General features: G+C 43.8%; 1 protein-coding gene across 2 annotated transcripts; it reads left to right on the top strand.

Annotated features, from left to right (window-relative positions):
* Positions 1-28873: 28873 nt before the first annotated feature.
* YWHAZ (tyrosine 3-monooxygenase/tryptophan 5-monooxygenase activation protein zeta) lies at positions 28874-53969 on the top strand. 2 transcript variants are annotated; one of them, XM_059490139.1, is made up of 6 exons: positions 28874-29055; positions 31290-31593; positions 45561-45684; positions 49070-49233; positions 49323-49418; positions 52910-53969. In XM_059490139.1, the coding sequence occupies exons 2-6, from the start codon at positions 31300-31302 to the stop codon at positions 52967-52969; spliced, it is 738 nt and encodes a 245-aa protein (XP_059346122.1). In that variant the 5' UTR covers positions 28874-29055; positions 31290-31299; the 3' UTR covers positions 52970-53969. The 2 variants fall into 2 exon arrangements, with proteins under 2 accessions (XP_059346122.1, XP_059346130.1); XM_059490147.1 differs by having other exon boundaries at positions 29017-29256.
* The last annotated feature ends 17728 nt before the right edge of the window (positions 53970-71697 follow it).

Consider the following 71697-nt stretch of genomic DNA (forward strand, 5'->3'; position numbering starts at 1 on the left):
GTCCATGACAAATAGCTGAGTCTCTCCCTTTCCCACAGATGTGTCTTGCAGCTTGCCCCACCTTCAGAAAGGGTCTCTGGTGGGGCACGGTGTGTTTGCTGTGGCTGACTGTGCTTCCTGCCCACACGTGTTTCCTGAGGAAGCTGCCATCAGTCAGGGATGCAGGGAGACATGAGGGGCAGGGGGAGCAGGACTGGGTGCTGGGACGGCAGCTCCAAAACACAACTCTGGACTCCTCTGATAGTCAGGGGAGAGAAATCAACATATCCAGAACCTGATTCTTCTTGTCCTTGTGCACATGCAAAAAGAAGACCAGGTAAAAAAAGGCAAAAAAAACCTCTTTTGAGTGCCTGTGTCTCTCTTAATTACAAAGGGAGCCCAGTTGCCTGAGAGAAGAGATTTGAACAGCCTCAAAATCAGGTGGTACCAATCCCACCACAGCTTTAGAAATCAAGGCAATTTCAGACAAGGACTTGATTCATGGCACTTTTTTGTGGACCCAATTATATGTGGAGATACTTGCATATGTAACATTATACCAGGGTGCAGGAGGAATTGTTATCTTCAAGATGATGTAAACATACCCTTAATAACATACCCTTAGCTTTACCATCATATGGCCACTTAGTACTTAAACTGTGTAAAATATCAGAATGTCTTTAAAGAGTCATCAGGATAATGCCTAGAAGTGATTTGGGATCACAGTGACCCCAGAGCTGCCAAACCCCAAATTAGAAGAGTGTGGGACATGAGGCCTCATCTAGAAGTCATGCATGTGCCACTTTTTTTTTTCTTTTTTAGTTCAAACTGCCTTTGATTAGTCATTGACCTGGTTTAGAAGTTGCACTGCTACCACTACAGCTGTGAGTGGAGTACATATTTAAATATAATAGACTTTGCAATCATTTCAAAACTGGCCTAGATCTAGGTCCACAGGGAGCTATAACTAATTTGATAGAAGCTGTAGCTTCTAAATAGAACCACCTAAGACCTCTCCAGAGTTCAGCTATAGGGTTCACTGTTCCAGTACAACCTCTCAGCTCAGCTCCCCTGGCTTCTTCACAGCCTTCTTAACAAACTGAGGCGGATTTGGGGAGCATCAGAAATCAGTTTCCTCATGGGTATCCTTCCCAGTGGGAATTATGAACCAGAAGGAGGAGGGGAATTATGATTTGAACTCCCCAAACCATTGAAGGGCTGCATTTTTGCACAGTTTTGAGTCAAAGCCATATGCAGCTCCACAGTTTTGGCTGTGGTTTGCCTTAGGTTTTTATGAGCTAACTGCAGTAGTGACTGATCCAAAAGGTAGGAGGAAGTAAAGTCACCGTATGTTGAAAATCTTTTATACTGGAATGGTTTTTGCAGTGTGCAAGTCCCATTTTTAATGTCAGAAGCACTTCCCACCTTAGATTTTCGCTTCTTCAGCACTGACTAAGCACCTCTGAAAACTCAGGACTAAATATCTGCCTTTTATCTGCAAGCACAACACTGTCAAGCAATTAGGTTTGTGTATCTGTAGTGATTTTGGTTAAATTATTTGCAATAGCTGGTACTCCTGTACCTTCCAGACCAGAACATCACAGGGGCTGGCTCTACAGAGTGAACAAAACTTTGGCTGATGGTGGGTGGCACTTCAATGCTACTGAAGCAAAAGCATCAGCCTTCAGACAGCACCATAGCTGAGATTGCCTTGCCCATCTCTGATGTCTACTGAAGTGGAAATCAGCCATTGCCCCAGGCTCTTTATTCAAATTTAATTTCTTTCAAATTTCATCTGTTCCCTCTCCAAAAAAAAAGATTTAATGGAAGCTTTGTGTGAGAGTGCTGCTGTGTTTGCCTCTTTCCCACTCCTGTACCATAATCTAAATACCACAAAACCCTGAAAAAAGAGACAGTAAAGCAAGTGTTAGTGATACTGAGTTCTAGGATAATTTTTATCCACAGAATCATAGAATGGTTGGAATGGATCTCTGGAGATCATTTAGTCCAGCATCCCTGCTAAAGCAGGTTCATCTAGAACAGGTTGCATGGGATCATGTCCAGGCAGGTTTGAATATTTCCAGAGAAGGAGACTCCACAATCTCTCTGGGCAGCCTGTTCCCTAGGTTTTCTGTCAGCCTCTCAGTAAAGAAGTTCTTCCTCATATTCAGATGGAACTTCCTGTGTTTCAGGTTGTGCCTGTTGCCCTTATCCTGTCACTGGGCAGCACTAGGAAGAATCATGCCCCATTCTCTTGACACCTGCCCTTAAGATACTTGTATGCAATGATAAGGTCCCCTCCCAGCCATCTCTTCTCCAGGCTGAACAGGCCCAGCTCCCTCACCTCCTCCAGCCCTCATCATCTTCACAGCCCTCCACTGGACCTGCTCCAGGAGTTCCTTGTATTTCTTGAACTGGAGAGTTCAGAACTGGACCCAGCACTCCAGATGTGGCCTCATCAGGGCTGAGTAGAGGGGCAGGGTCACCTCCCCTGACCTGCTGGCCACACTCCTGCTCCACCCCAGGCTGGCCACAAGGCACACACACCTCTGGCTCACGGACACTTTGTTGTCCTCAGGACCCACTGGTCCTTCTCCACAGAGCTGTCTGCAGCAGCCCAGCCCCAGTCTGTGCTGGTGCATGGGGTTATTCCTTCCTGTTTGTCCCTCCCCAGGGCAGGACTCTGCTCTTGCCTTTACTGAACTTCTCTCCAGCCTGTCCAGGTGCCACTGAAGAGCAGCACAAGGCTCTGGGGTATCAGCCACTCCTCCCACCATGGAACCACCAGCAAACCCGCTGAGGGGACACTCAGTGCCTTCATCCAGGTCATGGTGAGTGAGGTGAACAGGCTGGGCCCAGCACTGACCCCAGGAGCACCCCGAGCTGCAGCCTCCAGCCAGGCTCTGTGTCTGGGCTCAGCCTCTGAGCTCTGCTCTCTAGGCAGTGCCCAAGCACCTCCTCTGCCCACCCAGCACAGGCTCCTGAGCTTGCCTGGGGGGTTATGGCAGGCAGTGCCAAAGGCCTGATGGAGGTGAGGAAGACAACACCCACTGCTCTCCCCTGGTCTGCTCAGCCAGTCATGACCGCTCAGCAATCAGTTGGTCAAGCATGATTTGCCCTTGGTGAGTCCATGCTGGCTGTTCCTGATCACCTTCTTTTCCTCCACGTGCTTAGAGATGACATCCAGAATGAGCTGTTCCATCCCCTTTCCAGGCACTGAGGTGAGGCTGGCTGCCCTGCAGTTCCCTGGGCTCTCCTTCTAGCCCATTGTGAATACTAAAGTGACATTGGCTTTCCTCCAGTCCTCAGGCACCTCTTGTGTTCTCCACAACCTTTCAAAGATGTTGGAGAGCAATAACATTTGCCAGCTCCCTCAGCACTCGTGGGCACATCCCATTGGGCGCCATAGATGTGTAGGGAGAAGTTTGCCTAAATGAACTCTAACCCAAGCCTCCTCAAAGAGTGGGAAGTTCTCATTTCTCCAGGCTTTCTCTCTTGCTGCCAGGGTCTGGGATTCCTGACAGCTGCCTCTTGCAGTAAGGCCTGAGGCAAAGAAGGCTTTGAGCAGCTCCACCTTCTCTCATCAGGATGCCCACCTCATGCAGAAGCAAGCCCACATTTCCCTCTTTTCTTTTTGCTACTTATTCATTGCAGATGATGCTCCAACACACATTCTGAATCCAGTGCTACACAGATGCCCAAATATTCCAGTATAGGTAAGGTTCACCCATAAAAACATAAATATCAAGGGCAACTTATTTGTTAGCTTTTTGCATCAAATGCAAGCAGACATTCCTAACATGTTGATTATCTTATGCCCTCTCCACACCAGCACAATTGGTGTTGCAAAGTCTGCAATATTCACAAGGAACTCCACACCCCTTAGACCCTCTTGAGGGAAAAAACTGTTCCTTTCCTTAAAGGAACTGGCTTAGAACTTTAAATTACAGTGGCTGAAACATTAGGGAAAAATAGAAAGCTCACAACAAACACCCAACAGCTGCTTCTGCTGTATATTTAATATGTACAGCTCTATTAGATTGGTTTATTAATCCATCTGCAGGTGTCCTGCAACAGGGGCCAGATGGCTCAGGAGATGAATAACAGCATAAAAAGATTTGCAAGTAGCATTCTACTGCAGGTCGTCACCAGAACTGTATCATGCCCTTTCTTGCCTGGGGCACAGGAATTATGCAAAAGGGAGACTTTCCCCTGGATTTGAATGAAGGATGGATGTGGCTCACTTTACATGCAGACAGGGTTAATTTTTTCTTCTTCCTGTATTCTTTCGAACAGCCATCCCGGAGAAGTGTCATATTACCTTACCTCTCGCTCCTAGGCTTCTAAGTCGGACCTGGATTTGAATTTCCCTGGCATTAGAGAGGAGTCTCAGTGTTCTGGTTTGGGTCCATCGCACAATGGTGGGTGGGAACTTCACATGAAGGGAGTTTAATTTGCTTATTCCCCTTCCAGCCTCTCGTTTTACACAGATCCTCTGTCTAGTCTCCCCCCCCTTTGTGCAGCTGTGGCAGATACGGGGACGAATCACTTCTTTAAAGAGGAAATGAAGCATTGCCTTCCCACGGGAGAATTCCTGAAGACAGAAAGACAGGGTGGTTAGCACTGCAGCCTTGTCCTGGCTTGCCTACACATGAAAGTTATTTCAGAATAAGCCAGGGGTTGAATGTAAAGCAGCATAGGCTTTCCACAACTGCTGTGTGCCTTGCTGAAATCTCAGCAGAAGCAATGAGCTGAAGTAGCTGCATGCTGATTCTTTGGGACTCCCCTGTGTCTTTGTTAGCTGTGTCCAACAGAAACAAACGGGCAAAGCTTTTTGGAACTTTGTGTGTGGTGCAATATATATAAAGGCAGAAGTAAACTGCTGCAGAACAGTCAGGATTAAATAAAGAATTCTTATTTGCCTAACTTTATAATACTGAAGCAATGAGACATCTCTAGGACTTCTTTTCAGAGTAGAATGAGAAATCAAGATGAAGACACATGGAAAGGTGCCTTCAAACCATTTTGTTTCTTCTGGGTCCCATACCAAAGCTATTTCAGTCCTGCATGTGTCCTCTTCAGCTGCACCATACCTGGCTCTGGCACAGCGACTGGGAAGCTCACAGGTCTCTTCACCAACTGAAAGGCACATTGTGGTGCATGATTGCTCAAGGGAGGCAGATCCCAGTCCAGAAACATCTGCTCCATTCCCCACACTGGCACAGATGCAATCCAAAGACAAACACTGCCTGGCATCAGTTCAGCCAGATTTCACCCAAGTATTCAGCTAACCTGAAGCACCAGGTTTACAGAGATGGCTTTTAACAGAAACTTCATGTCCACCATGTCCTGAACAGTCTGGCACTGCACCTTTGACTCCACCTCCATCCCTCCCAGCTGCAGGACAGAAGGAGGGCAGTCAAACCGATGTAAACCCCACCTTGAGAGGGGCGAGGCACTGGCACAGCTTGGCTGCCCCATTCCTGAAGCGTTCAAGCCAGGCTGGACGGGGCCCTGGGCAGCCTGGTCAAGTGGAAGATGTCCCTGCCCATGGCAGGGGGTTGGAACTGGATGATCTTTAAGGTCCCTTCCAACCCAAACCCTTCTGTGATTCTGTGGTAATATATTGGAGTAAAATGTTTTCAGAAGGGTGACTGCTGAAATGAGCACCATTCAGTGTGTTCAGCATAAAATTAACATGTGTTTTTAACATAATTTTCTCCCCTGAATATGGTAGACACCAAACTTCCCAGCTGGCCAAAACAAAAGCATTTTATGCCCCCCAAATTTAGGAAATATTTCATCTGCATTTATAAGTATGCACATTTTTGTCTTCCCTAGAATGTGATCAGAGACTAATGAACAAAATTTAATGTAACAATGGCTTAAAGACTGGTTTGGATTTTTCCCCCCAAGAAGTCCTAGGCTATGTCTTTCCCTGGAATTAAAAAAATGTATTTTAATGTACCTATAAAGTCCAAATTGAAATAGGTTTTCCTACTGTTCTGCCATAAACTGACTGCTAGAACTGGGGTTAGGTTAAATTTTTAGAGGGTCTATCAAAAAAATAAGAACACTTAGGCATTTTTCGAGCTTTCATGGAGAGATCTGGGGAAACTGCATTATATTACCTGTGCCTCATTGTGTGAAACACCTCCAACTGTGAGCAATAAAGTAAAAAATGTGTTTGAACAGACATAACATTTTTGGAGGGGGATGAAAGAAAAGCTCAATAAATCACATCAATTTGGTAAATCTGAACAACACTCTCCAACACCTTCCACTTGGCACGTTGGCAGTAGTCACAGATATTTTCTCCTCTATCTGGAACTGCTCTGCAGTGAGCAGCTCCTGCCCTCTCCCTTCCCTGCTCCCCAGCTTTTTCTCCCGCTCAGAGCAATGCAGTCACGGAACATGCTGATGTCTTGCTCCTGTTTTCTGCAGCAGAGATATAATTCTTCAGTCAAACACATCAATTCTATAGAGGTAAAGCTTCAAAAACAGACATACGCACAGTGCTCCAGAGAAGATGTACCATCTGCCTTCCCCGCTCCTCCTCCTCCTCAAAGGAAGGAAGAAAGAAATGTAGCAGAGGCTTAGCTCTTCATTACCTGCTTGCACTGACATTCATGAGATTCCCTGCAGGATTTTTCTTGCTAACCAGGCAGCATGAACACCCACAAAAATTGGCAAGGAGATGACTTTTAACTCATTTTCACAAACTGGCTCTATTTCAAGTAGACAGTGTCTCTCTGGTATCAAACCAGGAAAAAATTTGGTTTTGCTTTCCTCTGAAAAATAGAAAAGGCAAATAACCATCTTACTGTTGGCCTTGAATACTAACAGTGAAACATGATGTTTCAAGGATTAAAAGGAATTCAATTCCGTCTCTCAAAGCCTGAGGATGAAGTTCCATGTTGGCCTGATAATATATTTTAGCTGAGCATTGTAAAACCTGAAGTAGAGTTTGCTTTTGGCACTGGCTGCCCCTTTGCCACTACTCTAGAGGTGCAGGCACTATTACTGGCAGCAGGGAACACTTGGATGTCAAATTCAGAGCTTGGATATTGCATCTGGAGAGAGCTGTCACTGCTACACCAGTCATTAGAATGCAATATTATGCATCCACATGATATTTGTGTCCTGGGAAAATCAGACTCTTGGTACAGAAGCAAAAACTTTGTTGCAATAGGTTTTTTGGATTGAGAAAAGTTAAACCATCTCCTTCAGAGAAAAAAAAAAAAAGAAACTCAGAAAAGAAAACAAAATGAAACCAACCAAACTTCTTTTATCCAATGTACCCTGAGTAAGGAAATTTACTCTCTTGGCAGAACTATACAAGACTTGACAAGGCTTGAGATAGACTTGACAGATGACTCAGATCAGTAACACAAAGAAGCAGTGGGTAAGAAAGTACTGTTGTAGAAGTGTGGCTGCAGAGTTACTCAGTACAGGAAAGCATGTGCACTCTCAGATAATATTAATCTTAATTAGCTTTAATTTAAGTCAATTTGTTGTCTGGGTGCTACCAAGAAGTGTTTTGCCAAACAGGTTATCCAAGACACTTCCTTATCTCAGAATAGTTATTTCTGGACTTTGAGTTACAGCTTGGCTGATTTGAGTCTCTTGGGGCAGCGAGGTTTTTTGGCTGCACGTAGGAAGTGGCATGTTTGAGAGACAGCAACCAAGCTCTGCTTGGAAATGACCAAATTTGCTGTAGACTATCTCTTTTGTATGGCCCCTATTGCAAGATCAGCTAGCAAGGCCCTGGGAGGAAGCAGCACCCAACAGAATTACATGATTGAGGCTTTTATGAGTTACTGGAAGTCTTCCACAGCCTGAAGAAACAGTTGCAGTTTATTGCATCAATAAGAGTACAATTTACATTAGGAAGTAATACTAGGTTGGTTGTTCCAGGAAATTATTGCCATAGCTTGACAACACTTACTACCTTGAAGGTGATAAGCAATATCACTGCCTTGTAGTCATTAGCAATAATTCTGAACAGCTCATCAACCTTAATACTTCCTGTGGCAGACAGGGAAACTTTGACTGCAGCTGCTACCATTTACAAGTACAGGCAGCAAGTAAACTCCTGACTATTGGCAACAGTGGGATGGATGACACTTTTGTGCTGCTACAAATACATGCAGCACTGGAATCAGTTACCTTCCACCACTTTGTCTTGATCAAGCATGAGATTTTAACTTACCATAGGAATTTATATGGTTGCCTTTTACCTATACTTGTCAAAAATATTATGGGAAATCTTGATGTTTCCTGTTTAAATAGGCTCTATTTCCTGGCTTCTTTTATGTTTCTCCAATGCCACATTAGGTAGGGAGTCTTGCTCCAGGTAAACACCAGGTGAATCAGCTTGTCTTGAGTGTTCTTAGCTAGCCCCAGATGGTCCTGCCACTGCTCTTTGCTTCAGATTCAAGATGAATTCAAGATAAATACATTGTTCAGATTTACCACCACTACAGGCCGGGACATGGTCTAGAAACAAGAAGAGATTCCTTCTATTTCATGCATCTGTGATGAAGGTTTGAACCTAAGCTCCAAATCCACACACTCCAGTCACTGCAGATTTTTGCATTTTGATGCTACATTACAAAGGTTTTGCTAATAACCATACACACAGCTTCTCTCCAGGATGGAGAAACATTTTACATTAGCAATGGAGACCTGTTGCTGCTGACAGAATTAAACCATCTCCCCAAAAAATTCAAGCTATCGAGCTTTTTTCACCTTTATGTGTTGTGTCTGATTTGACTTTGAGTTCCAGGGGAGGTGCCAACAAATCTTTGTTAGTGAGAATATTGGTTTTTTTCTACTCCAGAGCCCGTGGGACTGTGCTGGGAAAACCTGGTGTCCAGGAGCTGCCTAGCATGGCTCCAGTCCACTTTCACCTCCCTCTGGGCAAGCTTTACAACAAATGATGTGCAATATCTCACTGCAGGCAACTCACCACGTCTCCCTCCCCAGATCACTGCAGCTGCTAGGAAAACCAGTATCCCTCAAATTAGACACCTACTTTAAAGAAGAACAGTGTGCTTCACAGCAACAGACATGATAAATGCTGTGAGTAATGACAGATCCATGTGTTAACAGCACTATCAGCCACCTACTGGCTCCTTTCTTCTTTTGATAAAGGCTTTTCTCCCCTGGTTTTGCATGAAGCACACACTTCTAGTGTCAAGCTGGATCTCTGCAGAAGCGGTGGGAGCAGAAGGCAGAAGTTCTGAAGTCCTGACTGCAGCAGTGAAACAGGCTCGGTGCTGATCAAACAACTGGGGCTCTGCCTCAGTCTGCCTCAGTTTCCCCACTTGTAATAGGAATAATATTTGCATTGTAATCCTACTGCAAGGTGCAGCTAATATTTGCACAGTGGAGCTCAGGAGATACCAAATATCAGATATTCCCAGGATACACCAGTAAATCAATTGTATCTGCACTGTGAAAAAAAGCAGGCACAGATGCTAGCACAATGTTATGTATTTTGGTACAAAGTGAAATAAAAACCTTGCCTTCTGTCCTCAGATTTCTCGTCAAACACCCATTGCTGAGGCAGTTAGTAATACAAAGCATACTTCTATCCTACTTTATTTTACACTAAAAAGTGAAGAACCATGATTGAATCTTAATACAAAAAAAGGGCTTAAGTTACATTCTCCTGGGATCATCTGTAGCAAAGCATAATAAGTTTCTCAATATCTGACCTAATTATATCTGCCCTTCTAAGTTTTGTTTCCCATAAGAGCTAAAAGTCTGGTTAAAAATAACGTTTGAAATTCCTCCAAGTTCCAACAGAACTTTTTCAGCCTCTCTCAAATTTAATACCTATTTTTGCTTTAATTTTCACCCAACTTCAAAAGTTATGGTTTGAAGGCCAGCATTCTGCTCTGTTATCCAGTTCCTAAATATGTTTGCATCAGATAAACTTGAGAAATGGGGGGGGAAATCATATTATATGTGTCTATTTCATGCTAGAAAAATATGGCAGCTATCAAAACAAGTGACAGATATACATGGGGAAGGAAGGATGTCTTTGTGGTTGGAAAGGAATTGGCTGTGTTAGAAATGTACCTTCTGATCCTCATCAAGGTCTCTTGACAGAAAACACCAGGCAATTCTGCAGTGTTGTTTGTGTCATCTGTCCTACCTAAGCACCCATGGTGAGTCACTGCCCCAGAGCAAAGGTGATGGAAGGTGATACAGGCCCCAGCCCCCGTGACCCATCAGTCCTGTTTAGATCTCCCCACATCCAGGCAAGAGCCGGCAAATTGTACTGTTGTTGGGATGGCAGAATTCTTCATAGTCACCTCCTCCTGCTGGCCCTGTTAGGAGAGGGCTGGCACAGACCCAAAGCTGGAATGCTTTGCATCTAAATCCACTTCACACAGCAGCCAGGGGTGCCAGTGGCCATTTAAGACCTTTGTGCCTCAGTTTCCCACCTGTAACCCATGGATAACAGCACTGACCTTCCTGAAGAGACATCACAAGGTTAACATTTGCCAAGAGCTAGGAAATCAGGTCTAAACAAATACAAAGGATTATTATAAACAGTCCCACTCCATTCCTAGGGAGGTTGATAATAAATAATCTTTATACAGCACCCTCCACTGTGAATAGGCCAAGAAACAAGAGAGTCTGCAAACAGAGATACAAAAAGGATTTTTCGATGGGAAATTCATATTAGCTCTTTTCTCTTGAGAAGCTTTTTAGGCCTTGTGGAAGGAAGAATATGGAGATCAGACTGACTATTTGAACATCAAGCTTTGTGCACCCGCAGGAGTTCTGCATCCATGACTGTGGATGAGCCATGGAGGCTGTGCTGGAGGTCTGTAAATGGTGCTGCCTCTCACAAGAGCAGAGCTGCTGTGAGCTCTGCTTTCACAGTTCTGCTCACGGGAGGGGGGCGCAAGCTGAACAACAAATGCAGGTTCTAATTGCCCAGTCGTTCTGCTTCAAGGGTCTGGGACACTTAAATGTCACAGAATATAAATGGGAATTGCTGGAAGAAATAGAGCAAAGTGATTTCAAAGGCATCCGAGTCCAGGGCTTTTGCTAGTTCATAGTACAGGTTCAAGGCTGGAGCAGATTGCCTAAATTCCCTCAGAAAGAGGCAGTGAAGAGCTGGAGGATGAGGCAACAGCTCCTCAGTGGGTCCTGTGGTGGAAAGGTCTGGTTTTGCTGATGGGCAGCAGCACAGTTTGGGGGTTACGATATTCCCTATGGATGTGTGTGTTTGGATCCCTGCAGGCTGACGGGCTGGGCTCTCCAGGTTCACTGGCCTTGCCTTAGCTGTAAAGTTATTCTGCTGGTGCAAAACCTGACTGCAAGCTCTGAGTCCTAATATAACTTAAGCCTTTGGCTTTTCCTTAAGAATTCCTGTGAGGGACACATTCATACCTTTCCTGTGGGCTGACTTAGGACCAGGGGCTGCTGTGAGTGCCCAGCTGTAACTGCAGCACTCTGCTGTGGGGAATTCAAGGCAGAATCAACCAAAGGCTCCTCAGAAGATCTGCTGGCACTGAGAATTGCTGTCCTCAGAACAAGGGGCCAGGGCTGAGTTGCTCCTGCCACAGGAAAGGGGAAGGAAGGGCAGCACTGTGATGGAAAACCGGGCTTGCTACTGCCACCCCTGTGGCAGAGATAGGAAGGGTGAAGACAGAAATGCTATTGCAGGATGGGGCCCTTCCTTCACCCCCAACAGCAAACACTGCCCTGGCTCCCTGTGCCAGCCACTGCAGCCATGAGCACCAGGCACCAAGCTGGCAGAGCTCAGGAAGTGTTTGAGCAATGCTCTCACACTCATGGTGTGACTCTTGGGGATGCTCCTGAGCAGGCCCAGGAGATGGACTCAAGGATCCTTGTGGGTCCCTTCCAACTGAGCTTATTCTGTGATTCTCTGAGCCTTGTTTGCCAGGGCTGATGCCTTGTGTTGCTGTGACAGCCTGAAGTCCTGTGCTTGTGCCGTGCCAGCACTCACCCCACATGTGTGGGAAGCATGTGGCAGTGTCCACTTCTCTGGGGACCGCATCTGCAGCATGTCTGCACTTGGTGACAAAACACTGTCTAGCCCTGCAGAAGGCTTTGCTGATATCTCATATCTGCTTGGACTAGATGATCTCTGTAGGTCCCTTCCAACAGAACTGTTCTAGTGTAGTCTAGTCTAGTTTAGTCTAGTCTATACTATGTCTCAGAGCCACCTGACTCTTCCTAGTGATAGAGTCCCATACAGCAGGCACTTTGCCAAATGTCTGGAATCAAGGCCTCCCCTCCTGAGACAGAAACCACCGTGAGGTGGCCGGGGCTGGCAGGGAGCAGAGCATCCCATGTTCATCCCCAGAACAACAAAACCAGCAGCCAAGGGAGAGAAGACAATACAGCAGAGCTGAGCTTTACTTACATGGCATTCCAGCTAGCTGAGAAATGGAATACAACAGTGGTACCCTGACTCACTCTTAATGCAAAGGGGATGTTACCTGTGAATTAAAGACAATGTGCTTCTGTTCTCCATTTTCTAGCTAGTCTCCCCTGTATAAGGTGTTGATGTGACTTTATTTCTTTTATCCATCTTCTTTTTCTTTTAAGAGTAAAGTATAGTAGAAATTAAGGATCCTAGACACTTCTGAAGGTTTAAGTAGCCCAAATTTTGGAAACTGAAGGGGGGAGGGGGTTTCACTAAGATGCTTTCTGATTAAAAATGGTTTGCAAGCACCAAGCCCATGATGTTCTTTGATGATCTGTCACAGCTCTACCACTACCACTGTGGGAAGCAGTACATGGGGAAACGGCTCCTATAGAAAAGCCAGTGAGATAAATCTTGAAATAATTTTACCAACATTAGGCATCCTATTTTAGGAAGAAACTGAAGAGAGAAATTTGGTTTTTTTTCACATAACATACTGATATTTCCAAAAGCAAGATATTCATAGGTGATGAGACTGATTTACAGCAATAGTGCACACAAACATTCACTTGCTCCTAGATTGTGAGCAGGAACATCAGACTCATTTCTAAATTAGGCAGTTGCACCTGTATGTGTAACATTCCAAACATAGTAGGTGCTTCTTACTGTTTCCCTACATCTGATTTTGAAAAATATGTTCCTTGCTAGATTGAACTCCTTGCTTCTCAAGTACCTTCTTTAAATACAAGTTCACATGTGACATTCATCCAGGAGTTCTCTGCAGATTCAGTTCTGATGTTGTACTTTCAGATGTTATTTGTTTTCATTCTTCCATAACATTTTTCAGTCCTCCCTGTCATTTCTATCTAGCTCTCAATAAACCTCTATAATCCTGCTATGCTGTTTTCATGGTTTCTCCAATAACCTCTTTGAAGCAGCTGGACAAGCTAGACCATCTCTGAAATGATACAAAACATTTTCCTAATGTGGATATTATGTGAGCCAAGAAATTCCTGAATCACTTTGAGTACTCCCATACTGCATTCATGAATGTCAGCAGCAGTCACAGGAGCTGTCTGTCCTTGCTGGAGACTCCTTCTTCCCAGGAAGGATATTTTGCACCTCTAGGTTCCACATCTGCCACTGCAGCTCTAAGAAAGTGTTTCCCATCCCTCAACAGGAAATATTCCATCACCCACCCAAAGCCCATCAGGACTAATTCTATTCAGTATCTAAGCAACAATTCAGATAGCAAATGTTGGGAGGGAAGGATGGGGGGGAGGAATTTATGGCCAAATACTGTCCCAATGTCTCTTTTTAAACAATGACCCTTTTTTCCTGCTTCTTGTCTACACCAAGTTCTGATCACCCAGGAAAGGCCAAAGCAAAGACACTTTAAGCAGAGACATAAAACCAAGATGGTGTCCCATGGTAATTCTGGATTCCCAGCAGAGCTGCTCTTCAGCTGTTGCAAGGGCCTTTACACAATCAGGTTCCTCTGCTCCTCTCCCTGCCCTGTAGGGAGGTTTCCTGCCCTGCCTCCCTCAGCACCCAGGCTGTCACAGCCCAGCTGGGGTTTGTGGCCGAGGTGCAGGGCTGTGCCTGGGAGCTGTGCTGTGCCGGGCTGGGAGCACAGCCCTGCCCAGAGCAGCTGCAGGACCTGGGCAGGGCAGGGCTCTGCTGCTCCGGCTGCTGCACGCCTACTAAAGGCAACCAGGGCTTGTTCTGCTGTCTCTATTTGTGAGAACGCTCAAATACCAAAGTTAAATCCAGGCTTATCCTCTCTTTTCTTTACATAAAAGCTTCCACTCAAAGCAGATGTTCTCAAATCTATTATCTTCTATATTGTTCATATTGGTTCTAATTTTTCCCACGTTGCTCAAAGCTCTATCCTCAGGTGACTGTTCTCTGAGCTTTCCCAGCTCAGCTTTAACTTTCAAATAAGATTTATCCATTAAAAAACAATTCTACTGCTTTTTGCAGCTATCATTTTGTCACATATGGATTTATTCAATAAATGCTTTTAATAGCAACATTTCTAGGCTTTGTTTGTCAAGAGCTGCCAGGCTTTTACAAGCTGGAGTTGGCACAGATGCTGAATTGCCTCTCTGTACCCAGGGGAGAGCTTCCTGCTGGGCATGACAGAGGTCCTGCACACACAAGTAAATGAAAGGAAATTAAAAATATGGGTAGCTACATAATTTACAGCCAGTAAATGGTGAAGAGTATCAGGCTTCCAGCAACTTCTGGACCTCAGTAAACGTTCTAATAAAAGCAGGGATATGTGATTTTAATTTGTAGTTCCAAGATCTACTGAAAAACCTAAAATGCCCAGTTTCAACACAAGCACTGAGACAGGGAAGTATATAAAGGCCATCAGCAAGAGCAAATTCAGCCAGCCCAAGGGCACTGGGAAGTAACAGCTGACAGGACAGAAGAGAGGTCAAGATCAGTATGCCAAGAATCTTTCATTCATGGGTCAGCCGGAAATTAAAGAGCATTACTGCTGCCTGCCTGCTGCATGCTGCGGGGCAGTGGGTGCCCAGTGTTTGTGTCTTGGTGCACCCTGCATCCACCCATGCAGGCCTTCATAGATGTCTCCTGAGCAATTGTGGAAGGTGGTGGTTAAAAAAAAGAGGGAGTCTTTCCCTCTGTTCTGTTTCCCCAGTCCTTTCTGAGGTCTTCAGATGTCTATTGCTGAAGTGTCCTCCTTGAAAGTGGAACAATACTAAGTTTGTCTAAAGCAAAATCAAAAGAAACAAGAAAAGACATTGTCTAATATTATTTTTAGGTTTTTCAAGAACTCTAAACTGGTTTTGGTGCATCTTTTGCTTTCTTTCAATGAAATATTTAATACAGTCAGACATTAATAGGATTTATTTTTGCTCATCTTCCTCCATTCTTTCCATACTTATCCATTCAGTCCCACAAGGACTTATTAATTAAATTCTCTCAGAACAGTGTTATCTCTCTTTGACTATCTCTATTTTCTGTACTGCAGCTTGTGTACATTGTAGAGAGGAACCAGAGAGAGCAAAGAACCAAATAAAAAGATCCCTCCAGGAATACAGTATTCGATTATACAAAGAAAACCAGTAGTTCCGATTGCTCATCTTTATTTCCCAGAGGAGGCCTCAAATGTCTTTGTTCTTTGGCTCTTTAACAAGAATCTCCTTTTCTGGTAAAATCATTTTACCTGTGAACTGCAGGCCAGGCTTTTGGTCACATTCCCCTGCTTTTCCATTAGCAGCTATCACATGTTCTTCTCCATGCTCAGTCTCCAACAAACAGCTTTGGGGTACTTTGCAGCTCCCCATGGCTTTGTGCCTGGGCTCCAGGACCTTCCACCAGACCTGGGTTTCCAGGGGGGAACATGGCCTCATGTGAGCCACACAGAGAGCTCTTCTTACAAACATCAGAGTCATAAATGTGTTACTGCTGACAACAGTCATCCTGGAAATGAGATCCTGGAAAAACCAAAAGAAGAATGAGCATGGGGCCCCAAGCCCCCTCTCATCTCCTGAAGGGATGTACCTGTTTTATGGACAAGGAACAATTTCTGCTCCCAGAGTTGCCAAAGTCAGGTCCCCCAGTGCTAAAGTCATCACAAATAACAGAATAACTCTTACAAACATAAATGGGAAGTACAGCAGTATATATAATTAACCGAGCATTTCAAGCTGTGAACTCCCTGTCTCCTTGAAGTCCACAAGTTGTGTGACTCACAGCCATCACACCTAGGGTATATGTGCACACATATACAAGTCTTGATACGTTCAGTATTTTGTTCTTGACTAAAAATAAGGTTGCAAAATTGAATGGGAAAATTCATGTGCTTCCTTCCACTGGGGACCTGATATTACCTCCAGTTTACCATTTCCCAGCTAGCTAGATATTGTATCATTTATGTTGGATCTCCCCCAAGATTAATGGCATCATCTGTACAGTGTTAACAGCCTAATCTTGCTAAATCTCTTTGTTTTGAATGTGATTGTGCCTGATCTTCATTATTTTAATTGTTTAATATATTATAATTAATTAGATCTAACAGATTCCAGTTCAGCCTGATACAGTCACATCTGTCTGTGAGCTGTGGGCAGCACAGGACAAACCAGGCTGATTCCAGGTTTTTCAGTCCAGAGACCAGGTACTATTTTTGCCACTGTCTTGTTTATCCGCAGGCAAGTCATCTATCTTTCTGTTTCTCCCAGGGATTCCAGCTTGCTGTGTTTATAGCCTGACTGGATCTCAGCATAGGTTGACATGTTTACCTGGATTGTTAGGGAAGCAGGAATAGCATCCCCCAGCCCATCCCATGCACAGCTGCCCTCTAAGCAGGACTGGCTCTGGTTAAACCAAGCACAGCCATACAGACCATGCACATGGACACTCGTGAATATGTGTGTTTTTTCAGCATAAAACATGGAAACCTCCCTTTCCTCCACACCCACCTCATGTCAAGTTCTGGCAAGATTTTGGGACTTCCCACAGGACAGACTTTCTGCCTACACCTTTTGCTTGCTGTGCGTGACAGAGCCCCATCAGAGTCACGTCAGTTTTTTCCTGGGAATGCTGCTGCTGTTGCTGCTGCATGCACAGGCATCCAGACCCTCTGCACCACCTCTCCAGTGGTGCATCTTCATTCTGTCCACATCCAGCTTGAAACAAAGAAAAGCTTTTTGCCAGAGATTAAGAGCTATTTCTTCCAAAGGTACAGCTGTGAGAAGAGCAAGCTTTCCTTTCCAACAGTGAATGAAGCTGCCTACTTTCTCTTCCCCATCACCTTATTCCCCATCACCTTAACACAGCACTTCAGTGGGAAGAGCACCCACCCAGGACATGGAGGACTCCACTTCTCCACCTCAGAGAAAGCAAATCCATTTCTTTAGGGCACACTCTTCCTATTAGTCTCCACAAGGGGATCTTTAGCTCCTGCTAAATATTTGTCTGAAAATTAATAACAGAGCATTGATCCTAAGAGCAAAGCAGCCTGCTGGTCTGCAGTCCAGAGCTCACAAAACAAACAAGGGTAAAAAGATTTGCTCCTGCTCTGTGCCCTATGGACTATTTTGCATCTTGTCTGGTGATCACTGTGTAAAATAAATTCAGGATACCTTTCCCAGGAGTATCAGGGTTCCCTAGCCCCCTCCTTGCAGCAGTAAGCAGTACAGTGAAAGACCAAACCCCTCCTTATATAACAAATCAGACCTAGACCGAATTCATCATGAAAAAGAAGATGGGAAGAAACAAACATACACAGAAACCTGCTGCTGTCATCTCCACAAGAAAACCACATGTTAATGCCCCCCAACCTGATAAAAGACATTCCCTTTGGCATTGTGGGTAGCCAGCTGCCTGGGTCCCTTGACAGCAATGAACAGATGCTCCAAGGAAGACATAACAGGTGTGATGTGAGAAGAGAAGCATGCACTTGGTCCAGCAAAGATCCCCCACAAAGTTACAGAACAAGTGTCCACCAGTACCACACCTCAGAAACACTGCCTCTGCAGTACCCATGGTTTTGTGGCAGCCAGCCTTCTCTAGAAATGTCTCATCAAGATTAATTAAGACATTCCCCCCAAAACCCCAGGAAAAACATTATCTTACTTGAGGACCTTGGTAAAAAGAAAAGGAATCCATAGAAAAGGATCTCTAGCAAACATGGAGATTGATTCAAAAACACTAGGGGAAAAAAAATGTACCTCCTTTATTTTTTAATCCTTTTAATAATTGTCAGATCTGTAAAATATTCAGTTAGAACAACTGTAATCAAAATAATATACTGTGTGTTTTTGTCATCTTGCTTAGGGATTCTTTTCCATTCCCAAAAAAACACAGGCTTGTTTTTAGGTAGAGACACTTTTCTTCTTGCAATTTATTTTTCCTCTGAAGAAAATGCACTTTCAAATTATATGCAGGATGGATTCATGAATTTGAAGCAGTTTCCAGGCTGTTAGGGGTGCAAAGGGAGAGTTTGTGGCATTGGGGCCAGGTATGCTCACATCTACCCCAGTAGCCATGACCACAGACTGGGAGGAACCTGGCAGGAGCTATTGTAGCCCAGGAAGAATTTGTCAGAGCAAGAAGCTTGCTGGGGAAGGGAGGAGCAAGACAAAATCACCAGCAAGGCTGGTTTGTGGGAGGAAGATCACAGCAGGAGGGAGAGCGGGAATTTTTGGTTGGTGGCAAAGCACCAAGGCACAGAAAAAGAGCACTTGAGTTCTACATATATCCAAATGAATGTATTGAGCAGTCCTCGACCACCCTCTGAGCTGCTATGCTATATTTACTTGAGGAAGTGATCTGCTGGGGATATAAATTGTTGTAGGACTGTCAGAGTGATGCCAGGGAATGTGTGAGCCAGGGGCAGGACATGCCAACAAACTCCAAAATCTGCCTGGGAAGTGCCAGGAGAGGATTCATTTACAGCTGAGGTGAAGGTACATCAGCCTAGCTTGTCACCCAAAAACCTGGAGGAAAAATCTTCCCTGAGTTGTGTCCAGATGCTGAGGAGTAGCTTTGGTGTCACAGACCAAGTGCTTATGAGAACTCAAAAGCTTCATCAGAATGAGAACTCCTGACTGTGCTTTCCTCATCACCAGGTACCAGTGGGAGATGGAGAAAACAAAAAGTTGAGAGTAAGAGAGTTTCTTCATCAGTGTTGAGCAGCTGTAGCACAGACTGCATTGACAGACAGATATAAACCTGGAATTCAGGACATTTTGAGAACTTCCTGCCTGGACATCAACCATAGCTCTATATAGACACCTCCAAATCTCCACTCTGTCCTGTAAACTGCTCTTAAAGAAACCTCTACCCCACATGCTTTCTGATAGTTGCAGGATACAGTACAAATCTTTCTACATCCCCTGAGATTATCTATGGATCTCATCTGTAGTAGTGTTTTTTACTACTTCTTTTTCTTCAGCCCAATTTTGAAACTAGATAAGCTTCATTCTTTTATTACCCTCCTTCTTTTCTGTTTTCACAGTAAGTGGAACATTTTCTTCAGCAGGTTTTTTCCCCCAAATCTTGTCCCTCCATCTATTCTCCTTAGAAAGGCACCTAATCTCTGCTTTTGAATTTCTGAGCTTTCTTTGTGCACACCATCTTCTCTGAATAACTGGCTTAATCCATAGCCTAGCAAGTCTTCCTGTGCACTGTTGTCTCCATACAACTTTTTGCATTTGCAGGCGTGAGCTATAACCAGCTCTGGTGACAGTTTTTCTGTAAAAGAAGAAAAATGACATTGTAAAATCTGGAGCTGATCAACAAATCTGTTGGTGAAGCTCAGAGCAACTTGCAGCATTCTGAAGTTAGTCTACTGCTATTATTGCTGCTCACATGCTGCTTGTTGTATCATAGAGATCATCTGGTTACAGCCTAGTTGTACTCCTAATTAGCCAACTCAGAAGTCTGCCAAGCTTGAAAAAAACAAAATAGTTTAACTGAGAAGTGAGACATTAACTATTTGAGAGATAATATCATCTATAAACTTGGTAGTCTTGTTCAGGAGTTTAACCTTTTTCTCATGGAAACATAATTTTCAAGTTAAGTGATACAAAAAAAGAGAACCCAAAAGTTGGGAGAAAAATAAAAGAGTGCCTGCCCTGTGAGACCTTAGGCCTGGATTTTTTTCTTCAAAAATCTTTCTTTGGGGTTTAGGTTTCAAAGTCTGTCCCAGATAAACGACAAGCAAGATTGGCTTGGTAACTCTGGCACTAGCTTGCTGATATGATCTGAGCCCCTTTTTCAGCCTCAGGTTTTTCCATATGGCCAGAGGGAAATCATATGGACACTTGCCTGAGAGCTCTCTCCCTACAGAGCCTTTCCCTGCAGGACTGAGTGTAGATGTCAATTTGCTGCTGACCTCGCAGGACTGAGTGTAGATGTCAATTTGCTGCTGACCTCTAAACAACTGTAAAAATGTAACTTGGCCACATTGCAAGTACTCCCACTAATTTTATACTTCCTGGGGCTTATCTATTATGCAAAACCAGTCAGGTTTCACAAGCTGGAAGTCGTGTAGAAGAGCAGTTTTTATCACAGCTCAGTACCATACATGTGTGTAGTTTTTGTTTTGACATCAGCTCAATTGTGTCCTGTTTAGATAACTGACCAGAGAAGAACTACAAACATTTCCAGGCTAGATAAGTTATCCATCTTGTGGGAGAATCTGACAGAAAAGACAAAGGAGGCAGGGCATTTTTCTTGGTTTCTCCAGCTAAGCTGATTTGTAAAATATACAACTCTCACATGCTTTTTAGAGCAGCACACACCTGTGGGACAGTTGCAAAACTCCATATAAGAATATTATAAAACCATTGCAATGTACTATTTGAAATGTGTGTATAGATTTAAAAAGTAATAATTTGCTTCATTGTAGTTAGCCTCTCTTAAACTAGATTCATTAGCTCCCACACACAACAGCTGGGTCTTCAAAATGTCAGGTAGCTGACAAGGGGGCATGATAAGAATCCACAAGTGTTTCAGGAGTATAAATATCAAAGCAGGAGATTCTCCAGTCAGGATGGAAAAGGGTAAGTACCAATTAGTTTTGTTACAACTATTGACAGGAGCACATCCTAACAGCCTGGCTGAACTTCTTGGATGAAGAAACAGCCAGCCATTAAGTGGCTCACACCAGGGTGTATATTTGAGACCTCATTTCTAAATCAGACAGGATTCTTACAGTGGTTAAGTTACACAAATTGATGCTGAGCCAGGAGAGCAAAGGGAATACAAAGATAGTAACAGACTCCAGGGATCCTGGGAGGAAAAAAGGTGTTCAGGGCCAAAAGGAGGAAGAAGAGGCAGGGCAAGAGAACCAAGCTGTTCTGTAAGAACTTTAAGAAACAAGGTGGGGTTTGATTGATTGTTTTCATAGACTTAAGTTCCTTGTCTCCTAAAACCTCTTCTGCCATTACAACCTCAGGTTCTCTTCCAAGGCCCACTGTCCATAGGGCATGTGCCGTGCTCAATCAAAAGTCTCTGAGCCCATGGGGCTGGGGGCTCTCAGCACTGTGCAAGGGCTGCACCCACCTGCCTCTGCCTCAGCACAGGCATTTCATTACATGCTTTGTCCTCTGTACAGCTGCACTTTGTCACAGACCTTATTTATCTTGAGATTTCAGCTCATCTTTCAAATTTGCTTGAAACCCAGTCCCAAAGTTTTTCAGGGGAACTGCTGAATGTACAGAGAGATAAACAACACAATCTCACAAAGCTAACTTCAAAGGCAATCAGGCTAAAAAACACCAGGTTTTAATTTCTGACCCTGTTCATGCTAAATGCTGTCTAACACTTTGGCAGCAATATGTGGCCCTGAGATCTTCCTTCAGTATCCTACCAAGAATATAAAATAAATTCTGATAAATGTAGTCAGTATAAAATAAAGTGAGTTGAAATTGGTTGCTGGGATGCAAAACTGAAGCTGACAGGCAGTTGTGAGGAAACTTGCAAGAAAATGCTTATTTTATGTATTTCTTTGGGGCTTAGCAGCTTGGAGCTGTCAAGATGGTTTTGCACGTGCTCGGCAACGAAAACAAGGGAACTGAGCGATTTTACCAGTAGAAAATGTAAATTCCTACTGCATTAAGCAAAGCTTCAAGATTAGAAGTGCTATTAATGCCTATAACTTGAATAAAGTCACTTTAGTATGTATTTAGGGGCCTAAGTTTTCCTTGTAAAACTACATTTGAATTTCTTTAGTAGCCTGTTGTGATAATTTTGCCAAGGGCTTGTGGAAATCTAAGTAAAATATATTAGTAAATTTACCTCCATCCACAGCTCTATCAAACTGTTCAGATACCAGTAAGTGATTAATGAGATTTTTTTACTCCAGAAATTAAAAAGGACCACCTTATAAAATGACCTTTGAAGTGTTGTCTCATTTTCTTTTTAACTTCAAATTATTATCTGATAAACAATTGACTGTATTAATAATTCCTTGGATTACCTTAGAGACATATAGGATCAATATGTTACCCACTGATCCTTTTAATGGTAAATGTTTAGAGTTTAGAAGTTGGTGTGTATCCTAGAGGAGCTATGCTGTTTCATTTTTAGGTCCTCCAGAAATCCTCAGAACACACCCTATGAGACTTGCACCTTAGCATTTTTTTTCTCATCCCTTCAACTCCAACAACTATGCTCTATTCCTAAAGAATGCTAAGAAAATAAATAATTTAGCTTTAAAAAATAAGAGACAAACTCAGGATAAATTCTGCATGCAAGATGAGAAGCTCTGAAATTAAGTGGCACAACTGATTTGAACCAAGACATTATGGAGCCTTTCTCCTGACAATCAACATTAAAATAACAGTAGCTAGTAAGAACAAATAAATAAAAAATAAGTCCAAAAACAAATCAAAGTAGGTATAATAGGATGATGTTAGTCTCAAGTTTGCTTCAAGACATCCTGTCTCTTCTGGCTACACTTTTTAAGTGTTATCCTGCTCACTCAAGAGCAGTTACACATAGTGGGAATGAATACAAGCTAAAGAATTCTGAGTTCCCAAACCCCAATGGCCATTTTCACAAAAAGTAAAGAACTTTATTAATCTATAAATGAACAGGGTTACTCTGGATTCAGTAATCCAGCCTGTGTGAAGGACTGGGATAAGACTGATGCACAGTTAATTAATCAATGCCATGCTAAGTTCACTCAAACTCATCCTTGCAGCCCCAGAGGACTCAGGTTCAGTCAGTGCTCCCCAAGGAGCAGGTGCCCAACCACCTTCCTGCATCCCAGGGCACAGAGTGCCCATCCTGGCACCATCCCTCTTTCTTCCTGCAGGGAGAAATGGTGAAGCAAAGAGATGTGATGGGCTCTGTATCTTTGGAAGACATGCAAATACCTCAGCATCAGGCAATCAGATAGGAAGGAGAATATAATAAAATCATAATATATAAACCATGTATATTCTACTTGCAGGCCTCTGTCTAGCCAAGTATTTGCAAACATTCATGTTAAATCTCCTTCTTGTTGCTGATTGTGGGGATATTTCATTTGGATTCTTCAAAATTCTCATGACTGCAGCAGCATCCCTAAAACATTCACTGCCTAGCTGCACCTCAAAATAGTCTGATTAATCAACCTTACTCATGAGTGATGAACTTTGTTATTACATGCAACTTTTGAGTTCATATCTAATTTTATTAATTGTAAGATCAGTGCAAGTACAGAAACAAACTGGATTTTCCCTGAGAAAACAGATACACCCAATGCAACAGCCTGATACCTTTTTCAAAATGAGCTCTCAACAGCTCAAGAATTTGCACACTTTCACAATGTCCCTACTGTACTTGAACACTACAATGACAGGAAATAAATGAGATTCAAGACCTATGCATAGACACAAACATGCATATATGTATGTGACAGCCTCACCACCCAGACCTCTCAAACTTCCTTTTAGCTAATGGATTATTGGGAAGTTATTGCAGCCCTGGAAGTGCAGCCAATTCCTGATGTTTTCCTCCATCTCATATACTGAGGGTCAGAAATAAAGTTCTTCAGAGTAAATTCAGCTCTTAGTTACCTCTCTGCAAACTCACTCTTTCATAAGTTTCAGGAGCTTTTTCTAAACAAGGAAGAGCAGCATCCAGCTTCCTTTCTCAGAAAGGTCAGTAGGAAGCAAAGAGCAGTGCTGATTTATCTTCATCACTTGGTGACAGGTTCTGTGAAGGCAGTTGCCATTTCACAATTTTTTTCAGAATCAGGGAATGTGGTAACCTACAATTCATCATGTCTATGCCATTTATTTGTTGGGTATCCTGTCCTCCTTGGATACTTGTCACTGTTGAAAGTATCTTCACATTGTACTGGCAGGTGAACTGGAGGAATGACCCTTAGGTACACTTCCAACCATGCACTAACTCTCCAATATATATACACCTAAATCCATCCATACACAAAATCATTTAAGGATTTGAACCCAAGGTAAAGTATTACTTATGCAGAACTCACTGGTACACTGATGTTTTGGCTAGATTTGTAATTTTTATTGAAAAACTAGACTACAAACAGATGAGGAGACTACAGAATGTTTGATGAGGCAGAGAGAAAGGCCTTGTGAGATCCAGCAGCTCCAACTACTTTCCACTCAGTGATGGAAAATAGTAGCCTTATTCCCAATTCATGATTTATCACTGGCACCAGACAGAGAGTCAGAATCTGACTCATTTTACAACACTGGGGATGGGGGAGGGAACAAAAAAGAAAAGAACATTCTAAATGCATGCATACTTCACTTAAGTCTTTCAGGTGGGTCAACCTACAAGTGTCCTGAGGATGAAGATTATCCATTGATCCAAAAGAACAATCAGGCTACAAAGGAGTTGAACAAAAGATCTTATTCCCTTCTGCAAAGCTTGAAGTTTGGCTTGCAAATCACAGGCAGTGGCCAAGGGAAAAAAATAAAGATAGGTACAATATATACCTAAAAATGTCAATAAATGTTTTATTCCAGAAAGGCTGTATTAATTGAAGGATCTTACTCTTGATAAGTGGGAGAAAGAAATTCAAAACCCTACAGAAGCACACAAAGGCTGCACAAAAATCCACCCATATGTACATGATCATGTAGCCTGAGAATCAGCCCAGAAAGGTATATAACAAAATCACAACAGTCAGGATTTTAAGCAAGCAGCTTTTGGAAATGTAGCTCTTAACAGTAGGAGAGCACACAACAGAGCTGCCAGCTCTCCTTTTCTTCCCTCTGCAGGCCGTAAATTTGCAGAATCATCTCCTGGTCTCTGGGGAAATGCCCTTTGCTAGGCTGCCTTTGCTCATTTTTCTGTTCCCAGGAAAAAAACCCAAAAACAACACAAACACCAACCAACAGTAACTCAGAACATCTCCATATTCTAGCAGCAGCCTGGTTAGCACCAAGAGTCACCACCACAGAGCCTTCCAGTCCTGACAGCATTCACCAACTTCTAAGATATATTCTTATGGATTTCCTGGGTTGTTGTTCCTGGTCTAGTGGGGCTGACCCCCAAAAATCCTGCCATCCTCTTCTAGTACGGGGATAACCCAACCTTGTACTCATCTATTTGTAATTTATTCTGCTTAAGCACAAGAAAGAAAAACTAAGCACTTGTGGAGAAAGGATGGGAAGGAAGAAGAGCTAAAAGCTGATTTAAAGGAGAAATAAAATGTATCTGGAATAATTTTTTCCCCTCCCCATCCCTGGATTTCTTCTTCTCCTGTAAGAAAGTAAAGTAAGGATGAGTGTAAATAAACATGCATATATGTACTTTCATATGCAAATGTTTCTAACTCTACAAATGAGTTTTTGCTGCTGGCTGCCGCCTGACAGTCTGAGATAGTGAAAGTGCAAGTCATCGAACAAAAAGCTGTGAGGAGAGCAACAGAGAAAATGCATCTGAAGAACAGGAAAGCTGCTAAAAGCCCAGGGTTTTAAGAGACCGAGTTCCCTGGTCAAAACTGCAATAAGCAAGACAAAACAAACCATTCCACAGTGGGGGAAAAGTGCAGGAAATGTAAGAATAAAAGACAGCAGGCGAGTATCTGTTTAAAAGACAGCACATGCAAAGGTGAGTAACAGCTAATGCCTCGGATCTGTTCCAAATGGCAGCGTTCATGAATCGAGAGCAGTGGGAATGGTGTTTGGCAAAAATAGCCCACTGCAAGGGGAAAGAGTGCAGCGGCCATTGACGCACGGGGCTGTTAGCAAACACAACCACGGTTAGTGGCAATTAGGGGTGCTGCAGGAGATGTTCCGTTCACTCCACAACCAAAAATAATGGAAAGGACAGAATGGAAAGGCTGATGTTTTCCTTCCGCAAAACTATTAACGCTGCCTACAGTACTGCAGCCTACTTCACACGGGATTCCCCTGTATTTCCTGGAAATATCAAAATGCAATACACACTTGTGCTTCATTCTAATGCAAGCTCCAGTCTGGGTTCTTTATGCACTTTTAAGGATTGTAATTTTTCTTGCATCAATTAATTTTTCATCATGTTGCCAGAAAATATTCAAGTACCTCAGAAAACGTATGCTCTATATTTGGGTGGTTGCCATTTCAATGAGACTTTTCTACAAAATAAGGGTTTTTAGCTTATGTTAAAAATGAACTCTGTAACATAACTTGAAACAAGATGCAGCAAATGCTGTGCCATCATACCATCTGTGTTCAAGTTCAGCTCTAAAGCTCTCCTCCTATTGCTTCCTAAAGTGGAAAATAATGGTAAAAAATAAAAACATTTAAGATGAAGCATCGTGTATTGGAATACATTATGAACATAAGCCATACAATGTTTGTTTCAAAACCCCCCCTCTGTACCTGTATACTCCAATGAAGCATCATTTGGAAACCAAAGAGGAAGGTTATATCCTTCACATTTAAATTAAGCAACAGTGATGTTCTCACCTGATACAGCTAGTAAATTCTGGTAAGCTTCACTCTGCACAATATTGCCTATTTTGCTTTTTTTTAGCTCTTTTCACAAGCTTTCCAACAATATTCCATAGGAACATGAGTGAAATTCATTAAACCTTGGAGTTAATTGAAGGAACTAGAACTGATGCAAAGTAATGTTTAAAATATCCCACTGTTAATGTCTAAGATAACAGAGGTTGATGGGCAAAACTTACGTGGAGTACATTATGACAAACCCCAAAATACATCTTAGGCCATGAGGAAGGGTAGTAAGAAATCCAGAAACAAACTCTGCAGGTAAAATGCCACCACGGAGGAACTAACTGTTATTTATATGGTATAATGAAAAAAAGCCTGGTTCTTAAAAAGTCAACTTTGACATGAGGATACCACCTTTCTGATATTCAGTCAAAATACAGGATCACTGTTGTGAAGATGAAAGTGACCGCGCTCTGATCACTTTATTTCACTCTCAGGTCCACAGTCACTTTGTCCCTGCAGGGTGCAAGGCCACTCTGGGAAGCTGTCCTGGAGCTGCCTGCAAAAGACAGAGAGAGGCGTGCAGGCAAGAGCAGGAGGCAGAGCATCTGCGGGAGAAGCTGCAGGTGCTGCTCTGTGGTACCGAACCAACCTGCTCGCGGCCACCCCAGAACACAAACACATCCAGAACTTTCTCATGCTCGCCAGAAGCAAGCACCTCACTCTTCCCTCGCCACTCCCTCACTCTGCCCCACAGAGGCCGGCAGGCATGGCTGTAGACACAAACGCAGGCCCGTCCTGCGCCAGTCGTTCCGAGCAATGAGCCGGGCGGGTGCCGGCGATGCGGCGGGACCGCTCCGGGAGCCGCTCCGGGAGCCCCTCCCGCCCGCTCCGGCCGCACAGCCGGGACACAGCGCCGGGCACGTGACCGGAGCCGAGGTTTCCCGTGGGGTTTGCACGGAGCGGGAGCTGCGGGGTCTCCCCAGGCACGGCAGCCGGCAGCCAGCCCCGGCCGGGAATGCCCCTCCCGCTCCGGAGATGCTCCTGGCCCATGGCAGTGCCAGATACAACATGGATCTACACGAGAACCTTTAGCCTACCTGGCCCTTTTCAAAAAATATATCGAGGTGCTTTCTCCATCTTATTATTCTCCATTTTATTTCTAATTCTGTGAGACAGTGCTGATCCCAGAGCCCAGGAGAAAGCAGGAGAGGTCAGGACACTGCATACTTGAGCAAGGATTCAGCCTGGGGCATGCTGTTCAGTGAGGGGACAAGTGAATGCTGACTCCCAAGACCTTTAGGAAACAGGGTGGGCTTTTCAGAAACTGAAAAAGCATTTCCAACAAGAGCAATGTTTATTAATCCTCTTCCTACTCCTGTCAGCATGTTCGCATCAACGTTTGGGTGGTGCTGTCCGAAATGCCCGCTTGCCTTTCCAAGGGAGAGGCTTCCAGAGGGACCGTCCTGCGCCTGCGGAGCCGCCGAGCGCCCATCCGCCAGCCCCGGGGGTCTCCCCGGGCCCTGCCGCCATCCCCGTCCTCTTCCGGCACTCTCGTTTTTACCCCCAGCATGGGTCGCGCTCCCGGTGCAGGATGAGGCTCCGGGGTGCGGCTCGATGCGGAGCCGTCCCCCAGCCGCGCGTGTGCCGGGACACTCCTGGCCCCCCACCACCCTGGGGGCTCGCCTGGCGTACTGGGGAGACTCAGGGCGGCACAAAGCCTGGAGAGCCCGCCCGGGCTGCGCGGGGGGCGGCGGTGACATCCGCGCACACCCCGCGGCCGCACGAGGAGGCGGTGCTGCCGCCCCCGCTCCGTGCCGCACGCGCGGGCACCGCTCCACCGCCCACGGGCGGGCGCGGGGGTGTCCCCGTGGGGCTGGGGCCGGTGCTGCGGGAGGGGAGGGGCGGAACGCGACCCGAACCCGCGTCAGCCCCGGGACGCCTCGCTCGGCTCGAGGGTGGGGGCGGGGGTGCAGGCGCGCGCCCGCGGGTGGGGCCGCCACCGGCTCTGGGCGTGACCGCGGAGGGGGAAGGGAAGGTTCGCGCGCGCCCTCGCGCTCCGTTGCCATGGCGCCGCTTGACGTCACGGACGGCGCGCGGCCCGCGCGGAGCGGCGCGGTGATTGGCGGAGACGCCCCGTGCGCGGCGCCGGGAGAGGGAGGGAGGGAGCGAGGCTGCAGCGCCGCGAGCGCCAGAGCCGCACAGTCCGCGCCGGCCGCCTGCCCGCACCGACGCTCCCGTGCCCGCCCGCCCGCCCGCCGCGCACAGGTAACGGGGCCGCCGCCCAGAACCGGCTCCTCTGGCTCGCGGCAGTTGGGAGCACTGAGCGGAGCGGCCGGGGGACATCGCCCTGCTCCCCCCGGCGCGGCTCAGCGGGGAGGGAACAGGTCGCGGGGGCCGCTGCGCGGTGCGACGAGGGCCTTTCTCCGCCGGGGAAAAAGAGGGAATCGCCGGCGGAGGGGGCGACAGGTGAGGGCGACCCCGTGCCCGCAGGGAGGGCAGTGCCGCCCCCGCCGGGCGGGGGCCGGGGTGCGGGCGGCCGGCGCTGCCGGGTGTGGTCTCCGGCCGGGAGCCCTGCCCGGGCGCGGAGGAGTCGGGGCGGCCGCCCCTCGGCCGCTCTCGCTTCCCTCCCTCCGCCTAGCCCCCCCAACCCCCCCCCCATCCTCAACGCCCAGGCCTTCCCCCCCATCCTCCGCCCATCCTCCCCGCCCCGGCCGAGGGGTCCGGGCGAGAGCGGCGGCTCCCCCGGGACTGGAGGGGGCTCCTCCTCCGCCGCTCCCCTCCCCCGCGCCGAATCCCCCGGGGATGGACCCGCGGGCTTTCCCTATTCCGGGGCGGGGACGCGGCATCCTTCCCCGGGGGCGCTGGGCGGAGGGGAGCGGGATCGGGGCGGGCCGGGCTCCGGCGCCCACCCGCCGTGACAAAGGCGGCGGGCGCGGCGCTCGGTGTCCCCGCGGCGGGCGCGGCGCAGGGAGGGAAGGAGGGAGGGAGGGGCGGCCGCAGCGCCCCGGGGCCGCCCGCCCGCCCGCCCCGCCCTCCGCTCCGCCCGCCCCCGGGCCGCTCCATTTTCTGCTGTCACCGCGCTCGCCGTGCCGGAGCCGCGGCAGCGCCCAGCCCGCGGGGGCGACAGGCGACCCGCCCGCCCGGGGATGCTGCCGCGGCAGCCTGCGGTGCCCCGAGGGCTGGCGGCGGGGCCGGCATTGCGAGTACGTTTGGCCTGGTCACGGCGAGCGGTAAATCGCCGCCATACGGTTGCTTTAAAATGGCTCCTTAACCCCGCGGCGCGCGGTGTGGGCGAGCTGTTCAACGGGCGTTCGTTCGGCAGCCAACGCTCGGTTTGTGCCTCCCTGCTGGGGACGGCAGCCGTTAAAACTTGCAGTTATCTGCAGTGTTAAAATGTGCTTAATTTATTCCCGAAGACGGAACATAGCCCTGCCATTGTTTCTCCTAACGTCATGTATAATGGCAAAAGTGGTTAAAAATGAAAATATTTGATTGGGGTGTGGGGAACATACAGAAATGGATAAAGTACTCATGACCAAAACTGGTTCATGCTTTAATAATCTTGTTAAACTTTAAAGGATAATGTATCCGCAAGGCACATTATCAATTCGTCCAAATGATCAAGTTAGGATACACAGAAGGGTGGGGAGTCAGGGAGAAGTATTTTTTCTTCCTCTGTCAAAAGAAATTCTCAATACCTCTGTTTAGCAGAGTTCCATTTTTTAAAATTTTTTTAAGTGCGGATAGGAGAGATTATGAAGCATTTCTGAACAGTTGTGCTATCTGAAATACTGATGTTGAGGTCTTATTTTTAAGTAGTAAAATTTTCTTTTGTTTGTGAAAGTACAGCCTCCCGGGCCGAGCAGAAATACCTGACACAGAACGTCCCATAATGGGGATTCCCATTTTGGCAAAGGGAGTTAGCATTGTGGGAAGGTGTACAGCTCACAATTGAGATATTTGTTGCACTGTGACTTCTTAACATCCAGTGTGGGATTTAATTTGCAGATGTTTCTATGAAGTACCTCTGCATGTAACCAATTCTGTTAAGGCTCAGAGTGTTCCTTGCTATTCTTTGTCCAGCCTTTATTGGGTTGTCTCCTGTGGAAAGCTTACTATTGGATGTTTTCTTTGTCAGTTTTGCTGAACTGATAATGTAGTCTTACGAAAGAGTGGTGGCAAGAATTAGGATAATTTTTTTGCATAAGATAGAAATTATTTTGTTTTGGTTCACCTTTGGATGCTTTTGTTTGTGTTTATTAAAATAACATACTTCTGAAAGTTTACAGTTTTTCACGAGGAATCAGTGGCCCTGACTCTGTACTCCATGTGTCCATGTGTTTGAGCAGCCAGTGCTGCTAGTATGCCCTCTGTGCTGGATTTCAGTTGTACTTCTTACAGTTCCAAACTAGAGAATACACGTTGCTCTGCTGATGAAGTTAAAACGCCTTTGTCCTTGACCAATGTCTGAATAATGCCTCACTATTTTTCCTCTTTAGAAATATCAACATGGATAAAAATGAGCTGGTGCAGAAGGCCAAACTGGCTGAGCAGGCTGAAAGATATGATGACATGGCAAGTTGCATGAAATCTGTGACTGAGCAAGGAGCTGAGTTGTCCAATGAAGAGAGGAATCTTCTCTCTGTTGCCTATAAAAATGTTGTAGGAGCCCGTAGGTCATCCTGGAGAGTCGTCTCAAGTATTGAACAAAAGACGGAAGGCGCTGAGAAAAAACAGCAGATGGCTCGAGAATACAGAGAGAAAATTGAGACCGAGCTAAGAGACATCTGCAATGATGTGCTGGTGAGAAATAATGAAACTGTTGATCCATTTTTACTTAGAATTGCAAAGTAAATGGTGTTGGGCCTCTGGGACTATTTCTAGTCTGTCAGTAAAGCTGTGGTCTCCTGTGCTATTTCTGACAATAAGGTTTAAAAAAATGTCTGAGTTTTTCTTTCCCTCTAATGTGCTGCTTATTTATATACAAATGATAGTTATGAATGCTAATAAACTTGGAGGCATGTAGAAACATTGTACATAAAGTAGTAGAATTTATGAAAGGTTAACATATTTCCCTGAGACTGAACTGTGTACAGGTGTAGTTTGGGGGTTTCTTCCCCCCCAGTGCCCCTTCCCCTTTAATGCAGTATTTGTATCCTAAGATCTCTTCAATTTCTGCAATTTTAATATGCTGCTGTGGTTGTAAGAGGTAGTTCTTACTCTACGGAAATTGTGCCCCTCCCTGGGTAAGATGATGTAATGTTAGTTATGACTCAGCCGTGCAGAAAATTGCTTGCAGGAAGAGGCAGTAGAAATGCTGTGATACCTGCTTAAACTTAAATCTTTTTTGTAGCAAACTCAAAGGGTGTTCAAGTTAGGCATTTTCTGAGACTTGTAGTTATCTTAATATGTGCATGTGTACAGCAAGCAACACTGTATTTTCACTGGGAGGTTGGTTTATGAAATCCAAACCTCTTCCAAATGCTTATTCCGGATTGTCAGTTTTTTTCAACTGCACACTCCTGTGGTGCTTCAGTGAGCACACAAGGAGCAGCTGTTCAGTCCTACAGCCACTTGTGAGGTAGAGGGTATGTCAGCAATAGAGTTGTCCACTGCACTGTGGATGCTGCTGGCTGTCATGCCATATGTGACAAGGGATCACCTGCCGGTGACAGAATGACATGCAGCATGAGGGAATGTTAAATAGCTAAGTGCCTGAAGGTCTGATACCATGTGAATGTTAAGATCAATGAGAAGCATAAATTTTGCTTGATGTGTGAGTTAACTAAATTATACAGGTGGTGATAGCTTCTAGAAGGCTGGTTCTCTAAGGGTTTGTAAGAGTCAGCATGGATAACTGAGCCTTGGCTTCCAGTTCAGGCTGGCTGCTATGGTTATTGTAAAACACCCAATTTTGTATGTTTTATCTCGTGTAAGGATAGCTCTTGTAACTTCTACTCTGAAAATAAAATGCAGAACTTACTCATAGGAAAGAACTGATTTACTAGTACTTGCGTTGTAAAGTGGTGGCTCATCTATTCAAGCCAAGGAAATGAGGATCATTTGGCATCAAATCTGGCATTCTAAATGGTTGTTATTTCTTTCTTTAATTTTTTTACTAATGGGAAAGTTGGGGTGGGGTGGATGCTTACAGTTTAGGGTCTGAAATTCTTTTGTAAGCTACATTTTGGTTTAAGAAATTCTTTTTATTAAATCTGGGCTTATAAACCTTAGAAGAATTTAGTGTTTGCAATTAATTTTTTTGTCTGATAATGGGAACCACGTTAAGGTGAAACTAGCTTTTATTGTGCACGCTAAATACAGAAACTAAAACAAAACCCAGCTTTTGAGTTTGCTGCAACTAGAGTGCCTGGGAGGGGAGGAATATGGGTGGAGAATCTTGTTTAATCTTGTGAATCTCAAAATGGACTTGAATTTCTCTTTGTGTTAATGAGACATACAAATTCAAAGAAGTTACTGTTCTTTGACAGGCTACTATTTTTAAGAAGCTAATGACTGACTAATTTTTAACATCAGCAGTCCAAGTTTTCTTAATACATTAAAGAAAAATTACTGTCCAGAAGAAACAATGCCTTAAGCAGTGATTAGCAGTAATAAAACTACTTTTTTAGACTGGCATTTAAAAAGAAAAAAATTACAACTTTTGTATTCAAATGATAGGATATAAAAATACTTTTAAATGGCATGTGCTACCTTTGATGTTGCCAATTGCTTTGAAGATTTAGATTTATGTTTAAAACTATACTCTTGTTTTCTTTCTTGAAGTATCCTATGCATGTTCATTCTTACCTAGAAATGTGGGTGACTATTGCTTTAACAGAGAAAAAAAAGAACTGTGGTAAGATTTATTTGTTTACCATGAACACAGGAGTCTGTACAATGCTACATGCAAATGTAGAACTAGGGTTTGGTTTAGTTTTTGGGGTTATTTTCAGAGGAACTCTGTCATTTTTATGCAGCATAATCTAATCTATAACTGTTTACAGAAGTGAAAAGTGGGGCTTCCCCAATCTTAATTGGTGTGATGTATACCATTATTTAATAAGACCTGAGATGTTAAACTTTCAAAGCTTTTAATCATGAGCCTTATGAATTAGAGTACAAAAGCAGCTCTGCAACTTCTGTATCTTTTATTGAAGCTGTGGCTCTATTTGAGCTATTGTTGTGTCTTCAGTTTTCTGCTAGTGTCTTAAGTAATGTTTAATGCCCAGGGGTGTTACATCACAGCTGAGTATGACTGCAGTCCTAACTTCAGTGTTGAAGGGAGGAAGGCAATTTAGAGAATGTGTTTGTGACTAGAAGAGTGTGGCCAAAGCTGGCTCCTCTGCAGCTTCCCGCTCTCTTCCCTCATTTATTGGAATGAAATCTAGTGTACTGGAAGAAATAGCTCCTCTAATCCTATAGACACCAAATATACCAAACTCCACCTGGGCTTTGTTTCCATCTCTTCTACTAATTTACAGAGAGAGTAGGAGCAATTAATGACAAACTTCTTTCTTGCTTCATCCCTCTTGGGCCCAATGATAAAAGTTTTAATAGTTATGTGGTCAGGTACAAATGTTTGTTTTTCTCCTTTACACTGTCCTTTCAACAAGAAAAGACGGCATCTGCATCCTTGCCACTTCCTGAGTCTTTTTTCTTCAGCCTGCCATGCAGTACAGCTACAACTCTACAAAAGAGTTGAGCTCATCCTCGTTTCCTGCAGCCTCAGAGTGCTGCTGTACAAAGAAGAGACCTCTTAAATATCTTGTTCCAGCACCAATTCTGTCAGATATGCATTTAAATATATTAAAGCATAATATAACCAGCTCTAGTTTGGAGTTGGTCTGGTAGTGCTGGTAAACATCAAATAATTATGGCACATTGAGTGTAGTATAAGTTCCTTGCACTGTGGCCATGAAGAGTATATTTCCAGATTCTTCAGTAGTAATGCAGTGTGTGTGATGCTCTGTGTAAGGAAGTACATTTGCCATACTTGAGCATCTGAAAAGTGCTTTGAGTATTATAGAAAATTTCCAATTGATACAGGAAATTAGGCTTTAGATAAATACTTTTCCTCATGTTAGCTAAGTGTGTGCTTCAAGTTCTGTTTCAGTTTTTATAGTAGAAAGGAGGGTCTGTCTAAAGTGCCAGTAGAATGATCTATAGTCAACTTTGATTTGTCATTTCCATAATAAAAATTGTTATTAATGTAACAGGTGTGGATTTTCTTTAAACTGCCGTTAGCAGAGAAGTGAGTTGTAACTGAAGTGATTCAAATTAAATCTGCAGTGAGCTGAGTTTTTCAGCTAACAAGGGTTCTGAAGTACAGAGAAGAATGGAGAGGTCTTTGAATAGCTAACACCCTGTACTGCATGTATGTTAGATGTTCTCAAGAGCTCTGGTAGCTTTCAGGAAGTCTCTTACATGAGCTAAATGTAAACTAATAGTTGAAAATATGACTGGCTATCTGTGCATTAGTATGGATATAATTGCAGACAGTTGCACTCTTCCAGGCTGGCACATCCTGCAGCCATCCCTGCATGTGCTCCAAGTGCACAGTATGTGACAGTTCCCATGTCCTTGTCCAATGCCCAGTCTTCCCCCTCCAAGTTCACTGCAGAAATACCCTAAGTACATCTCCTCTGGCAGTACCCAAGCACCCTTTCACCATTTCTTTTCCCTTTTAGTTGTTAAGGTCTGGAGAACTTGTGCAAACCTTGGCTGCCCTTCAGCCTTCTGGAGTTACTGTTACACATTGGTGCTGCTCAGCACTTTTCGCCCACTCCTTTCCTGCCAGAAAAGCAGCAGGTTAATGGTGTTGTTTAGGACTGTCCAGTAAGATGAATTGTTTGCTTTCTTCACTACATTATTTTTTCCAAATTTCACCTCAGAAGCCTAAAAACGTACTCCTTGTGTGCTCATACTTGAGACTTCTTTGCACTTGTTATGGATGCTTTGCTTTTTAGAAGTCGTAATTGTGAGAGCAGAAGGTTCAGTTGTATCTCAGATTAGTGACTTTAGGTTTACATATCTTTTTTATGTATGTTGCTTGAGAGGGGGAGTAGAATGTTTAGTAACCTGTCATGGGGCTGCAGTTCACTAGGGGAAGGGGGTGTAATTCCATTCCAAATGCATCTAAATGGCTTTTTAAAGAGCATACCACAGAATTAATGCCTATTGCCATTATTCTCAAATTACTGTGGAACTATTTTCTATTGCCTGCAAACATCTAATAAGTTACTCTGTTAAGTTCTATAAAATGTTTAATAATTCTTAATGATAGGGTTGGGAAATTTGGTCTTCTCTCCTACAGGAAGCCGTATGATTTTGACATGCACATGTGAGAATTGTCTTTTTAAAACTCAGCCACTGCATGCTCAGTGTGTCCTCCTGATAGTTAAAGTGCACAGCTAACCCGTAGACTGAGGTTACCACACAACCTTCTTGCTATGATGGTATCTGCTGCTAACAGAAAATTGTGTTCTGACTGAAAATCAGTACCTTCAGTTCTGTGATTCCCTCAGGCTTGCTTAATTTTTTTATTTTTTACTGCACTTTGTCTTTGAGTTCTGTGTCATTTTTTTCAGAAAAAAGGGGAGACATTTGTAGAACCTTCTATTTGCAGGAATGTCAGTCAGAAAGGGGTGACTAATGTGTTGAAATCTGGGAGTTAGGTGCCCAGAAGAATTGAGGTTAGAAGGGAGGTCATTGTGTTCACCTCTGGTCAGAACAGATCTAGTTTGATCATTTTGCTCAAGGCCTTGTCAGTGACATTTTTATAATCTTTAAGCATGGAGATTCCACAGGCTGTTTTAATATTTGTTCATGTTGTTAAGGAAAGAATACTTGTGTGGAATCAGAGCTTCTCAAGTTCCAGCTTGTCTGCTCTCTCCCGTGATGTCACTGTAGACCTGAAGGAAGAGTCTGGTTCCACTGTCTCTAGGCAGCTGAACACAGCAGTAAGATCTGCTGGAATTCTCTGGGCTGCAGAAACCCATCTCTCTGTCTTGCCTTGTCCCTCATGGGCTCCAGCCCCATAGTCCCTTCAGTATATCTTTGTTTTGCTTGTGCTGTGGAGCTCAAACCTGGACATAAAACTCAAGATGTCATCTCAAGTTGTTAAAATTTGCGCTAAAAGATAGTTATTGGTAATGTGTTAGTGACATCTGTAAAAATATGTGAGTACTCTGGTTCACAAATGCTTCTGTGAATGAACTTTTATATATTGCAGAGCAAAATGTAGCCAGGATTTGCTGACTTAGAAGAGTGGTTATAATTTAAGCTTTTGTCTAACTCTACAAGCCTGGCTTTTTCAGTGAGGGTTTGGTTGGTATCATTGCTCATATGAATTGAAGGTAGGAAGCAGAGGCAATTGGTATCAACCTCATTATTTCACTCACTTCCCTGATTGTAGCTACACCCTTTAAGGTTTGGGGGGTTTTTTGGCTGTTGGTTTTTTATTTTGGTTTTTGTTGGGTTTTTTTTTGGTGGTTGTTGTTATTTGCCTGCAGTGAAAGCAGTGCCTAAGGTAGACTAATTTCCTTTACTTTTGTGAGTGATTAGACTGTTGCAAAACTGTTGAATCTTTAATTAAATCATCATTCATGGGTCAGTTTAAATATGAGATTATTTGTGTTGTTTTCAATTTATTCTAATCTTAGCAAGAAGGGCATCCATAATGTTGACACATATATTTAATGCTCCCATTTATCATAAAGTCAGCTAAGGTGCTCTGCATAAATGCAGCTACTTCTTACATTAACTCTGCTTGCACATGTGTAAACACATGTACATGTATCTGCATCCTCTTGCATTTATTGCAAGTAGGAGAAACCTTTATTATAACCACTAGCCTGCTGTACTAATGTCATTTGGCATTAATGTTTAATAATTTGCTTTGATTTACAGTAAAAAGGTACAGAGTGCTTATACTGTTCAAAAGCATCAGAGTAACAACTTGCTTTATTTGACAGCAGCCTTCATTGTTCAAGTACTTTATGTACCTACTGCTGATACTCAGTTCTAAACAGCAAAATAAAGTAAGTTGATAGCTTAGTCATCTGTGACAGGTAACTCTTCATCTTCTTTGTGCTGCTGAAGGAAGAACTTCATTGCATGTACTTACAATTTTGTGAAGCTGATAATTGCATTTGTTTCACTGGTTGGTTGCTTAGAAATCTAAGAAGCAGAAACACTGCATTGCTGATGTATCAGCTTCTTGTGCATGTGGAAGCTGTTAGTGATAGGAACATAAAATTTAGAATATGAGCAGAGTTAGTGCATTATCTCTGCACATCTGTACAGACAAATGCTGCACTGTCTCTGGTTTTATCTGGAAACTTCTGTGTCGTTACCCCGCACGTGACAGGAGCGCGTTTCTGAAACAGGTTCTCAAACACTTTACTTGTACTCTGCTGTGGGCACTCGTCAGCTCCTGCCTCTGAAGCTGCTTGTCCATTCAGGCAGTAGTTACCTACCATTTTTAAATAGCTTGGGAAAGCTTGTGCTATTGAAGTTGATTGAACAGAATTAAGATTGTGATTATTTCTTAAAGTTTTTTTTTAACTGGATGTTAACTTTTGTGCAGTAGATTATTTTTCTTGAAAACTGACAGAAGATTGGCAGTGCCTCTTCAAAGGGAAGTAATAAAAAAGTCATGTTCTGCTGAGACCAACAGTAAATTCTTAAATTTTTTTATCAGATATAATATGTTGGACTCCATGATCTCAGAGGTCTTTTCCAACCTACTTGATTCTGTGATTCTATAAGGCATCTGACATGAGGCTGAGAAAAGTTTTCAGTTGTTGGTGGTAGGGTTTTTTTCTGGATATTACCCTTTGTGATTATGTTACAAAAGATTCAACAAAGGTAATCTGATCTTTCAACTGGTCATTTTCTCCTAGTGCAGATTAGGTTTACATTGCTAAAATGGCATTTTTCCTGATAGAATGTTTTTATTAACACTGTATGTATAGTGAACCCCTAGTCAATCCATATTCTGCTTCAGGAGGTTTGAAATCTGCTCAGAGTGCGAGCTGCTAAAAGATAAATGGCTCCTGCTTCTATTTCTGAGCAAGGATAAAAAGTGTTGCATCATATTTATGGGGAGTTTTATTAGTATTTGTTTAGAGACCAAAACTGTGGAGTCTTAAGACATGTTCTGGTTTGGAGTACAGCTGCAATAGCTGTAGCTGAGACCTACATCCTGGGCAGAAATTCTTAACCAAGTCAGTTGGTTTCGGTTTTTTATTATCTCAAGTTTCACAGAGGATGTTGTGAAAGGAATAATGATTGATGCATCTGGTACCATTTTATTTTGATGCAAGTCCCCAGTATTTAAGAAGCAGTTTAATGAGGTGGTGCTGAGAAAAAAAGGCCCAGGTAAAAATTACATACTGACTTTGATCCTCAGTGGAAACTGTTTATTAAGATCTATAGCGATGCATCAAAAATATTAAGACTTCAATCCTAATGTTTTTATATTAAGTGTCTTTACAGCTGCTGCCTTTCATATGAGTTTCCTCAGAGTGGGTTACCAAATTGGGGAGATATTTTTACCTGTGCTTCAGAATTTGATTCCCTCACTGTCATGTTTGTTACGCATGCTTTGGTAGAAAACAATAAGGATTGGCAGGAAACACCTGAGGAATCTTTTGAATTATCTCAAGAGTGTATCCTGATATAAGGCACACTTGCCTCCCTTGCCATAAACACAAATTGGAAAGCAAAACAGTGGAAGAAACTAGCTAATAAAGGGCATGGTGGTCTGAGTTGGGGAAGGCAGATCTGCAAAGGGAGCTACATGTGTGGCTGTAAGCGTGTGAACTGAGATTCTGCTCCTCATTGTCTCAGGTGCTGTGTGCTTCTTGCTTTGCTGACCAGTGGTGTGTCCATGCCAAGCACCCTGTATGCATTTTTGTGCCTACATCTGCTTCCAACTGACTTGTATCTCTCCCAGCATGTGTCTCAGCATGAAGATGATTTTTCAGGGAGTTCTTCCATGTTTCCTTCACCTGCCCATAGTGATGCTGCTTTTGTTCTCTTTTCTAAAGGAGCACATTTAGACTGGTTTACTAGTACTTTTCTGTATAAACTAAAATTTCTTGCCATTTTTTCTGTCATATGGGATTTTCTTCTGTCCATTAGTCCTTTTAGATCTTTTTTCAGTTACCGTCTTGCTACTCAGACTTCATTTCCTCTGCTCATTTCCTTTTTAGATCTTCACCAGATTGACTACAGTGAAACTGCTAATCAAGTGTACCTTTCTCCTGCTCTTAGCAATTCCACATCTCCCCCTGTTGCATAAACACTGCAAATTACTCACAGTCAAATTCTTCCCTTCCCCTTTAAGATCCATTGTCCCAAATTCTGAATTCCGCTCCTGCTGAGGGTCGTGCTTCTCACTTCATGTCTTCCAGCCAGCCTTGTCACCTTTCTCAAACTTCTGCTGCTTTTTCTGTGGGCAGCCAGTTTGATGGGAAGAAAGAATAACTGGTACTGAGAACAGGGAGCAGGCTGCTTTCCTTCTTCAGCAGATGTTTCAGCAGAGATCTCCAGTGCCTCAGCAGCCACTAATAGTGACAGCTTTTCTTGTCCTTCATGAATTTAAAAAACAAAGAGTTCTTCCATGTCATCTTCATCCCTATGTCATATACCATGGGTCGGGTGACAAGTGAGTTGAAGTTCAGCTAGTACTCTTGTGTAATTCATTCTCAAAATTAGAAAAAGCATAACTATTGTTAGGTGTCTTTTGATACTGAATGAAAAAAAAAAGGCTACTTATTTAGTAAGCAAAAAGCCAGGTTATTTCAGAGAAGAACTGATAGTATTTAAAGTACCTAAAGTTTATCAGTGTATTCTCTTTTGAGTTTTCCCATTCTGCACCTTGGTTCTTTTGTGCAAGAATAATATATTTTTTATTTCTCCTATAGTTGTAGTGTTTTTATTCAATTCAATATCTCAATAATTAATTTTTCCATATTTAAAAGTAAGGCTTCTCATTCCAAGTACTTTAACTGTGTATTATCCACTAATTGCTCCTACATTTTCCTAGAATCTGATGACTGTTCTTATTTTCCTGCTTGTCAAGAGAGAAATCTATAAATAGAAAATCAAGCTGTTGATGCAATCATCTCTAGTGCATTAATAATTATCTAAAGTTTCTAGGCAATAACATGTACAGAGACCAAGCCTTTAATAAAGAGAAATAAGCACTGAACTAGAAGCAACAAGGCAAAACTGAGCATTAAAATAAAATTAATTTTATGTTCTTATGGTGGATTTGGGAATATATTTCTGGCCCACAGATGTCATTTGCCAAAGATGCAAATGCTTTTAAAACAAGAGTGGTTTTAGGCTTCAAGGAAAGGACTCTTCAAGTATTTGTGTTGGCTTCTAGTCTTCAACTGCAGGGCTCACCACAGTTGGACAGCTGAAGCATGTCCACTTGCAGTAAGAAGCAGGCAGAATTTTAGGAGAAGGTTGGCTATTGGGGTTTATTGGTAACTACTTGTTAGGCTTCTTTCACATTGCTAAGTCTGATAACTCTTAACCTTTCAGACTTGATCTTGCAAAACCACAGGAGCCTTGATGAAAAGCCTTTCATCAAAGTGGCTCAAAATGTGATGTACTTCATGTTGCCACCTGTTGACTGTATCCTGTTCAGGCAGTAGAATATGTGTAAGAATGAAAGAAGTCAATCTCTCTCCAGTTAATGTTTAAAATAAGCCAGGATTGAATTCACCATCAGGATAATTCAAGTTGTGTGCTGACAGTGTCTGGTATGTCTTTGGAGACCAAGACTTTTCTCTAGTACTTGCTGAGGGTGAGGGAATGTTCCAAATCCTGCCAGTGGTATGTGGGCACAGCTGACATCATCTGAGTTTGAGTGTGTTTGTTGGCCAGTGCAGAGAGGCAGAAAGCTGTTGGCTTCCTCATGGCCAGAATTGCAGGTGTGAAGTGCTGAAGCCTGATCTTTGAACAGCCAGCATATTAGTAAGAGTTGATAGTCAGATTTAGTACATCCTTTTTTTTAAAAAAAGTAATTCCCATTAAATCTTTCTGAAAAGACTTACAGAAAGTAAGTCTTTTCAGCCCAAACCTGCTACACCTTGTACAAGTGCTAGAAGCACTTGTACAAGGTGTAGCAGGTTTGGGCTGAAAAGTGCTCTAAAATGCTGCTGGATCTGCCTAGTTGACTACTATGGTATGGTTTGTTTCACAGCAGTTAGATTCTTGCTGTCAAATTAAAAGCTCTGACAATTACTGCTGTCTCCTTGGGGGGTTTCAAAGGCAGGGACTGTTTAGTTTTGTTCAGAAAACTGCTCCTACCAGATGCTGTAATTAACTGCCCATGTGTTAGTATATATCCAGCCTGGATGGGAGTTTCACATGGTAGCAAGGAACATCATGAACAAGCATGAGACCTTAACTACACATAATCTAATAATAGACATGGGCTGCATGGACTGCAGTTGTCAGGGTGCTGTATGCATTGCAGTGATGCAGATCACATCAGCTCAGTAAATGCAGATCACCTAACTGAGCCAGTCTGGGACTAGCTGCTCCAGCTTCAGTGGCCTGCATGGTGATCAGGTCTATACTGATAAACACTGCCCTATCAACTCGTAAGGGAGACAGAAGGTGGCCATGTATTGCTGGTACTACATCAGCTGTGCAAAACCAACCTATCAACAGAACTTAAATACCTAGATATTCCTCCTTGTGGAAAAAATGTATCCTCCAGAGATGCTTTGCAGTTAAACCTTTTAGAAAAACCCACAAGATAAACAGTATTCCCCATAAGCTGTTGTGTTGGCAGATAGAAGGTTAGTAGCTTCATTGGTCTTACCTGTCTGGCTTTCTGTAGTTGTACTGTGTCCATGCAGGTTATGCTTTCACAGCCACTCTTTTGGATAAATCTGTACTCTGAATCTTCAGGCTAACTTTAAAGGAGTGATCTGTGTCTACTTCTGCCAGTAAAAGAAAATATATTCTGAAATATATGGACTAATACAAACAGAAGAAACTGAATTTATACGACCAAATAAATAATAGGGTAGGGATCTCCTTTCAATCATTTCACATGCTAGCTTTTAAATATTCACCTGCTTGCAGGGTTTATTGTTGCTGTTTATGAAGTATTTGGCATAAATAAAATTCTTCCAGAGATACGTGGCACACCAGTCCTACGTGTTGTTTGTGTAGAATAGACTCTTTCATCCAAATATGAGTAAGCTCCCGGCGCAGTTTGACTTGGAGTCTCTGCATTGGCTATATTCTGTGAATAGCTGTTCAAAGGGATTTTCTCAGTTCATCAGTCTTTGAAATTCAGTATGGCTTTAGAACTTCTTGCAGTACAAGATTTACAGTGTTCAAGCTCATTTTGCCCTGCTGGTGTTGGTCTGTTTAAAAAGATAATTAGTAGTCTTCCCTCCTATCTGTCTACTGGTGCAATTCACCCATGCAGTTTACAAACAACTTCACCTCATTTGTGATCTTAAGCGAAGTTTAAATCTTGGAGCTTCGTTCCTGCTGTGTGAATGAGTAGGGCTGTACATTTTAATCAAATTACCTTCTGTAGGGATGAGGAATAATTTCTGTGTTTGGAGTCACTAAAAATATTTTGGTCTGGCCAATTAATGGTGGATGCAGAAGAAGGGCAACTCCCCATGGTGCCAGAAGTGTCGGTTCAAACCGACACACCTGGTTTAATTGAAGTCTCACAGAAAAAACTGATAAGGAGCCTTGTTCTCAGTAGTTGTCACTGGAGGTCCTTGGCACTCATGAAAATGTCGTAGCTGCAAACCCTGAAGCTCTCTAGTGGTGAGGACAGAGTGTGTAAGGAGTCACAGAGAGCTGAGGTGTGTGACCCATAAAGCTGCTGGCCTCCTGCTACATCCCAGCCTCACTGGGACAGAGCTGGCTCTGAACCCTTCTCCTGGCGTGGTGGGATGCCCTCAGAAGGGTGCCTTTGGCAGGAGGCAGCTCAGCAGCCTTTTTGACTGTCTCCAGAAAAATACTTCTGCTGCTGACTGGCTTGTGTTGAGTTCCTTCTGTTGCCAAGGAATTGTCTCTGCTGTCATTTGGATGGGAAGTGAGGACATGCAGGATTTTTCAGTGTCTCCCTGTGTGGTTATAAAATGAAGCTATATACAAGTCCCTCAGTACTGAAAAGTCCTGATGTTAAAGTTAACAAATATATCCACTATCTTGAAGCCACTAAAGAAAGTCCACTTACAGGTTTTGTCTCATTGTAGCATAGGCATGGCTGAACCTTGTCTGACTTTCATGTCTGTCAGCCTGATTTCTTTATTATCTGTCTGCTGCAATAGAAATGAGAGAGATGCTGTGATGGATAGCTTCATTTTGAGGAGTTTCATGTAAGTTTGAGTCGACCAATAAATATTCATTATTTATATAAATGAATTAGCAGTACTTTGATTAAAGAAAACAACAAAAACCAAGACCAGACTTGCTCTTCTTGCTCTTTCTGTGAATTACAGTTTTCTGTAGCTTAATAGTTGGGCTGCTGGGCAGAGCAGGTACCACAGGTGTCCATGTCACAGTGCAGTGGTTGCAGCCTGTCCCAGCAGTGTCCTGTGAGACATTCATTTAACCGGCTGGATGGATTCCTTGAGAGGAAAGTGCTGTTAAGCAGCCATCATTTCTGTAAGCTGGAACTAAATTAGTTTTTCTGTTTCTGTGGTATCCTTGGAAGTAAAAGCTAAAAAAGTGAAGCAAAACTGCAATATCTCTCATCTAATTTATACGGGAAAAATGGCCAAAAATCTGTACTAAAGCCTCTTTTAAAAATTATTCTCTGCATAGCCTTCACCAAATATATGTAACAGCTTCTGATTGAATTCTGACTATTCAGGCATGCTGTACCTTTTTTGACTTTTAAATAACTGGCTTTTCTTTTAGAGTCTGACTTCATGCACTCAATATCACAAAGTTTGACAAGCTTGTACCTTAATTTGACTGAATGTGTTGAAGCTAGTGATTTTTTTTTTTCATCATAATAGAATTCTTGCTAAATTACATGACTGCCTCAACTATGTTAACTTGCTATGTTAACAAGCAGTTAGAATAATCTAGAAAAACCTGGTCTTAAATGTCAGCCCATGGGGAGAATTTGGTGGAGTGACTCTAGAGAGTTACTTTGCTTTAGAAGATAATGGAAATACCTGTTAGGACAGCACATAAAGTCAGATAGAAGTGCTACAGAGCTGAATGTCAGATTGTTAGCTGTCTGGAAATGCAAGAATACAGGTTCACCTTGTGGTTTCTTGCTGGGAATGCCAGTGGAGCATTAAAGTTAATGGGAGCTGGGCTAAGGAAGCTTATTTATTGCCTGTGTATGCAAAATATTTAGGTCTCTCATTTGGCGACTGATGATATCAAATCCTTTTATTGTATCTTGGGGATGCAAGCTTTCTTCCATGGTGTACCCTCTGCCCAGAGTCTTTGGACTACCTTATTTCTGCCAGAGTTCTGTATAGTGATTTATAAAAAGCCATCCTTTGTTCATACAAAACTCATCTGCTAAATTGACACAGCCTCCTTCTCCCCATCAAGGCACACAATGCAGCATTCTTTTTAAATCTAGAATTGGAATCCAGAACACGTTCTCTAGCTGACTTTGTTATGTAGGATGTGAAGAAAATAAGAAGTAAAGCTGTCTTGACTTTGAAATAAATGGAAATATAATTGAATTGTTGGTTCACCATATGTTCAAAACACTGTGTTCTTTGTTTCCCTTTTAGTCTCTGTTGGAAAAGTTCTTGATCCCCAATGCTTCTCAAGCAGAAAGCAAAGTTTTCTATTTGAAAATGAAAGGAGACTACTACCGTTACTTGGCTGAGGTTGCTGCCGGAGATGACAAGAAAGGTATTGTATGTCACCTTGTAGATAAACATTGTCCAGTTAGATTGTTTTTGGTGGGGTAGTGACACAACCCTCATTTTAGAGTAATTCTGATTTGCATGTAAATTTCTTTAGTAATAGGCTTCCTGTTTTCTGAAGGAATATCATAGATTGTTGGGTTTCAAATGAGTTACAGAAGTGTTCACGTACGTGCTGATGGAGGCACAAAACCAACACTGAGGCACAAAATCTTGAAATTGTCTCCAACTTCCGTATGCATGTATCTGGTTTACCACTGAAGCACTGGTTTATGCATTTCTGTCTGGCTGAATCTTAGGGGTTTTACCTGTTAGACTTAATCTTGCCATTCCTCCTGCATTTCTACAGAATATAAGAAGTCTGCATAGGTTCAATGAGCAAAGATACTAGAAACAACCTGGAGGAGAAAAGGTTTAATAAAATTAATCTTACTGTTAGGAAAGTTTCTTCTGTAAACATGATAGTTTAATGTCCAAATGTATTCTGTTTTCTCAAATTTCTTATATTTTCATGTAAGCAGCTTGTAACAATTGTAGGTAAGTTGCTTTCACCTAATTTTAGTTTAAAAAGTTAATATTAGGTACTCATCATTTTGAGTTCCTTTCCTGCTGTGGTGGGAGCCACGCTGACAGCATTGCTGCTTCCGTGCAGAGTCCCCTTCAGTTGAGAGCAATGCATTAGCAAGATGCAGCTCGCTGCAAACAGTGCCAGGCTGTTTGCTGCAGCCACTTCAGGGCTGCTGGCAGTGTGCCCTGAGGAGCAGCACAGAGCCAGCCTGCTGTGTCAGACTGCCTTGGGCTGCCCTGGGGATGCAGGAAGCCACAGGGGTGAGGAGTGCTGGGCTGTGCAGCCGCACTCTGCCCTCAGCAGCACCTGCAGCCCGTGGCTAAACCCCCCAGTGTGCGCAGAACAGCGGCTGTGGGACCTCACACTAGATTGAGCCTGGCAGAGATGTGAGACAGACATGGAATAATTTCAGGGGGATAGATCTTTACTGGCATGTGTTATATCCACATTACACAGTGAAGCCCAGTTTTCCCAGCATGCTGGATAATAGGGAGATACACAGAGATCCTCATACTTAGTATGTAAGGCTGGATTTGATTTCTGCTGTTTACTGCATGCAAACTGAGCCAGTTCTGATGACTGCAGAATTGTATGTGTTACCAGTACTTTAGATCTGTTATACAGAGTTACCATGTTTTCCTTTGGTAATTTTAATGATCTCTGTTCAAATGCATAGGAGGTACAATATTTTGAGTCTCAAAGTTTCTTTCTGTTGAGGATTAAGTAACAGGGTCTAAAATTAGACTGTGAAAATCTTTGTTTAAAGTGCTTTTAAAGTTTATTTTTTTTTAACCCAGTCTCCTGGCTGAGCAGTTTGTGGTGGGTTTCCAATTTTTCAATTCATCCCCCTCCTCCAGTGTTTCATGTCACGTGTTTTTCCTGTATGTTGTCTGTGACCTTGAAGAAGAGCAGTTGATAACTATAGTGTAGGAAAGAATGGCTTTTGAGTTGGAGCACTAAATACAGCAACAATATAAAGCTCTCAATAGTAGGAATTGGATTTTTATCTTCATAAACCACATTGTTTATTTTATCGGCTGGGGCTTCCTTACGGCAGTCTAGGAGACAGGAATGCCAAGCAGGTACCTCACTCCATTTTATCCTTTAACTTTGGAGCTGCACTTCCTAAAGAATTCAAGGTTAAAAACTTTTTAATACTGTGTGACTGATTTAAAAATTAACAGAATACGTTGAATTATGCACTAAGTGCTCTGAGTTGTCACTCAAAAGGTAACTGTTTTCTCAAATAGGGAGAAAAAAAACCACTTTTTGCTTTGAAATTATGTTAAAGAAAAATTACTAGAAAATAAAATTCCCAGCTTCATTTCCTGAGGTTAGTTGTTTTTCATTTTTCTTATTTTGCTTTTGATAAACAGCACCATTTTCTAAGGCTTTTCCATTGTGAGAGGAGTTAAATATTTCTCACAATTTCTAAATTTAACTTGCAGTAAACCTAGTTCTTCTCAACTGCAATGTACTAACTTCTGGTCATATATTCCACATTAGGGCATCTCTTTAATCTGGAGCCTTCCATTATTAGTGGTGAGTGCAGAGAGAGCACTGTTGATGAACTGTGCAGTGCATGTCTTCACTCTTCCATGTGGAAGAGAGCAATGTGATGCTTTATTTTTTGTAACTATCTAAAGGTGAACAAATGGTGATTGCATAGACATATCCTGAGTATTAGTATTCAGTTGTTTTCAGACTTGGAGTCTGAAAACTCCTTACTTAAATCCTGCTGTATTTTTGAGTCTACCTTATAATTCCTTTCTTTGTTTTTGAATGCCTGTGACTACACTCTTGCAGACATCAGGCTGGATGCATTTCTGGTTTGATCCAGAAATGTTAGGGTTGGAATCCATTTTGCATCTGAATTGGATGACTTTCTGCCCACCTTTTTCTCAGATGCTGGTGGAGAGCTGAGGAACAAGTGCCCCTTTGTGCTCAGCATCCAGCGGCTCCCTGGCCCCTGCAGCCTGTGGGCTGTGTTGGGCCGTGATCTCTGACTTGTGCAGGCAGAACCTGCTCTAAGGTCGTGTGCCTTCAGTGAGAAAGGAAACTGTTGTTGAGCTCTTCAGTCTTCATATACACATTGTGGTTGCTGGTTTTTGCCAAGTCTTAATAACTTGTACAACTGAACCAGTTAAGAGTGACGAGAGATTCATCTCTAAAATAAAGGACCCAAATTATTAATTTTTCTCCCTCAAAGTTTATAGGTACTGGAACTTCTAAGTTAGGTAAAAATGCTTTCCATATCTGCACTGGAAATAGAACTATGTTGGAAGCTTTTAAAAATACATATTTAATTTGATTTAAGGTATGCCACACCATCTTTGCCGAGCAGTTTGAATGGAGACTCATAGATGTCTGTTTCTGAAAGGGTTCAGCATGACAGGCAAAGGTCATCAGTGTTTCCTGTGACTAAAATGTGGCTCTCTAATGCACTGCATTGTTTAAAGACATTGATATTGTGGTACTGTATCAAGTATATGGTGGGTTTTATCTTCAGTGCTACAAAACTGCTGCAATCGTGTAAATACAAGTAGTCACAGGGCATTGGGAAGAGACTCAAACCTGTAATTTGGTCAGTAACAACTTCCCTCCTTTTTAATAATTTGAAAATGTAATTTAATAAAATTTTTATTAAATAGCCACTTGTTAGGTGAAGTGCTCATTCACAGGTGTTCACTCCTGACATGGTTTCTTCATGCAAGTGTGAACACAGTCCTGATTGTATCCTGCATACAGTGCATGAATTACTGACTTGTTGTGGGTTTTGTTTGTGTTTGTTTTTTCCCCAAAGGGATAGTGGAGCAATCACAACAGGCATATCAAGAAGCTTTTGAAATCAGTAAAAAGGAGATGCAACCAACACATCCCATCAGATTAGGTCTGGCTCTGAACTTCTCTGTGTTCTATTATGAGATTCTCAATTCCCCGGAGAAGGCCTGTTCCCTTGCAAAGACCGTAAGTCAAAGAGGGGGAAATTCCTTTGAAATTATTTGCATAACCTTTTGTCACATGGCTAATGGAGTTGTTTGTTTTTATAACACTAGGCTTTTGATGAAGCAATTGCTGAACTTGATACATTAAGTGAAGAGTCATACAAAGACAGCACGCTAATAATGCAGTTACTGAGAGACAATTTGACAGTGAGTATCATCAAAGTTTGCAAATAGATTACAGAATTGGTCTTCTGGCACTTGAAGGTGTCCTTTTTGTTCCTGGCCATGGAGCTGTGTCTGTCACTCAGAAACAAGTCTATAGTACATCATCCTTCTGAGCTAAATATTTTTCCTGCCTAGTTTGTTGGGTTTTTTTTTTTTCTTGTTTTGCTTTGGTTGTTTTTTGGTTTTGTTGATTTTTTTTTTTTTGGTCTATACTAAAATTAACATGATTTTCTGACAAATTAACCACATTTTCCAGATTATTTTATTCAAGGAATCTAGCATGTTTAAATGATGAGTCTGAACTGTGACTATCAAACCCACTACCCAGTGTTAAGCAGCATTTGAGAATACAGTTTCATTTGCCTCTTAAAGCTTATGTCAAATTTCATATTGCTTATTCTGCATTAAAATATCTGCAAGGAAGAGATTCTACATGAAAACTGGAAACAAAGCTAGCGAGTCCATTTAAGGACTTGTGGTTTAGAGGTTTTTTGTTTGGCTTTAATTTTGGTAAAGCTGAAATGGAAATTGATGTTAGCCAGGCTATTTCCATGGCAGTTGTAACATAACTGTCTTAATTAATTTTTTTTTTCCTCCTTGGACTCACAGCTGTGGTGTAAATTGTCAGAATAATCAAAATCTGCATCTTGCGTGTGGGATTTTTTTATCGTACTTTGAACTTTAAAACTGACAAAGATAAACATCTAAAGCAAATGAAACTTAAATGTGAGCAAACATGCAAGAGTGTAATTAGATGGCTTAATTCACTCCTTGATCTGTGGGGAGAAGAGCTGCAAGCAAGAAATTAAAAAATAAGAAATATTTATTGTTGCCTCATGTAGCCCCTTGTTAACACTTTGTGCTTCTGATATCAGAGACCTTTGCAAAATAGCTGCACTGCTTTAAAAATAACTGCAAGTAAAATTGTGCAGTTGTAAAAAACTGGAGTTGCCATACTTTCTGCTTTTGCATCTAACATTTAATTTCTCTTGTGTTTTGGAGTCTTTTCCATGGGAATGGCAGCTTAACACTGCTGCAAAAACTACTTGTTATTGTTCCATTTGTTGCTTACAAAACAAATGGAAGTGATTTCTCAACCTCTGTATTGGAGACAGATCGAGGGTTGGCATTGCTCTCAAGTGTCTGTGTACTATCCCCTTGAGTGGGATTGCTCAAGAGCTGCCCTCTGAATGAGCGGTTTTGAAACAGGAGAGAAGCTGACTTTAATTGCTAACTTCCCAGTAGAAATAATGAAAAGATTGTCATAGCAGTTGGAAAGCAAATTGTTTCACACAAGAACAGAAGTCAGACTGAGCTACTATAGTGTGTGAATTAGGGTAGTAGGTCTGAAAATTGATGTGAGCTTTCCATTGCAAGGAGAAAGCTGTAAACAGATGCAAGATTCTATAATCTTAAATGAGTGATGTGTCTTGCCTTAAATGCTTTGTGTGATCTGTACGAGTGCATTGATTCCATGTTTATCCACAACTACTTGAGGTAGAAAATATCTTTTGATATGTGTGTGACTGACAGACTACAGTGAATTTCATAAATATAAAAAAGGTCTGTTTTGCTAGTTATGCAAGTGGGAAAGTGTGAGGTAGGTGGGCTTTAGACAGAGATTTAGCATGTTGATCAGTTCTGTGCAGTTGCACTTTCCTCAGTTGTTGGTTATCTTACCTCGGGTCTTGTATGGCTAAAGAAGTGTTCATTATGTGGAGACTGAAGGCAGAAAAGTGTTCAGAGGGCTGTTTAACATATCATCAAAATCTGTTTTACTGAAATTGCTAGGTAATTTCTTTGCTGTGTTATGAAATTTTGTTTTCTTTTATTAAATAAAAGGCAGTCCTTTCTAGGCATTTCCCTCCCACCCCGAGCAGATTGGTTAAACTGATCTCAGTGTCTCAATTGGTAAAATTAGTAATGCCCCTTTCTTAGCACTCAGGCCCTTTTGTGTTAATGAATGTGCATTTTAGATTGGACATGAGGCAAATTTTCATCACTAAAAGGGTCGTCAAGCAAGGTGGCCCAGGGAAGTGTTGAGTCACCATCCCTGAAATTATTTAATTTGTGTAGATGTAGTATTTGGGGACATGGTGGACTTGGCAGTGTTAAAGGTTGGACTTCATCATCCTGAAGATCTTTTCCATCCTAAATTACTCTTGTGACTGTATTCTAGGGGTGATGATTTAGGATACAAACCTCTGATTTCTGAATTCTGATAAAATATGATAGAATTGTTCTTATTAATTCTCCTTACAAGAATAGCACTGAATTTGGGTAATCTAGTAATACAATAATGTACTAAAGATTGCAGGGCAGGTCTAGAAGCAGACTATTGGTGTGTGTGCTGTTATCTTCAGTAAAATAGTTTGTTGCTTAATGCCTTCAGCAAGGAAGAGTAGGTGCAGATGCCATGAATTATGTTCAGAGCAAGGACAAGGCTACTGGTCTTGTACAGGTTTCATTGTTGCCTTCTGCTCCTCAAAGCATGAAATGTTTCGGAGGATAGATTTTAAAAATAAAGGCATTCTGTAAGACTTCATTGGTACAGGACTGTCAGTGAAGAGAATGGTTGGTTTTACATTTTACCACCTTATACTATAGAGCATGAATCACTTGGTTAATGCTTCTCTAACTCCATAAAGTGAGAGATGACAAATGATATTGGGCTGGGAATAGTTTGGAAGCAGCCAGCATGGAGATAATTTGGTTCATGAAATAATTTCTTGGCACTGACTGTTACTCTGGAACTCATGCTCAGTTTCCTTAGCTGGTACTTAATCTTGATATATGGTTCCTTAGTATGATTTTATGGAGCTGAAAATAACATTTTGTGCATAGTGCATGCTTAGCCTGATTTTCTTCCATCCTTGCCCTGCCCGCCAAGTTGGCAGCTCAGTGTTCTGAAAGTTGCTAAAGGGGAGCACAACTAACTGAACAGAGCCAGGGGATAGAGACTTTTATGAAATATTTTGGGCTTTAAAAAAACAGAGAAAACCTTCATATGCCTGTTCTGAAGAAAAAGTAACATTTGCTGTAGCACTGGATGTGGAGAGATAATTTTGCTGAAGCTTTTCCTTCAGAAAGGCATGTAAAACTTGCTTGAGGAGAAAGAAATTGCTGTTAGTTCTGCTGATTCTCACTTACCTGCTCTGTAGGCCTGATTCTTGCCTGCTTGTTAGTTGCATTTCAGTGAGCCCTGTGAGTTTGATACTTGGGTTTTCACTGTTCATAAACTTGCTCATTAAATGCAGTGTAGGGTTGGGTTGCCTAGAACTGAATTTCCATCTTCCATAGCCAAGAAATGGATTCATGGTACTGTGTGCCTTATTTTTCTCCACAGTGCTTAGTAGAACCTGTTAGAAGTTGCTATTATTAAGACATAGACCTTCTTTCTAAAAATTACTTACTAATTATTAGTAATAAATGTATAATAATGTACCTGTTACTCTGTTTTCTTTCCTAAACAGTTGTGGACATCTGATACCCAGGGAGACGAAGCTGAAGCAGGAGAAGGAGGGGAGAATTAACCAGCCTTCCAATTTCCATCTGCCTCATTCTGAAATTTAAACAGTAGACCATTTGTCATCCATGCTGTCCCACAAATAGTTTTTGTTTACGATTTGACAGGTTTATGTTACTTCTATTTGGATTTCTATATTTCCCATGTGGTTTTGTTTAATATTAGGGGAATAGAGCCAGTTAACATTTGGGGAATTTATCTGTTTTCATCTGAGGTGGCCAATATAGGGTTGTGAAATTTTTATACAAGTTTTACACGTTTGGCATAGTACTTTTGGTACATTGTGGCTTCCCACAAGGCCAGTGTTAAAACAGCTTTCTATGTCAGGCAAAGATGACTGCTTGCATATTGGTCTGTCACGATGGAAAAAAGGGATAATCAATGTTGCAGCCACAGGTGTAGTTAGTCTGAATATCCAAGCTGGAGCACACATGGCTGTGAAGAAACTGATGTCCCATAGATATTGCATGTCAGGGGAACATGTGACATCTGTGGAATATTCCAATCAAGTGTACATCTTTGATTGCAGCTGAAGTGTTCCTTAAGGCAGTTTGATAACCCAGTCAGCTTTCTCTAGAGAAGGACAGAGAAACGGTTCACATTCCATTATTTGTAAAGTTACCTGCTGTTGCTTTCATTATTTTTGCTACACATTTTATTTGTATTTAAATGGTTTAAGCAACCTAAGAACAAATGTACAAGTAAAGATGCAGTAAAAAATGAATTGCTTGATATTCATAATGACACTGTATATCGAGCACAGCAGTAAAACAAAAACCCATGTATTTAACTTTTTTAGGTTTTTTGCTTTTGTGATTTTTTTTTTGATACTTGCCTAACATGCATGTGCTGTAAAAATAGTTAACAGGGAAATAACTTGAGATGATGGCTAGCTTTGTTTAATGTCTTATGAAATTTTCATGAACAATCCAAGCATAACTGTTCAGAACATGTGTATTAAGTTGATGTAAGTGGAATAAAAGTTTTATGAATGGACTTTTCAACTACCTTGGGTGTAGATTTCATGTCATCTGTCTTCCTGCACCTTTAAGAGGAATGGCAGTACTAGACAGAAATTCGATATGAAACTGTATTTCTGTTATGGAAATTTGTAATACATATTTAGGTATTTAGTTCATTTTAGGGAAGTTGAGATTGAATACCCCATGTCTGATTTTAAGATTGTTCTAATTAATTAGTTTAGAACTTTTAGGTTGAGCTTTCTGTCTGTTCTTGACTGGAGCTCTGGAGATACCTTAACATAGATGGTCCCCAGAGTTAGAGCAAAAGGCGCTAAAAGCTTCTTTAAGAGCTGACTTTTGGAATAGTTTTATTTATTTGGAAAACTCTTGCTTGCTGCTGTTGAGTCTTTAAAAGAGAACTGAGCAGGAGCTTCTGTATTGTACAGGGGTTTCAGACATTAGTTCAGTTGGTGGAAAAGTCCAGAGTGATGAAGCAATGATGCTCTTGCATTCCCCATCCCCAGGGACGTGTGCATCCATGGTATTCAGACTAACTACAGCATTTGTGGATACTTGGTGTGAAACTGAAATAGTTACAGGGAGAAATTGACACTGATTTTCAAAGTGTCATATCCCTGTCAAGTACTGAGGATCTTGGAAGGTAATGGAATTGTATTCAAATATTAATGTTACACTTAGTAGTCAACAGGAGGGAAGCTTATGTGGCTTTTTTTTGACTGAGCTGCACCTGTAAGCACAGTGTAAGTATTTTCTAGGTTTACATACACTTCACTGGGTTTAAAAGTTACCAGGTTAATCTTGATACCTGGAGGAAACAGTTGAACCACCTCACTGAACATGAACTCAGTGGCCTTACCCATTTGCACATGGAATTGACTTTAGCAATTTACTGATCTTACTTTTACAAATTAGGTATTCCTCTATTTTTAATTACATCACTGCATTTGGGCCATGATGTTCATTTCCAGAAGCATCTGAGCCTTTATTCTGGTATTTAAGGATCAAGATAAGTAGAAAAAATGGTTAGGATAATTTTACACCTTTATAAAAGTAGTTAGGGACATAGTCACCATTCCTAGAAATGGAAGGTGATAATCTGTTACAGTACATAATAAAAATTAGAATCCAATTAAGAACAGGAGAAAGGGAAGTGTATGGAGGGCAGGGGTTAACAAGGCTTTCTGAGGAGAGCTTGGTGCATCTCTCAGTCACCAGGGAAAAAGTAACAATGACTTCTTTAATACATGAAAGCACTTGTCAAAAGGAAAAAGCAGTCATCACATACATTTACAAAACAAAGGGCTACATTCCAATATGGAAAGGAGGGAAGTTGACAGACCATGACTAAAAAAATTCCGGTGGGGATATCTGATCCACTTTTAGAAAGGAGCACAGCTCTGCAGCATATGTGAGTTCTGTCTTAGACATACTTTAATGAAGATGTTGCCTGCGTCCCTTACTGGAAGGATGTGGCTTTCAGCTAGCATGGTAAATACTTAGACTGGATGAAACAATGTGCCTTGAAAAATGCCCTTTTTAAAATTTTTAAGCCTTTATCCAGCTGTAAGAAAGTTCTGAGTAACAGGGTTCTGTGAAGTAATTCTATGTGCCTGGAGAAATCAAGGTATTCCTGAAAATTAAGAAGCACATGTAATCATGCAAGTGGAACACAGCATAAGGAATACTTTACTCTTGTGCCTTTGAGCACAAAATATTGAAGGTATCTTTACATAGGTCACTGAATGGTGCAGTGGGTGAAAGCCTTCTCTGATCTCAGCAGTTATGCTGATCTTTTAAATACCACAGAAAGTTCACATGGAGCCTTAATTTCCCCCATTCTTCCACTCAAGTGATCCACAATATGTGATGATGAAAAATGTCCTGTATTGTGTAATCAGCCTTCTCTGACTACAAATGGGGTTTCACGTGCTTTCAGGCTTTGTTCTGACTGTGAAGCCCCTAAAGTGTGGCAGTGCTGCCTCCTGCTTTGCTGAGCAGAAAATGCTTCTGTGGGCCTGACGTGCTACGAGTGTTGAGTGCAGGACTAACACCACACAGTGCACACCCTCCTGTGGGATCTGTCTGCACAGGGCCAGACAGGGGCTGGGCAGCACAGCTTGAACAGGCAAACACAGGAGGGAAGCCCCCATTGCACGTGGGGCAGCCAAGGCTCTGTGGCAGCCTTGTGCCCCTGTGATGGGGAAACCTGCCAGGATGACACATGGCCATGCAGAAGCTTTAAAGGTGCAAGCGCAGGGCTCTGCAGAAGCAGCCCTGGCAGCCCAGGTAGCGCTTGTGGCAAGGCAGGTGACTCAGCTGGCTGCCCTCTGCTGAGGCAGCTGTGCAGCAGGCACTGGGTGGGGGGTAGGATTCCTTACTGCCACTGAATCACAGCTCAGCCAGCTCCTGGCAGGCTGCTGCGTCCTGACTCTGGACAGAGGATGGAAGGAAGGAAGGAAGGACAGACAGCCCTTGGAACAAGAAAATTTACTGGAAGTCAAGATGTAGCCACTTTTCCCAACTCTTGGAATTTTTTTAATGGTAAGTAGTTTTATTTTCTTCCAAAGTACAGTTAAAATTTGTTGAAATATAGGGAATTTCAGCCTTTCTGAAAATGGTTACTCAAAATGCCCTTTAAACAGAGGAGTTGTTTGCTACTGGTATGGTTTTAAGGTACCTCAAAACTCATGTGAGGAGAGCTGTTCTAAACAATCACTGTTACCTTTGAGCTGTATTCAGAGACCTTGCATTAATCCCATGGATTTCACTAAAAACGGTGTTTTGCCTACCCAAACCTTTGAAAAACTGGCATTGCCTGTTAGATGTAGCAGTAGGAGCTGCTGGTTGGGATAAGTGAGACCCCAAGCATTTTGACCTAAGGATTGCTTTCTTTTTTTGTTTTTTGTCCTCTTGTAGCTGGATTTGAAATAACAACAAAAACCCTTTTTTAAACCTACCAAGTGCAAAGTGTCATAGCAACTACTTGATCTTTGAAAAATACAGAAATAATTCATGATAAGACGCAACTTCAATATGAATACAGATAATTAAGCTCAATTCAATGTTCTTTACATTGTGTTCTGCTGTCTCCAAACTCTGCTTCTGAAAGATGAGTGACAAAAAAGTGTTCTGAAGACTTTCTGTCCTGTGTAATTCAGTTTCCAGCTGAAAGCAGGAAAGCTGAAGCAGCTCTCCTGGTTTAGTCTCAGGGTTGGTGTGATTTTCCTGGAGTCAGCGCTTCACATTATCACCAGTTCTTGGGAGCTGAGAGTCAAATTACCTTCTCTCCTCAGCAAGGCTGAGGTGTGGCTTCAGTAGATGCAAAGCACTTCTATCTTTAACCATATGCTTGAAACAAACAAATTTATATTCTTGTACAAATCTAGAATATTCTAGAGGTATGGATTTGCTTCACAGATGAGCAGGGACACAAGGGGCAGGAGCCATCCCATCAGCACTGGCTGGAGTGGGAGGACTCCTGGATCCTGGAGCGAGGCTCTAACTGGGCATCCCTTATCTCCATTAGGTGAGGGATGCACCTCTGGTTTTCCAGTGGGCTAACAGTTATTAGCAGTGAAATACAGGGTAGAGCCAAGTCAGTCATGCCACACGCCAAATTGCTTTTTTAGAACTAGGGACAAAAAACTTCAGATTCTGGTCCCAGGCAAAACACAGCAACAATTATGGCTTGAAAGTAGGAGTTGCTAAGGGCTTTGGAGGGTCACTCTGCAAGCCATGCAGTTTTGTTTGCCTCTGGAACACCCAAGGTTCCTGTAGAAAACAAGGCAGTTTTAGATATCTTTGAAGAACTTTCTGGTAGAGCTGTTCTACAGATTTATTTTTTCCAGAAATTTTTTTTTTTCCAGAAACCTTTTAAGGTCACTGCTCAGATGGTTGTTTTGCCCTCCTGGCCAGGCCTCCAGATGTTACCAGACTGTAGTGGCTGAAAGTAGCCTGGAAGGAGGCTGAAACAGGTTCCCCCTAACTCAGCTGCTTGATGCAGATCTGGAATGCTGTAATTCATTGCAACTCATTACTTTGTGTGACTCCTGACTGGGAGGAAGAGGGCAAAAAGAAAAGCTTTCAAGGACAGAACTTCAGAATGTCATGCCCTGGATTACATGTCTGAGGCTTGTTTTGAAAAGGGATTGGAAAACAGTGTTTTCAGCCATAGACGACCTTCTTTTTGTTTTGTTCTTTCGTAGGGTTGAGTGTGTTTTATGGTGGTTTCTTTCTTAGTCTAGATGTGCTCCTCTGAATTAACTTAGCAAATTATTTTGTTGACCAGACATTTCTTCTTGTGTGGCAGGAAACATCAGTTTGAGTGGGAGAAATTACTCCTTTACTGTTTGTTTGCTTTATTGTCTTTCTTCTCCGTGCTTTTAATCCTGGTCCCTTTGTAAACTGTACTGTGGTGCTTTAAAGTTGGAGCATTTAATCAGGAATCAGCATATTTTGGTGACTAAAGTGGTATCTGTGTACTGGAAGCATCCACTGGCAGTGCATTAGCTGTAGATGAGCTTGCCACCCAAATAAAATCTGAATATCATACACCTGAGCTGCCATCCCAGCAGACTGGTGTGGACCCCAGGTGACCTGTAGGACAGACACGTCAGCTTGTCAATGTGTAAATTTGCAAAGCCAAGTCCCTACTGTTGCATCTTTTAGTTTCCTTAAAGAGGAAAGAATTTTTTTTTACATCTAAGTGTGATAATTTTATTTCTTTATGTTTCAAAAGTAACACTTGGAAATGTTTTCCTCTGATGCTTTCTGCTGCTGTATTGCCAGCCACACAAGGAGGGGAGAGGAAGACTGATCCCCAGCCTTGTGCTACAGAGCCAAGTGCTTGCCCATCGCACTGAGAGTTTTTTAAGAGGCTCATTACAGTTTAACCTTCTGGGACAGGGTATTTAAGCTGTTTTGCTGCTAATGCTAAGCCATTTAGCATCAGCACATCTAATTCCACTCCTACTGCCAAACAAACTGGAGAACCCTTCTAGGTCAGTGAGGCTGTCTCTGGATTGCCAGCAAGTGGCATTTCATGAATGAGAATTTTTCTGGCCCAAGGATGTTCGTGGGGTGGCCAAAGGGGATTCCAGTAAGCTTTGTAAAAACACTGAACTTCAGCAAAGCATGGCAGTTTTTCTTTATGCAGCTTCACAGTTCCATTCCAGGTGGAGGAAGGTTAACTCCTCAGTGCTTACAGCTGAGCTCTCACCCAAGTGATGTCAGGCATTGTAGTGTGACTCCAGACCATTCATCTCCATGTGCTCACCGTGCCATGTGTGGAGGAGCAGTGACATGGAGGGCTGACAGGCTCTTGCACTAGAGCAGAAAATCACTGAAGCAAGGTGCCTACCCTGTAACAGGGAAGCAGAATGCAGGTCTATTTTCTAAGGCAGCAAACATCAGCAATGTGCAAGTTCCTTCTCCAAAATGAAGCAGGTCCAGCATAGCTTGACTTTCTGAGAAAAGAGGATGGACTTTACTTCCTGCTGCCTATCAGTAGTATAAATAAGTCTGACATTTGCATAGCAAATTTCGTTGACTGTCCATCTTTTTCCAGTCTGTTTTTGTCATGCTTGAAATTCATTGTATGTTATAGCCCCAGCAAAACAGCAGGTTGCACAGCTGGGCTATAGAAACCGTTTATGTTTAAGTTGTAGGGAGGATAAGTCTGTGGTGTTAAGTATTCTGAAAGATAAACAGTTATTTTCCAAAGAATGCAAACAGGCACTTTGGTGAGGTGAGCAAAGAAAATGCTGATGGCAAGACTACAGCAAAAGGAAGGAAGAAGACGTGCTGAGAGAGATAGGGAAGTGAGGCAGCAAAAATTGAACCTCGAAGCACATAAGAGATTACACAACCCAACTTCTAGGCCAGCCCTCAGAGCTGGGACCATTTGAGTAGCACATGCAGTGGGACCTTCATGTTGTAGAACTGGGAGGTGTTTCACAAGCTGCTCACACATGGACACACACATGAGAATTTTTAGACAGAGAGCAACCTAGAAAAATGAACTGGACTTAATGCAAAATGGGATCAGGGTCATTAAATGTGACCTTCAAAAGCACAGTTAGATTTCTACCTTTTTTTCTTTTTTTACACCTTTTTCTAAATTAAAAATTTGTCTGTTAATCATATATCAGGCCTGTGTTACTGACAAAACTGATGAGATGTTGATGAAAATCTGGTTTTGGTTGTACTGCTATCCACAGTAGAAATTTAGGTCACAATTAAGGTCCTAGAGGAACCAGTAAAAATGACATCATCGTTGGAGTGAAGATACCAAATGCTGCACACATAAGAGTTTTAAAGGAGTGCCTAATTGATTTGGAGTTTTCTTCACTAAAAAAACCTGCCAGTGCCTGATGAGTGCTGGGGCATGTCATCACAGACTCAACAGTTTCTCCTCTTCCATTACTGCAGGAGCTCAACAGGATTATCCTGAGGGGTTGGTCAGCTGGGGGAGTTCTGCTGCAGCAGCTGTTTCAGTGGTACAGTACATACCAGGAACAATTCTTTTTCTACTCTGAAAGCTGCTGTGTATACAAGGCCCAAGGTTTTGAAGAAGCTTGCAAAGTAAAATGAAAATTGGACTTGACATTGCCAATTGCAGCCATCATGTGGGAGCTACCTGCCTGCTGCCCACCCAGCTGCCTTCCCTGGTTCCTGCTGTCGGGAGCAGCTGCCCTGGCAGACAAACTGCCTAAGGGAGCCCTGGGGCTGCTCAGCAGCGTTCAGCAGATTGGGAGAGAGGTGTGGGGTTTGGAAAGCAGAAGGTGATGGATTTTCAGGAGGGGGAAGGAAATAGTTCTAATGATTGGGGTGCAGTGGACAGTGTTCCTACAGTGGGACAAACACAATAATAGCAGGGAAAAAACCTCCAAAGTCCCTTATTCAATATTTTTGTAGTACCTCATGTTCTAAACCCATGGAAATGTAAAGGAGATATCCAGGATGCTTTCTAGTCATACTGCACTTAATTAGGGAAACCCCTGGAAGTCAGATGAAAATCTAAAATTGATGCCTAGATGGCCATTTGGTGGTGATAGAAAATGTATATGGGGAAGGTTGGCTTCCAGTGATCACCTGGATGAAGTCTGTGATGAGTTCACAGCCTCCTGTGTGTGAGACTGTGCCTCATACCTCTAAAGAGCCACCCTGATTCATGAGTCACCTTCTCCTTTATCCTATAATACCTTGGGATTGATAACAAAGGGGTGAGAAACAAAAGTTGCTGGGCTGGTTTTAGCCTAGTAGTTGACTTAAAAAGAAACTTTACCGTAAAAACTTTAGACTAAAAAATATCTGGATTTTCTATCTCTGGATTTCAATATTTCTCTTTATCAAATGGATGAAGCAAGGTGGCAAATTACTGAATTGCCTGTTCACTGGTAATTCTGTATATATGGTATTTTGTTGCAAAAGGATGAAGAATCTTCTTCCCCAAAGAAGTTCAAGAGCTCATTCTCTTGGTTCTTGTGAGATTGTGCTGCTTCTTGGTCTCCATGAGCACCTGGAGTGGGCAGTGTGTGTGCTGAGCACCTGCTGCTGACCACAGGAGAGCCCCCAGGGCTGCACCCCAGCTGTGCCTCACTTCCCTGAAACACAGAGCAAATTCCAGCAGAGCCATGGAGTTCCCCTCCCAGCAGGCCAGCACAGAGGATGCCTGAGGCAGTTGTGCAGCTTAGCCAGTTCATGCATTATGGTCATTAATGTCTGGGACATGGACATTCTGTCCAAGGCTGACAGTGTGAATGACAAGTCAGCCAGGGAGGGGAGAGCCAGTCCTGAGCTGGCAGGAAAGCACAAGGACATGGCCATCACTGTCTGCACTGAAGCACTATTCCACACTGGTCCTCAGGAATTCAGTTCCTTTGAACCTGGAAGTTGAATGTGGCCAGTCTCCTTCCCCTGCCTGTCAGCTCCTCCTCACTGGGGAAGGCACTGAGGGATGAACCCCAAGGAGCTGGATGGATTCCTGCAGGCCTCCAGAGCTGGCTGCAGGGGACACAGCTCACCCACAAAGGGCAGCCAGAGAGAGGGGCCAGCTCTCTGTGCTGCAGTCGCACCGAGCCTCACTGCTGCTCTCTGTGTTCTGGGATGATAATAGGAAATTATATTCTTTTGGAATGATAATGAGGGAGCCTAAACTCTTCTTTGCCCTTAAAAGCTGTCCTTAAAGGTCACACCTGAGACATTGGCAGAGAAATTCAATGTGGCTGATTGCCTTGCTCCTGCTCCTGTTCCCTGGCTGAAGAATGGAATTCTGTCTGCAGGGCTGCAAGGTTTGACTTAAGCTCATGTAAGAGATCTTTTTAATTGAAATGTTCAATTACAGCATTTACTATTCAAACAAGGAACTTCAAGATGCAATTAAAACCTTATACAAAATCACAGATATTTTTGAGGGTGTGTAAGCTGAATTTGGAAGAGACTCCATGTCACATATGGAGCAAAAGCTACATCACAGTCTCCCTAACAAGGTTCTGGAACAAATTAAACAATCAGTTAAGAATTCTTCATGATGAAATGAAATGTCCAGGAGATGAGCCAGATGACCTTCTCTTGATTCAAGAAATGTCTGTTACACTCTGAAGATACATTTTTCTTTTACTTGCAAGTCCTTCAGAATTGACTCTGATACTGGGGTTTTTTTTGACAAGATCCTCTTTAATTATGTCTTTTCTATCATGTGGCATGTGCTAAGGCTTCCAGTTGTGTCATAGACTGAAACCCCTTCTTGTAAGACTATATGCATCTGATAAACACAAAACCCACCAAAATAACAAATCAACAAGTTACCAGACTCCGTAATGCAATTTATGGTGTGTTACAGCAAGAAATAAAATCCACATTTAAAAAAATGAAAATGTTACTTATGTTGTTGATGAAAATCCAAGTATTTTTGTAGTTACTTAAGAGCTACTGTTGAAAGTATATGACACCCACCTTCAGCTGCCTCTGAGGAGGCCTGAGGTCTGACTATTCTGTGGCTGAGGAAGAAGCACTGAGAAAAGGGTGTGTTGTTTCTCAGAATTCTCAGAGGATGCAGAATTATCTGCAAGAAGAGGAAAATCTCTCAAGAAATGCTTCTGCTGTTGATTATGGTAGCAAATGGTGTGCTGGGCTCTACAGGGCATAGCAAACATGTGCCCTGGGGACTTGTGCACTCAGCTGTTGTTGAGTGCATCTGCAGAATTCCTCCAGAGGCTGAACGCAATGCTGAAGTTCATTTATCTGCCTATTACTGTCTGGCAGCTCCATCTGCTATGTGTAACCTCAGTGGAGAAATGTCCAGAGACCTAAGTACTAAAGCCTTGGTGCCTGTAAATGAGCACTGTTGGCAGTTCAAACTGAAACTTCATTTCTTGTATTCAATAAAGAATTCTAGCTCTTCTGGTAGAGCAGCAACATGTTTTCTGTCCAGAACACCCAAAATCTTGCTTTTTGCCTCGGTTATAGGACAGCATCATTATCTGTCTCATGGCAGCAAGTGGCTGGTGTGGTAAGTCATGGACTAGAAAGATGTCAGGCTCCACATTTCAGCACACATCCAGACTAATGGAGCAGTTTTGAGCCCAAAGACCCCTGGACAGTATTCCTCAGCATCAAACCACAGAGGAGGCCATGGTGCTGAGCTGTAAAGCATCTAACCTTTGGACTTGGTACTGTAGATGGAGAAGGCAGAGCAGGAGTGTCCCCTCCACCTGTCTCCAGGAGCAAGCTTCAATGTGCAGGGTGCTGCTAATCCCTGTGGCCCCCTCTAAAGCCAACAGAACAGAATGGGTCCCTCTACATGGGTGACTACTGCTGTGTGTAAGAGGCACGGGCCTCTCCTGGAGATGCCCTTGCCTCCCGTGGTGGGCAGGTGAGGCCGTGTGTGATGGCTGGAGTCAGAGGAGCGGCCCTCTGCATCCTGCCCCTGCCTGCTCCGCTGTGTGTGTGCAGCCTTGCCCCCTCAGTGCCAGGCTCGCTGCGGAAGGGCACCCTCTGCAGGGCTGGAGACGACAATCCGAGGAGCAGGGAGATTCTTAATGCTGCTGTTCTATAACAAATTCCCTCACTTCCAAGCAATGGGGAAAGCAACTCCTGCAAAATCCTCCAGGTTCCTTTCAATTCTGTGCTTATGTGGCTGAAGCAGGAGGGCAGCAGAGCCACCCCTTGACAGGGTTGGTGCCTGCAGTGACCCATGTGCCTACAGACACCCCAGGGCCTCAAGAAGCTGTTTCTTGCCAAAATCATAGTCTCTAGATAAACAGAGGAGCTGTGCAGACAATTAACCTTTGATTCAACCTGTCATACGTGCAAATCCAAGTGCCGCTGAGAGTAAGTATTCAAGCAGAAAAAGCATTCAGCAAACCTGCAAATTGGGACCTCGACACATTTTTTCATTAATCCCAAACTGTTTGAAGCATGTGGGTGCTACCTGCATGGAGTGGTGCTTGCCAGGACCTGACCTCCTCTCCCCTGCAAAATGAAGGAAAGGAGCCCAGGTGGCCCCTGCAGGCCCACACAGGTGAGGGAGGGGGAGCAGGTACAGGCAGGTACAGAGGCTGGTCCTTGTGCTATGCTGCACTGATCCCAGGCAGGGAACTGGCTGTTCCTGAGATCAGCACAGGCCTTGCTGTTGTCCTTCAGAGGAACTGTACTGAAAGCTCAACAAGGCAGAAAGTACATGCTGCAAATGGAGAGCAAAAGCATCATGGCAAAAGTTGTAGCTGACACTGCAGGGTAAGATTTACAGTCCTGCTGTTTCTTTCCCTGCATTATCCTCTGCATCTCTTTGTGTGGTTTCACATTCAGAAAACTGATGAGCTGAAACTCAAGCTGTGTTTTCTGTAGTGAGATCCCTGATTGTGAGGGCATGAGGCACAGCATTGGCACCAAGACTGGGGACCACCCTTTGTGATCACAGCCCTGCATGCAGAGCCTGATCCTGTCCACTTGCATCAGCCACATGCAGGGGACTCGGCTGCTCCATCCCGTGGAGCAAAGCTGTATTTTGTGGGAGCATTTATGATCTAAGCCAGACTGATTCATCCATGAGCCACTCCTGTGTGAAGCAGAGGTCACTCACTGCTGGATCCTGTCTTGTACACACTACTCCTGTGTAAGATATAAATCAAGGCTAAAAATGTTTACAGTTTTTTCTATTCCTGAAAAGAAACTAGGTTAGGCAATAAAAAAGCACTTTGCTTCACCATTTTTTTCCCCAAAAGGAAAGAGGAAGGTGAACTTTCTGTTTATAAACAATACATATTAAAGGGTTTTCGTAAGAGTTTATCTCATCCTCATGTTGTGTTGTTACTTAATGAAAACAACATGCTCGTGAGATCTCAACATTTGCTGCAGGATTATGATTTTGGGGGCATGCTGCAGTAACCAGCATGAGCTGGAGACAGAAGCATGAGCTGGAGACAGAAGCCATGAAAGGTTTGTAGGGAAACAACCCAAACACTGTATCAGACCAAGTTTGGATCATTAACACTGGGCATCTCTTAGTGCATTTTCACTTGATAATCTCTCCACAACACATAGCCAGGATCTTGGGTGAATAAACTGAATTTTACAGTGTTTGCCATCTCCTACCAGCTCGGTTGCAGGAAAGGGGATGGGAAAGGGAAAGTGGGGGATTAATTTGATTTCCATTGCCCTTCACAACACTTCACCTACCACACTGAGGTGCCCAGACTCCAGCACCTCTTCCAGAAACACCACAGGATTGTTCCCACTGGCCTCATCAAAAACCAAAACTCTGGCATTGCCTGTGAGTGAGGGGGTTGCTGCTTGTCAAGATGAGCCATGGTAACTGAAAAGAAGGTAGTCTCTAGGGGTTCTTAATATTCCTAAATTCCTGAAGTACCTGTGCAGTAAGATAAAAAAAACCTAATTCATTTTGCATTTGAATTAGTCCTTTGGTGAAGAACTTTCATTTCATGATCAAGAAGACTGGCAACAGCTGCTGAATCAATGTCAGTATGGCAAAAATTTAGTGGCACATCTCACCTGAGACCAAGACAGTCTGGGAAACTGCCTTTGAAAGCACACAGCTGAAGGGAAAGGTACAATCCAGACATTGTTTTTCATGCTTTATAAACATGATGATATAGCAGCTTCAGCAGTTGATGTTAGGATTGCAGCTGCTTGGCCAATGCTGTGCTGTGACCTTGGGCAGGAGCCACTGTCCTGAAGGGTGGCACCTGTGGGAGGCACGAGGAGGGGCCTCTCTCCTGTCCAGCTGTTTGCATGGCACAAGTGAAAGGCCCAGCTCCTGCAGCCCCCCTGCTCCCCTCCCCAGCTGTGAGACCCCGGTGGATGCTGAGGCTGTGCAAGAGGCCCTGGGAGCCTGCCAGGAGAGAGCAGCACTTGTCTTCCCATGCTGAGGTTTGCTGAAATGGACACGCTTATGTTGAGTTAAATCCCAGCCTTTGGGGTGTTAGCAATAACTTACACCGCTGAAAAGGAGACCACGAGATCATCTGAAGTTGCCTTTTGTGAGAGTTTAGAACTACACTGGGATGTGATGAATACGGCTCACAAAGACTCAGGCGACCACCCAGGAGTTAATATGATTAAGATCATTTATTCCTTTTGTAATTCTAAGAAAGCTTTCAGGTTCATCAAGTGAGTGGCTTCTGTTCCTTTTATGCTGAGATGGGTACACCTACTAGAGCTCGCTGTGTGTCACTTTGACAAAACACACTTTCTGAGCCTTATTTACATGAAAAAAATCCAGATTATTATAAACATTTCTATTCACATCAAAAGCATTTTTATTTTGCAAGCATTTCTTTGTTATTACCTTTGCTACTGAATCACAGCTGCTGAGAGGGATGCTGGCATGTTGCTCAGCCCTCCCGCCCGCCACTGCTGAACCAGTGGGGTTTCCATTCCTGCAGGGGGATGTCAGGTCTGCCACCAGGGACAGTGGCCCAGGGACATGTGCATGCTCAGAATAACCCCTGCACCATCCAAGCTGAAAGCTTCAGCCCCAGGAGAGTCAGGGAGAGCTGCAGGGTCCGATGTCCCAGAATTGTTCTGCCCATGCACGCGTGGGGTGACCATCCCTCCTGCCCCACCATGAGCATTGATGACCAGAGGTGAGAGACAGACAACAAAGTCTCAGCAGGGAGCCAGGAGGAGGAAGAGCCTACAGCACCCAGGTCCTGCTGAACCCCAGCTCCTGTGTCTGCTGGGCAGGGGCAGCAGGGGAGGTGCTGCTGCGAGTGATGCCAGCCTGAGCAGGCCTGGGTGACACAGCACCCGGTGCTGAGTGCTGTGCTGGGCCTGGCCTGACAGCTGGAGAAACAGAAGAGACCAGGAACTCCTTTTCAAGGTGAGAATCGGCTCAGGTGAGCCCAAGGAAGGACGTGGCAATGTGGCCTGCAGAGCTGAGCTGCAGTGGAACAGGACATGGCCATGGCACACAGGTACAGGTGCCACGACAGCAGGGTGGCATCTGGCTTTGCAGCGGGATTCCACAGTTCACTGTGCGGTGTGCTCTGGGCCCCTTTTTCTCATTCTGGTGATGGCATATTGTTCTCAGTTGTCTCTCTGTGAAGACCCTGCAGTCAGTCCCACGAGATGTTACATAAATCAGTTACTAATTTCTGCAGTGACTGAAATACCAGCCGGCCCCCGAACGGCTCAGCTAAAGCAGCAAACCTGGCGGGGGTGAGAGGAGGGGACAAGAAACCCCCCACAAGCCAGCAGAGCGTGGGATGCAGGCAGCAGTGGCAGCTAAGCTGAGAGCAGCGTTTGCATCTGCCCAGCAGAAGGAAAACTTGGCCCATCCAGGGTGTTTCCAGCACAGCTGTGAGCCTGCATGCAGCGGGCAGCCAGGCCCATGCCCAGCTGCTCCCTGCACTCTCCTCCCCCATGCCCAGTAAAGATTCTTTGGTTCTCACTGCAGTGAGCACATAAACTGCTCAGTCCTTCAGATCCAAGCAAGGCAGGCAGGCTGCAGCCTGCCTGGGCAGAGGTGATGCCACCTCCTGCCCCTGGGGAGGAGCAACCCAGGCACCAGTGCAAGCTGCCCAGGCTAGGATTCAGATGGCTGAGAAGCGCAGGGCTGCTCACAGCAGTCCTCTGCACCCCTTCATTCTTTGTGTCTTAAGTAATTTGTTTTATAAATGCATTAGCTTCTCAGCCCATGCCCTCAACAGTTTGATACTGCTGTGCACTGCAGTGCTAAGCAATGCCCTCTGGCAGGAGCCTCTCCCAGTGGGCATGGGGTAGTGGGGCCTGGGAGCTGGGAAATTCAGCCTGTACCTGTGCAGGTGAAAGAAACCAGACTGAGGTGAAAGAAATCCAGCCTGTACCTGTGCAGGTGAAAGAAACCACCCTGGGGGCACTGCTGATGCAGGATGGTGAGGTCTCAGCAGCCCAGAGAAGCTGAAATTCTTTTGGATGGCAGCTCCTCACTGCTGAAGGCCATCCCCTTGTGCTTGGAGCCTCGTGCTGTCCTCGTCCCTGCCAGGTCTGTGCATGGTCTCAGTAGCAGGATGGGGAAATTTGCCAGGGGTCCCATCCAACCCACACAGCCCTGTGACAGCCTGCCAAGGGTTCTCCTGGGTGTCTGCAGCATCAGAGACTGGCTAATAACTGAGTAATCACACAAGCTAATTACAGAGTTACTTTTGCCCACTACAATAAAGTGCTACCTCATAATTAAAAATAAAGAGAATGGCAATCCTAATTATTAGGCTTTCATTAGGCTGACAGAGGGATATATGGCACTGCAAGGACTGTTCTTGTGACCTGCTCTCAGTCCCCACCCACTCAGGCCCATGACACTCATGGGGAAGCCCAGAGCAATTTCTCCCTCTGAAAGCAGAGGGTGAGTAATGCATCTCCATGCAGACCTCACCAAATGCCACACAGATTGGAGGATCAAGAGGAATCTGCCCTTGAGCACTCCTTAAACTTCAGTGCTGTTCGTGGGCCACATTAGCAGCTCATGCATTGCAGTTTTAACATAACCATAAATTACACCATCTTTCAGGTCTTCACATCCACGTGGAAAATAATCACAGCATGGTGTGTCTTTGTGCTTAAAACATTGCAGCAAACACACTGTGTTGTTCTTTCCAGCTTTCCCAAGCCTTACTCCTGTTATACTGGGGAAGGCAGAGCACTGTGGGGCTCTCTCAGGCTGCCTCTGCCTAAGTGCCAGGTACAGGCAGCTTCTCTGGAGGTAGGAGGGCTTGCAAGCCTAGCGGTTGTAAGTCTTGCTCCCACTAATAATGAAGTGACAAAATATTGTGTTATAAAAAGGTCAGCACTTTGGCACTGTTTGTAAGGCAGCACAGAAGAGATACCAGGTTATTCCCATTCAGCAATGCTGAACTCACATTGATGGCCCCATTACAGGAAAGGCACTTTCACAAGGTCTGTCTCTGCTTTTCCCTTGCAAGATGCAACTGTAGCCAAAGACTTGCAGGCTTCAGATGCAAGCTGTGAGCTGAGGGAGTGCTGCTGCTGCACTCAGAGCTTGGGGTGTGAAGGACAAACAAACATTCAGAGGCCTCTCAGTCTGGGCAGACAGTGGATTTTCCCATATTCCTTAATGATCCTCCTCAGGAGTGCATACAGGTCCCATTCACCCAAGCAGGCAGCACTTCCCAGCAGCAATGCCTCCAATTTCAACTGGACAAAGCACACCAGAGCTCCCTGCTGAGGAGAAGTGTCCCAGCCCTGGGTCTATGGCAAAGTGAATCTGACACCAGCTCAACAGACAGGAGGCAACTCTGCTCTCTGGGAGCAGGGCTGAGCACCTGAGGTCAGAGCAGCCCCATGGCTTGGCACTGCAACCAAGCAGCCACATGGCACTGAAAACAGCCAAGCAAACCTGAAGCTGCTGCAGCACTGCCTTTGCCACTGTGCAGGCTGGGATGCTGAAAAAGAGGAATCAAAGTGATGAAGTGTCAATGTCTGAGAAGCAGGGGGAACTGAGACAAGGCGTGTTCCCAAGGCAGCCCTATAAGCCAGCACCCTGTGGGGTGACTGTGCTTCACTGACCCTGGCCCTCTGCACCTGGGCCCTACCCCTTGCTGCCCAAGGCCAGCCCTGCCCAACCCTGATGATTTTGTGCTTGCTCTCTCCTTAGAAGCAGCCAGGACCAGCTCACTCCATGTGTCTGAGGCCCTGACTGAGGGGCACCCTGACCTGCACACTCTGCTCTGGTACTCAGAGTGCATGGATATGTTACCTGAGCCAGCTTTCCTTTCCTTCCTCGTTAATCAGTGCTAATTGATTGATCTGGCCTCACTGTCCCCACACTGGGAAGAAGAGAGGCAGCATCACTCTTGATGGAGCACACGTGTTTGCCACCAGCACCCTTCTGAACATAGCCAGGTACCAGGTTACCCAGCATGAAGAAATCATCAAGAGGGATGGAGAGCTGCCACGTGCCTGCCCATCACTCCAGCACCTCTGCTTGGTGCAGGACCAACAGCAAGGTGCCCAGGTGCTGTCAGGAGCCCTGAACCCTTTCCCCTCGTGCCACACCAAGACTTCTCCCAGTGCATTTAGCTCTTACCATCTGGAACAGCTTTTTTCTTGTCCTTCACCTGGGGATGCAAGAGATTGGGAGCACAAAAATGGAGTGGGGACTTGGTATTTCTGCCAGGGGCTGGAGGCAGCCCTGGGGAGATGAGCAGGCATCCAGCCACCCCAGGGAGCAGGACAGGGCAGGGCTGGAGGGGTGTGGGAGGAAGCTGTGGTTTTCATCAGCAGCAGGAGGGGAAATCCAGCAAGACAGCTGCTTCATCAGTGCTGGAGCCTCCCAGGGGCCACATCATCTTGCTGAAAAAGGAGCTCACATGCTGGCATAGTAAAAAATTGGCTCTGGGGTTATACATTCACTGGCCACAACTGGTGGCAGAGTTATGAGCATGAACACAGTGATTTCCCGGCACTCAGGGCTGTCTTTGCTCCCACACACCTCATTCCCTCTCATCCCCAGCAGTGTGATGGTGCAGGGACATGCAGCTGGTGGCCTCTGAAGGGCAGCTCCAGCCAGGCAGGAGCCCTGTGCTGAGCCTCCTGAACCACAGGAGGGGTAATGTCAGCCTCCCCTTCACCTGCACCCAGCCCAGCTCTGGCCCAGGGGCACGGGTGCCTGCAAGCCTGGCAGCCTGCAGAGAGAGGGGCAGTGCCCTGGGGACATGTCTGAGGGGATGGACCATGGGCTGGGGGGAGCAGCCTGAGGCATTTTGGTGCAGTTATTCCTATCCAACTGGGAGCAATCTTGGACATTCCTTCAGGGCACCACACGGTTTAGAGGAGAAGCTGTCCTCAAGAGTCATCACTTTGCACATTTTGACACAGAAAGAAGAGCAGCCCCCCACCCTGTTCACAAGAAAGTGGATGGCAGGAGACCCAAGAGATGCAAGCTTCCCCTGGGCAGAGGGACAGTGCTGCCAGGAAAATGAAGTGAGTTTAAAAGCCTGGTGACATCTTCCTTTCTCCCTGAAGGTTGCAGAACATGGCCATTTGGAGATCAGCAAAAGGAGATCAGCATTTAAGGGTAGCCTTTCTGTTCTGCTTTTACCTTCTCTCTAAAACCTCTAACGGGTGTGAAGCAACAGGAAGGAAGCCAGAGGAGCAGTAAGGGCAGTGAGATCTGTGGGTCATTGAGTCATTACTCACAGAACAGGGACAACAATCAGCTGTGAAAAAATGGAGGCTGAAGGAGAGCTCAAGAAAGCAGTAATCAGCTTTTTTTTTAAAAAAAAATAAGCTC

This window comes from Ammospiza nelsoni, chromosome 1 (genome assembly GCF_027579445.1).
Source record: "Ammospiza nelsoni isolate bAmmNel1 chromosome 1, bAmmNel1.pri, whole genome shotgun sequence".
Taxonomy (NCBI): Eukaryota; Metazoa; Chordata; class Aves; order Passeriformes; family Passerellidae; genus Ammospiza; species Ammospiza nelsoni.

What these genes read in the sequence shown, in the direction of transcription:
- YWHAZ (XM_059490139.1), top strand. Translation starts at nt 31,300, where the DNA reads ATGGATAAAAATGAGCTGGTGCAGAAGGCCAAACTGGCTGAGCAGGCT. An exon ending in ACATCTGCAATGATGTGCTG is followed by an intron (nt 31,594 to 45,560) that starts GTGAGAAATAAT and finishes TTTCCCTTTTAG; the next exon opens with TCTCTGTTGGAAAAGTTCTT. An exon ending in TACTGAGAGACAATTTGACA is followed by an intron (nt 49,419 to 52,909) that starts GTGAGTATCATC and finishes TTTCCTAAACAG; the next exon opens with TTGTGGACATCTGATACCCA.